The sequence below is a fragment of the Amblyomma mixtum genome, chromosome 4 (assembly GCF_055824585.1).
Source record: "Amblyomma mixtum isolate Tamu chromosome 4, ASM5582458v1, whole genome shotgun sequence".
Lineage (NCBI taxonomy): Eukaryota > Metazoa > Arthropoda > Arachnida > Ixodida > Ixodidae > Amblyomma > Amblyomma mixtum.
Genome location: NC_143015.1, coordinates 9,232,361 through 9,304,449, shown reverse-complemented (window position 1 = coordinate 9,304,449; position 72,089 = coordinate 9,232,361). Strand labels below are relative to the sequence as shown.

Sequence of the window (72,089 nt, the reverse complement as noted above, 5' to 3'; positions counted from 1 at the left end):
CTCTTCACGTAGTGGTTCCCTTAGGGAGAAGGGTACCCTCCTAGCTGGTTGTACGACTGGAACCGCACCGGGCCGCAGGACCATCTTGTAGTGTCGTTTGACGCAGCCGGTTCCACTGAAAAGGTGCGGGGCCGTTTGCTCTGGTGTTTCATGCCCATCCTGCATGTTAACGGCATCGACAACTGATGGAATGAGGCCAAATTGCAGGCATGTGTTAAAGCCAAGGATTGCTTGTCGGCCTTTTTTCACGATAAAAAAATTCGTCTCGTGCTTCGCTTTGTTCAGGAGCAGTGATGCTGTGGCGACACCCACGTGCTTGATAACGCTGCCATTGTAGGCAGTAAGAACCGCTGTACTCTTGCGCAGGGGCGTTGTACTGCAGATGCGTCGAAAGATGCTGAGGGGAAGAAGGTTTGCCTGGGAGCCCGTGTCAACTTTGAAACTGATGACGCATCCGGCAATCTGGCCGTGCATTGTCCAATCTAGCCCTGCTTGCCTGTTGACACTACATATGCTGACGTCCAAAACTTGGAAGTTTTCATCGCTTTCCACCTCTTCCTGTACTTGGTTGACTTGGCGACTTCTGCAGCACAACGAGAAATGATTCATTCTTTTGCAAGTGTAGCAACGCTTCCCGTAAGCTGGACACTGTCGCGGCGCGTGCGCCTGGTTGCACTGCTTGCATCGAATCCGCCTTTCTTTACCAGACTGGTTTCTTACGGCGTAGTCAACGTGGACGTCGCCTTTGGACCAGGTAGCATTTTGCTGCGCGGCAGTCTCCGCTGCCTTACACATCTCTTCTGCTTTCTGCAATGTGAGACTCTTATCTCGTAGCATCTTTTCTCTGAGCGGGGTACTATTAGTGCCGAAAACAATCTGGTCTCGTACCATGGATTCTTCAAGGCCACCAAAATTGCAGAGCTTAGCTTGCGTTCTGAGGTCTCGTGCAAAGGGCTCAAATGGCTCGGACTCACCTTTTACCCGCATACGAAATACATGCCTCTCGTAGACTTCGTTTTCTTTTCCGTCGAAGTAACTGTCAAATTTCTTGAGCAGCGTGTCGTAATCATCTTTGCACTCATCTTTCGCGTAGCTGAAGTTGTTGTAGATGTCCAGTGCCTCGTCGCCGGCAGCGCTTAGAAGGATCGCTGCTTTGACTGCTGCTGACTTTGGGGTGGCGGTCGACGTCGCTGTCAGGAACAGTTGCAGCTTCTGCTTGAATATTAGCCAGTTTCTTCTGACATTCCCAGTCAACTGCAGTGGTCCTGGCGGTTTCACGATGTCCATTGCTTCGGCTGCTTGAATAATCCAGCTGTGCACACCGGGCCACTTCTGACACCATGTATCGATCGCTTCATGCAGAGACGCGACACATCAGTAGCTATCCCAGAAAAGACGCCCGGTCCTTTATTGCGCATAGATTTATAGCTGCGGCTGCAGCGAGGGAAAGGGAAAGGAAGAAGGGGCGTTGACATGTTATCAGGCCGCTTGCTTGATAGCCACATCTGATACATCATCTGTTTATTTAGGGACGCACACACGGAGCTTAAATACATTCAGAGCAGCGCGGTGCACATCGTGGAAGGTAAACAAGAAAAAATAAAACTCGTTTCACATCTTTATCGCGAAAACTTTGAAAGGAACATCTTTTCTGCAGCATACAAAAAAACTGTAGTGTTGGTGGCACATTATGACCCTGCTCTCTGAATATAATATGCCTCTATCACGGGTTGTTTTTGATTTGCTTGTGCTCAGAATCCTCACTCCCGAAAACACCGGTGTACAATCGTTGCAAGTAGCGCAGTGCTCGACAAGGTTAGCACCTTCCCCATTCCTTAGGTCCCTTGCGTGCTCCCTGAGCCGGTCTTTGAGGCAGCGCCCAGTTTGCCCGATGTACGATCTGCCACACGTAAAGGGGATTTCGTACACAACGCCTGTGGCGCATTCCGCAAAGCGGTTCACGTGCCTCTTTTTACACCCAGGTTTTTGTTTTCACCTATGATGCGTCGGGGAAACTGGGCAAGTTTCCGAGGGGCTGAGAAGACCAAAGGCACGTTGTGCCGGTTTGCCACCTTCTTGAGCCCATGGGATACTTTGTGCATGTGTGGCATCACTTCAGGCCTTACTTCAGCCTGCGGAGGGGTTATTGACTCCTTGCTAGTTTTGGGCTTCAACTTCTTCAAGAGCGCTTCTGCAACAGCGACAACAAGCGACCCAGGGAAACCGGCGGCCTCAAGCCTAGCCAATTGTTTCCCGAGGCTATCTTGCATATCATGTACACATGGTTTTCGGAGCGCAGACTCTAAGCAGAGTTTAGCGTTCCCTCTCTTCACAATTTTCGAATGGGATGAATTTTAAGGCAGTAGCTCTTTTTTTGTGCTCTGGGCGAGTGACCAGGAAACATGCTTATTGGTGAATCTAATTCTTAAATCCAAGAACTGCAGGCAGTCTTCAATCGGGAGCTCGTACATGAAAGTGAGCCCCCTGCCATGCTTTTCGAAGTCATGCAGTACACTCATAAGTGTATCCTCATTGGGAATGGCGCAATGTTTGTTTAAAACAATTAAAAAATCATCCACGTAACGAAACACTTTTGTAACACATTCTCTCTTAGAATGATTAAAATGATCATGCAAATGGCAGTCAATGCACGCTAAAAGATATCACATAAAACCGGGGCAATGCATGACCCAATACAAAATCCCCTTCTTTTGCAGATAAAACTCATTGTCAAAGGCGATAAACGTACTACACAAATAAGACTCTAAAAGCACTAAAAAGTTTTCTACAGTCATCCCCGATGCATTCTGAAACTGAACGGGTCCGTTATCGCCAACACATTCCTTGGCAGCAGCAAACAGTTCTTGATGCACAGCAAAACTTTTATCCGACCTGTTTTAGAATACGCCTCTGTTGTGTGGGACCCTTATACAAAAGAAAACATTAAAACACTCGAAAGTATTCAAAGAAAGTCAGTGCGATTTATTTGTAAGTCATACAGCTGGCAGACGTCCCCTACCATGCTACTTGAGAAAGCAAATTTGGAGTCTTTGCAGCTCAGGAGATACCGCGAGAGGCTTAAATATATGTTCATGATTGTTCACAACAAATTAGGAATTAACAGCAGCAAGTACATTGAGCTCGTCCCGGGTCGTTCGACACGATCCTACCATTCTTTAAAAGTGAAGGAATACTCATGCCACACTGAAACATACAAGAATTCTTTCTTCCCCCGTACTGTGCGGGAATGGAATGTCCTCAAAGCGAATATTGTAGAGGCTTCTACTGTGGAGTCGTTTACGGCGTCGCTTAGGAATTTGTAACAATTTTGCGGCATTCAACATTTCCTTTTTTTTCTTTCCCCCAGTGCTCATTTTGACGCGAGATTCGTCTAATATTGTGTAATGTTGTTTCTTTTCGTCGTTCATTTTTTTTTTCGGTATTGTGTGCTGAGTTGCGTGTGCCTCAAGGAGGTTTTTCTTTTTGTCAAAGTGTATTTTACACCCACTCCTGCTTAAGGCTTTGCAATAAAGCCAGCAGTCTTCTGTAAATAAATAAATAAAAATACCAACTAGCCCAAGAACTAACTCCACTGAGGTATTTAAGAAAAAACCAGCCAAAAAGACGAGGACAAAGGAGAGACGAGGCAAACACAACGACTGGCCTTCATTGTGTGTGCCTCGTCTCTCCTTTGTCCTCGTCTTTTTGGCTGGTTTTTTGTGTGTACCAACTAACCCAGATTTCAACTCTCCTGAGGTATTCATGTTCTGAAGCTCTGCCTAAGTGATAGGCTGATTTAGAAGGTCATTAGGGTGCCCGTGGTAGTCCGCGTGGAACGTTCGTTGGAGAGGTGGTACGTCTCCTTGAGTTCCCCACGCAGCTCTCCTGGCAAAGTGGGGGAGGTGTGGAATAGTTTCTTGAGGTTGTGTCGTTGCAGTGTCGTATACTGGGATGAGTCGAGGGGCAGTACAGCTTTCTTCGATAGCGGCTGGAGCCCAGAAAACGTGGTCGTTGTCCTCCAGCGTAACGTCATCCTTCCACACACAGTCCTGACCGTCACCGGCAACCGCACCTACCTTCCGATTCTGAACTTCAGTCTCTCTCCCCAAGTTTTACCCTGTGGCATCGCGCTCGCTGAACTGGTTCCATTGGCCGAATGTACAGTTTCTGCTCTAACAGCTGTGCCTAACGCTGATCTCCATGCCCTTCCCCGCTCGGCCGCTTCACGCCCGGACCCTACTTTTGCGATGATCGCGGCGGATTTGCCACCTGACCACGCCAACGCCCTCTGCGCCCTTTTAGCTTCCTACAGTGATGTCTTCGATTTCGGGAACCGTCCTCTTGGCCAAACTTCTGTCGTGACCCATCGCATCAATACGGGTGATGCCAGCCCTATACACAGAAGGCCCTATCGTGTTTCTCTTCCTGAGCGCCATGTCATCCAAACCGAGGTGGACAAGATGCTGGCGAACAACATCATCGAGCCTTCTAGCAGCCCTTGGGCATCCCCTGTAGTGTTGGTCAAAAAGAAAGATGGCAGCTGGCGCTTCTGTGTCGACTATCGTCATCTTAATCAAGTAACGAAGAAAGACATCTATCCTCTTCCGAGAATTGATGACGCCCTCGACTGTCTACATGGTGCCAGCTACTTTTCTTCTATTGATCTCCGTTCAGGCTACTGGCAAATCGCTGATGACGAACGGGATCGTGAGAAGACTGCCTTTATCACCCCCGATGGCCTGTACCAATTCAAAGTTATGCCTTTCGGCCTCTGCAACGCTCCTGCCACCTTCGAGCGCATGATGGACTCGCTTCTGCGTGGCTTCAAATGGACAACGTGCTTGTGCTACCTAGATGACGTTGTCGTTTTCTCCTCAACGTTCGAAAGCCACATACGCCGTCTTGCTACTATCCTTGCGGTCTTCCGTCGCGCTGGTCTCCAACTGAACTCCAAGAAGTGCACCTTTGGCCAGCGCCAAATTAAGGTCCTCGGCCACTTGGTTGATACGTCTGGTGTAAAGCCCGACCCTGACAAAGTTCGTGCCGTTCGTGAGTTCCCCACTCCCCGTTCCTCGAGCGATGTGCGCAGTTTCCTCGGGCTCTGCTCGTATTTTCGCCGGTTTATCCCGAACTTCGCCGACACGGCCCGTCCCCTTACCACCCTCCTGAAGAAGGATGTCCCTTTCTCCTGGGGCCTTGACCAAGCTCGCTCCTTCACGGCACTTGTTGCGGCCCTCACGGCTCCACCTGTGTTGGCCCATTTCGACCCATCTGCGCCTACGGAACTTCGCACAGACGCCAGTGGCCATGGTATTGGCGCCATTCTTGCGCAGCGGCAACACGAGTACTTTCGTGTGATTGCTTACGCCAGCCGCCTGCTCTCCCCTTCCGAACGTAACTACTTTATTACGGAGCGGGAGTGCCTTGCTCTTGTTTGGGCGTTAACAAAATTCTGCCCTTATTTGTTTGGAAGGCCCTTCTGCGTAGTTACGGATCACCATGCTTTGTGTTGGCTGTCCTCTCTTAAAGACCCTACAGGACGTCTGGGTCGCTGGGCCTTGCGTTTGCAAGAATACACATTTAATGTTGTCTACAAGTCCGGCCAGCTGCACCAAGACGCTGACTGTCTGTCCCGCCATCCTGTCGATCCCCCTGACTCCCACACACGTGATACCGACGACTGTGTACTGTCCGTATCAGACTTTCTGAACATTGGTGACGAGCAGCGCCGTGATCCAACTCTGCGCCTCATAGTCGACCGCCTCCGCAGCGACCCTTCCGATCCTGCTCTACGAATGTTCGTGCTGCATCACGATATTTTGTACCGGCGCAATATGCACCCAGATGGCGCCGACCTCCTGCTTGTCGTCCCGACCCATCTCCGCTCCACAGTACTTGCCCAACTTCATGACGCTCCTACTGCCGGGCACCTAGGCGTCTCACGCACGTACGACAGCGTGCGCAGGCGGTTCTTCTGGCCTGGCCTTTACCGCTCTGTCCGCGGTTATGTTGCTGCTTGTGATCAATGCCAGCGCCGGAAAACGCCCCCACTTCCACCCAGTGGCCAGCTTCAGCCCATCGACATCCCGACTGACCCATTTTTCCGTGTTGGTCTCGACCTGCTTGGTCCTTTCCCCCCATCAACATCCGGGAACAAGTGGATTGCCGTTGCGACCGATTTTTTTTTTTGGCAGCGGCAGCGGCAACCGACACAACTGTGACGTTCTTCAATTTTAAACCCAGGTATCTACCGGAACTGGAATTCATCTAGGCCTCATCCTGACTGTTCATCGCAAGACCGCTACTACATCACTGCGCTATTGAATCGCCGTTTCCCTGCACGTGTGCTGCCAGCTTGGTTGCTGACGTGGCCGCCGACTCGAACCGTCGCCTATTGAAAGCTGGCCCAGCCTGCATCTGGTCTCATTTTGGCAGCGGCAGCAACAACCGACACAACTGTGACGTTCTTCAATTTTAAACCCAGGTATCTACCGGAACTGGAATTCATCTAGGCCTCATCCTGACTGTTCATCGCAAGACCGCTACTACATCACTGCGCTATTGAATCGCCGTTTCCCTGCACGTGTGCTGCCAGCTTGGTTGCTGACGTGGCCGCCGACTCGAACCGTCGCCTATTGAAAGCTGGCCCAGCCTGCATCTGGTCTCATTTTGGCAGCGGCAGCAACAACCGACACAACTGTGACGTTCTTCAATTTTAAACCCAGGTATCTACCGGAACTGGAATTCATCTAGGCCTCATCCTGACTGTTCATCGCAAGACCGCTACTACATCACTGCGCTATTGAATCGCCGTTTCCCTGCACGTGTGCTGCCAGCTTGGTTGCTGACGTGGCCGCCGACTCGAACCGTCGCCTATTGAAAGCTGGCCCAGCCTGCATCTGGTCTCATTTTGGCAGCGGCAGCAACAACCGACACAACTGTGACGTTCTTCAATTTTAAACCCAGGTATCTACCGGAACTGGAATTCATCTAGGCCTCATCCTGACTGTTCATCGCAAGACCGCTACTACATCACTGCGCTATTGAATCGCCGTTTCCCTGCACGTGTGCTGCCAGCTTGGTTGCTGACGTGGCCGCCGACTCGAACCGTCGCCTATTGAAAGCTGGCCCAGCCTGCATCTGGTCTCATTTTGGCAGCGGCAGCGGCAACCGACACAACTGTGACGTTCTTCAATTTTAAACCCAGGTTGGTGGATACGCCCTTTGTTTTCACGCCAAGTTGTAGTCTGTTGCTGCTGCTACTGCCAAGTGTTTGTGTCCATTGCTGCAATGTCGCCGGATATCGCAAAAGCGCTAAAAGAGTTCAGGCAGGAAATGCGCGACATGAAAAGTACAATCGAGAAGGAACTACGAAAGGAGTTCAAAGAACTGAAGTTGTCGATCGACTTTTTCAGTGAGCAATTTGATGCAATGGCCAAGCGCTGCACAAAGATTGAGAAAGAAAATGTGTCACTAAAAAAGGAAAACGCCGCTTTGTCTGAGGAGTGCAGTCAGCTAAGAAAATTGGCTATGGACTCAGAGCAAAGGCTTCCAAATCTAGAACAGTACTCGAGGAACCGTAACCTTGAGGTCAAAGGCATTCCGCTGATGGAGGGCGAAAGCCTCCCAGCTGTGCTAGAGAAGCTGGGGGACGTCATCCAGGAACCAATCAGTGAGGACGACATAGACGTTTGCCATCGTGTGCCCAAGAAGGATGGCGGCTGTCCTAATGTCGTTGTGCAATTTCGCACACGTGGAAAGCGCAACGCTGTCCTTGAGAAAGCCCGCAAGAATCAGGTCCTCCATTCAGACCTTGGGTTCACTGGTGATTCTCTGATCTATGTCAATGAACACTTGTGTATGGCTCTGAAAGAACTGCTCAGCAGGACTGTCGCTCGAAAAAAGGACAAGGGGTGGAAATACGCGTGGACAAAAGACGGAAAAATCCTTGCCAGGAAGACGGATACATCGCGTGTGCTTCGCGTAACATGTATCGAAGATTTAGAAAAGGTTCAGTAAGGCTGAAAGACGCCCCTCAGCCACCTTTGCTGTTTGACAATCATGCCCAGCTGCTTGTTAACGCCATGTGACGTAACAAAACTGCATCGGACAAATAATACTAAAAATAGCACATCCTTTTTTCACCTTAACGCTCGATCTGCTCGGAATAAGGAGGACGATCTGTATGCTCTGCTTTCTTCTTTTGGTTTTTCTTTTGATGTCATCATGCTTTCTGAAACTTGGTACCAGTATGAACATGAAGTTTTTAAGTTGTCAGAGTATGACAGCCATTATCTTAACCGTCCTTCTAGTAGAGGAGGCGGTGTGCTGCTCATGGCAAAAAAGGCCTTATCAACAGAAAAAATTGAAAAATACACACAAACAACTCCAGATTTCGAAATCTTGACGGTCATTTCTTCCACAAACATCTTTTCCGTTCTATACCGCCCACCATCTGGCAGTATACCAAATTTTCTTTCATTTTTGGATAATTTTTTAGAATGGGTTAATTACAACAATTACAACCTTGTATTAGGAGGCGATATTAATATTAATATGCTTCATACCTCAAAAGCTCGATCAGACCTCATCACAATACTCGAAGCCAACACCTGTATTAACGCCATTAACAGGCCCACCCGAATTCATAACGATTCTGAAACATTATTAGACGTATTTTTAACAAATATAGACAATGAGAAACATCATTCTGGCGCCATTGGCGCCCACATCAGCGATCACTTGCCAATATTTCTCATTACTGACCACAAATTAACACAATCATCATTCCTGGCAACGCGTGACATGACATATCAGGATATTAACCCATTTACTCTGGAACAGTTTCGCAATGAAATATCTCAAATCAGGTGGGAACAAGTCTACAACGAATCGCACCCGGACACTGCTTACGACACTTTTCTGTCATTATTTAAGTCAGCTTATAAGAAAACTTTTTCCCGCAAAGCAACAAACAATAAAAAGACTCGTAAACCATGGATAACGAACCATTCTTTAAAACTAATTAAACAAAAGGACGCTCTTTTCAAACGCTTTATTGAAACAAAGGATCCTGAAGACCTACGTGCTTTTAAGGCTTTCAGAAACAAAGTGACAAATTTTTTAAGACAAAGAAAAAGGAACTACCTTCACAACCTTTTTAACACGGCAGTTATGAAACGCAGTGACGTTGCATGGCGAAGACTTAACACGGTTCTTGGTCGAGACGGCCGAAATTCAGAGAGCCCAGAAGGCTTGGTGTTAAATGGCACACCATCATCGGGATCATCACTGGCTAACGCATTCAACGAATTCTTCACCACCCTGGTGACTGATTCCCACGATTCACGGAGCGTAAAAAACATTAAATATTCCTCCCGTGACAGCGCGTTTTTAAAACCAACTAACTCTGAAGAAATTTGCGACACGTTTCTCACCTTCAACAACAGCAAATCATGCGACTCGGATGACTTACAGATACGCCCCGTCAAATACGTCATAGACATCATCAGTCCCATCCTTGAGCACGTGTACAACCTTTCCTTCGCACATGGCATATTCCCTAAAGGTATGCAGACAGCAAAAGTGAGCGTTCTGTTCAAAGGCGGCGATAAACAAAGCCTAACCAATTACAGACCGATTTCTATTCTTCCAGTTTTTTCAAAGGGATTAGAAAAGTTAATTAACAACAGGATGACTGAATTTTGTGAAAAGCATAACATACTAGCAAAATCTCAGTTCGGATTTAGAAAGGGACTTTCAACTGAATTAGCACTTCTAACTCAAAAAGAACTCATTTTGCATGCAATCGAAAGCAAATTACTAACTCTAGGTGTATTTGTTGATTTCTCTAAGGCCTTTGATCGCCTAAATCATACTACATAAATAAAGAAACTTGAAATCTACGGATTTCGAGGGGTATTCTTAAGTTTACTGAAAAGTTATCTCCAGTATCGCCAACAAAGAGTGCACATTAATACTCACATATCTGAAATTAGACAAATTAACAGCGGGGTGCCTCAAGGGAGTATCCTCGGCCCATTGCTGTTTAATATTTACATTAACGACATAACATCTATTGATGAATCAGCTACGTTTATTATTTACGCCGATGACTCTACCATATTTTTTACTTCACCTACTTCGGTGGGCTTATTCGACCGAGCAAGCCTTACATTGTTAAAATTGCACAAATGGAGCGCTCTAAACTCATTAACAATCAACACTAATAAAACCAAAGCTATTCTCTTCAGGCCAAAAAATCAGCACGTGTCCGTTACTGGGAATCTAATGATCGGAACATCAGTCATTGACATCGTCCATTCCTTCAAAAGTCTTGGGGTCATATTCGAGGAGCATTTATCTTGGAATTCACATGTCGACATGGTGGCTAACAAAATTGCCAAAGTAGTTGGAGTACTAACCAAATTACGTTCCTTTTTACCGCGCACAATAAAATTAGTTATTTATAACTCACTCATCCTTTCGCACATTAGCTATTGTCATCTGATTTGGGGGACTACCACTGCCACTAACATGAACAAGCTATTGTTGCTCCAGAAAAAGTCAGTGCGCGTCATTTCGGACTCCTCATATGATGCTCATACAGAACCCCTCTTTGAAAATCTGAAAATCCGTCCAGTTCACTTTCTGTATATGATACATTACTCAACCGATACTTTAAAACAAGAAACCAAGGAAATAATTTTATTGCAACATTATCGAACCTCATGAGAAATGATAATGTTTATGAAACACGTCACCATGAAATCTGGCACATTCCATCAGTGCGTACCAACTATGGAACTCAGTCGTTGCGCGTGAGATTGCCGTCCCTATTGAATATTCGCAATCCATAAAAAAAAAATTCAGTTAGCTAAATGCAAACCTAGAAGAAAGCCTACGTCTTTTCCTACACATTTTAAACTTTCATCAACGTGTCACTTTCTCTTGTTTTTCCTAACGTTCTTATTGCTCGCTTGGTTACCCAGTATTCACCAGTGCTTTCGTGCTGTTTGTTTGTTTTGTTTGTTTTGCTTAGCTATTATCCATGTATCTGCCATGTATCATTACCGAGAATGTTTTTACTAGTACATTGTGAATTGTTCGTCTTATTAATAACAGAATTGTTCATTTAGTTTTCAGTCATGACTTTTTTATGTTCTGAATCACAAATTTGCAACTGACGATGCCAAATATCATTTCTATATGTCTGTACGCACATGAATTGTTAAGGGGCACAGACCCCGTCAAGCTGTCTTCTTCAGCTTTTTGTCTGTGCTCCAGACCTCTGTAAAGATGTCGAATAAAGATGAATGAATGAATGAATGAATGAATGAATGAATGAATGAATGAATGAATGAATGAATGAATGAATGAATGAATTACACTACCCGGTACGCTATCACGCGCGCTATCCCTACCAGCTGTGCCTCCGACGTCGCCGACTTTCTTCTCCATGACGTCGTCCTACTTCATGGCGCTCCTCGTCAACTGCTTACGGATCGCGGCCCCTGCTTTCTTTCTAAAGTGGTCCACGACCTTCTGCGCTCCTGCTCTATCCGCCACAAGTTCACGACGGCCTACCATCCTCAGACCAACGGCCTTACTGAGCGTCTTAATCGCACCCTGACGGACATGCTGTCTATGTATGTCTCAGACCACCATCGAGACTGGGACGTCAGCTTACCTTTCGTGACGTTCGCCTACAATTCCACACGCCACGATACCACCGGCTACTCTCCCTTCTACCTGCTCTTTGGCCGCGACCCGTTGCTACCCGTTGCAGCACTTCTAATACATCAATGTCCGAAATATTTATCAGTGAGACCGGTATCTTATCCATACTAGGGAAGCTTAAAACAACATCAGCATCAGATCACCTTGGCTTTAATAACAAAATACTCAAAAATTCATCTGATGGTATTCATCGCATCTTGTCCGCTATTTTTTCACAATCTCTATCATCAGGCGTGATTCCGCTGGACTGGCGCCTAGCTAAAGTTGTGCCAATTTTCAAGTCAGGCGATCGTTCCTCACCACTAAATTACCGACCCATTTCATTAACTAACACTGTTTGCAAACTTCTTGAACACGTAATTCACTCGCAGGTAATTAACTATCTTGAAGAACATAACATTATCTTTAAATATCAACATGGGTTCCGTAAAGGTTACTCTTGCGAAACGCAACTTGCCGGATTCATTCAAGACATACATTCATCGATTGATGCTGGCATTCAAGTAGACTCCATATTTCTTGATTTTTCTAAAGCTTTCGACAGAGTACCTCACAACCGGTTATTAATGAAACTAGCACTGCTTAATATTCACCCTCTTGTCATTGCATGGGTTAAAGATTTTCTGTTTTCCAGGTCTCAATTTACAACTGTCAATAACCACAATTCGTCTTTCAGCCAAGTACACTCTGGCGTCCCACAAGGAAGTGTGCTTGGCCCCTTACCTTTCCTAATATTTATCAACGATTTACCGGATTCCATTTCTTCCCATATCAGACTTTTTGCTGATGATTGTGTAATTTATCGCAAAATTTATTCTAACACCGATTGCCAATCCCTTCAATCTGACCTGGATTCAATAACAGCATGGTGCTCAACCTGGCTTATGCAACTTAATCATTCAAAAACTAAATTGATGTCTTTTACTAACCGAATGTCTCGAATTCAAACAGCATACTCCTTAAATAATAGCTCACTCGAGCTAGTCACCACGTATAAGTACTTAGGACTTCACCTTCATTCAGACTTAGCATGGAACCACCATATTAACCTTATGCTTGCATCTGCTAATCGGTCATTAGGTCTCTTAAAACATAACCTAAAGCATGCTCCTCCTCACCTCCGTGCTCATGCCTATACCACTCTAATTTGACCTAAAATTGAATATGCCTCGGCTATTTGGGACCCTTACCAATCTTACCTAATAAATAACATTGAATCATTGCAGAACCGCGCCGTTCGTTTTATTTACTCCGATTATTCACGTAACACCAGCGTCACAGCCTTAAAGAAACGCGCAGGTCTCCAGGATTTATGTCTCCGCCATAAAATTGCACGACTGTCACTTTTTCATAAACTTTATCATCATCCATCACTTCATAACGACTTTTTTTCTTTGCCTACTTCGATTTTTGACCGCCGCGATCATCCCTTTAAAGTTAGACGTTTCACGTGCAGGACATTTATCTATGCGCATTCATTCTTACCACGCACAATATCTGACTGGAACACTCTGCCTTCACATATCGCAACCACCACTGATCCTAATAAATATTTTAAACTTATATCTTCAATAACTACTGCTTAACTCTTCGCATACATTGTTATTTTATTTGTTCATGGCTTCGTTTTTTGCAGGGTTTGTTACTAAAAAGATTCATTGTATTAGTGTTCTGTTTGTTTAATTTTAATAATGCAGTAATCTTCGTTCTTTGCCGTGCTGCCATTCTTTTGATTCTTTTGCTTACTTATTTCATCCAGTGTGTCTTATTTGTGCTTTTGTTGTTTGTTTTATATTTGTGGTTTTTTTTTATTCTGTTCAATTGCCTGTGCCCCCCCCCCCCCCCCCCCCCCTATGTAATACCCTCTCGAGGGCCTTTAGGGGTATTCTGTATAAATAAATAAATATAAATACCCTTCGACAGCCTCCTGCCTCACGACCTTTGTACCAGCAGTTACGCTGGTGACGCCATTGCCCGAGCTGACGCCGCCCGCCAAATCGCTCGAGATCGCCTCGACGCTTCACAAGTCGCTCAAAAACGACGGTACGACCTTCATCACCGTGACGCCCATTACCCTCCCGACTCCCTCGTACACATCTGGCTCCCTGCGCGTCGTGTGGGCCTGTGTGAGAAGTTGCTGCCTCGTTACGTGGGTCCTTACCGCGTCTTGCGGCAACTGAGCGATGTCACCTACGAGATCGCGCCCCTGCAACCCCACACTCCTCGTGCGGCCTCCTCCACACAGCTCGTACACGTCGCCCGTCTTAAGCCCTACCATCCAAACCCACCATCTTAGGACACCCAGGGACTGTGCTTCCTTCCGCCCGGCGGAGGAGGGGGGGGTAGTGTTACGGTGCATAGTTGCTAGGAGAAGACGACGTTGTTTTGGGACGTTCGGCAGTGAACGACGACGAGGACGTGGCAGTTTGTGCTGGAGTGATTTAGCTCGGTGTGCCTTCTGACTGTGGCCTGTACCGTCTGCCGCTGGGCTAACCCCCCGTAATAATATAACCTTAAGTCTACAATCTGGAAGTATCCATCTTGCGGAAGCTCAAGGGTAAAATTGAGAGAACGTGAACTACTGGAAAAAACAGCCAATATCCCACCTGCCGCCTCAGCTAGGACATCGTTAGATGAAAGTTTTAAAATGAAAAGAAAATCATCTACATATAAGCGCTGCTGTTCTTCAATAAACGTTCAGTTATCAGTACCGCCGTGTGTTGTTGCCTGCCTCTGTCCCGTCCTGTTTTGCGGTTTTGTTCCTCACGATGCACAGAATGCAAGGTGGCCGGATGACATTACGATGTTTTCGGGGATATGGCAACCGCGGCTGGCTGTAATAGGGTTCATTGGAGTGGTATAACAGAATTCTTTTTCATGCAGAGGTGCGTAGTCCGGCTCATATGATGATGATGATTATTCCTCTTCGCACCAGTGGGCGCAGTAGCAACAAAGGTGGTAGCGTGCTAGGCAACAGTTTTTCTTCCGTGATCTTTGTCGTGGTTTTCGTTGCCGGGGGCAGGTTCTCTGCTTGCAGCTGTTATCCAGTGGTCATCACCAACGAGTAGTTAGGCTGGCCCATGAAGCTGTCGTCATTTCCGGCAAGCACTGCATCATCAATACACCGCTAACGTCGTCATGGGACCAACCTAGAGGAACGTCATCACACGTGACCACACCGAAGAAGGCAGAGCACCTGCCTATGCCGCTTCCCCAGCGGTCATGGCCGCAGCAAAGCTGGCAGCATGCTAAGCATACCTTTTTGCTTCGTGTTTCAGGTCAATACATAATTGCCTGCCAATTTTTGTTGCGATGAGAATAGGTTTTTGCTGCTGTTTCCTGGCGCTCATTGCATGAAATGCCTGTTTGCCTGTATCCATTCCATTTCTTTTTAGCTACTGGTTTGCGGGGATATGAAACTTATCCCAATGCGTTCTGCAAAAAAGAAAATTCGGGCATGGTTACCTGGTGCCGAGAACACGGTGAAAGCCGCCATTCATTGTTAACAAATGCTTATGAAAGGTATCCCACAAAATCATTGCGTTGTCTGAACGCATCGATAGTTTACAGCGCAAGGTCAATCAATTACTGAATAAATTAAGCCTACTAGCTGCTCAAATGAAGGACATAGAAGATGACTTGAATGGAATTCAGTCCGCACAAGTTTCCTTCAGGAGCAAAATAGGTGACTTGGAGAATGTTAGCCGTATAATCCAGTCATTTACCGTCAGTATGAACCCACGAGGGAAACGTTTGATGTACTTCTGGGAGCACTGAATACACTTTCTGAAAATAATCCAGGTGTTAAAGCACCAAGTATTGAAATATATCATAGGCTTTTTGACACAAATCAAAACACAAAACCAGACTTGCGACCCGTATGCTTCGGCTATTCTTGAGAATTTGAGGATAAAAGAGTGGACATACAAGCTGAAGGCCTTTGTAAGTCGACTGTGGAATATCTGTCAGTTAGGATTTGTGGAAAACAGAGAAACGTCTGGAGAACCCAGAAAAATGAAAGGGACGCAGTCACTACGATAAAGCTATTCTATAAAACGCTGAGTGTCGATGGTTTGCAGTTTAATTGGTGCAACGAAAAGGCCACACAAGTTAAAGTAAAGAAGAACGACAGCTGAAGCAGTAAACGCGACATTCACTTACTGACAACTCTGAATGTGTTGTCCAGTAGTGCGGCTAATAATAATTTGGAAATTGAGGAGACCAATAAAATACGTGCTGTGAATGCGACAGCATTGAAGTCTAAAGTCCGCTCAGCCTGCTTTTAATGCGCAAGCTCTAAGGCTTCCAATCTCGAAATGAGGGGTCTAAACCAAACTTGACTGCTGTCGCGACTGCGCCGCGCTTGGGTTTAGAACGTGCGGAGCAGATGTGCTCTGCAGGACACTTCGCAAAAGTATCATTCTATCGCCGCAATTTTTTTGGTTTATTACATTACAAACGAAAATCTAAATATGCTCAAGCGCTATACATTGTGCTACATAACACGATTCGCCATACCCCCGACCGTCCCCACCTTTCCACACATGAATTTCAAGGAGGAACGCACATATATTTAGATAAGAAAGCCAGCTAGTCGGTTCTTGCAAGGCAGCATAGAGACCAGAAGACTAAAGAGAATTGAGTGCCGCCATTTTGAAACCGCTGCGGCGCGATCTGTTGAACGCGGATTTTCGGGCTTCCACGCGAGGCTACATGACACAGGGCGCATACGGGAGCAGCGGCTGAACGGCACTATGTAAATTTCACACGATGCCGCAGTTAGGGACATTACTTAATTGCAATGATCAGGTTTATTACACTGAGACTTTCACCGAGGCCGTTGTGTCCACTGGGAATGGGTTTTGCAGACCGCTTGTCCGCTATCGGGGCAAATGCCTCCGTTCAGTGCAAGAAATTCATACGATTTTCTGAATCCATGCGTTGTTAGAAGTCCGCGAAACGATGAGGCAGGGTTCAGTAACCAACGAAGTATTGATACAAACTCTTCATCTGGATGCCTACCTGCGCGTGTGCAGAGAGCAGGTCTGATATGGTTTTCTCAAGCCACTATCTCAAACCCTCCGAGCTGGCACTTGTTGCAAGCCACGTAATTTCGTAATATTGCGGCTACGCATATGCGTAGCCGCAATATTACGAAATCCAGGTTTCATGATGGATCATCCCACCAGACCAAATCCATTGCCTTCTATCGATCATACTCCAACAACCTCCGCTATTTCAATGCGACATAGATAGATGCTGCTAGGGTGTCAGCAGAAACCATCTCGCTGTAGCATCGGGATGCACTTTTCCTTCTTGCTTGTCCGAGCGGCAGCATTTTCACAGGGTTTCATTTAGTCGATGCTGTGTAACTACACTGTTTACAGGGCATCAACCACCATGTGTTCGAGGCTACCGCGAGCCGAAGGCCCCAGCCAGCCCTCACCACACGTATACAGTGGGCTACCGCTGCGGCGCAAGCAATCTCAGCGGGAAGGAGAGAGACAGAATAGCTTGCAGCAAGGAAACAGGCTTGCAAATTGCGACCCCACAAAGGATACCTTTATTCACCTCCTGCAGAATGCTCCGAGCATACCTGCAAGTTTCCATCACACCGTCAATGAATGCTAAACGTATTGCGAGTATGTTTTTGCAGGCTAGTTGGTGCCTAAGCATTGTGGGTTTTTTGCGCAAAAGACACGACACAAAGGAACGAGGTAGACAGGACAAGCGCTTACTAACAACTCAGGTGTTTATTGACATAACATTGCTTAAATACAGCAGCTGCTCTTATCAAACACGAAAAGGGAAAGCAGAGACTTAGCATACATATATCATATCAGCACAGATCCCACCATCGCACGAGTGAATGCATGTTTCGAGCTCTAATTCTGCGCAAGATAACTGATTTCTTTTTTTGAGAGCAAAATTGAAGGATTGCCGCAACTGCACTCCCGCGCTCGAAAAAACTTCAGTACTGCGCCGGTGCAAGACACAACTTGGAAGAGAGATAATTGAGGCCAATGAGATAGGAAAATCGGGTAACTCGTGTGTCAGCAATCCTTCAATTTTGCTCTCAAAAAAAGAAATCAGTTATCTTGCGCAGAATTAGAGCTCGAAACATGCATTCACTCGTGCGATGGTGGGATCTGTGCTGATATGATATATGTATGCTAAGTCTCTGCTTTCCCTTTTCGTGTTTGATAAGAGCAGCTGCTGTATTTAAGCAATGTTATGTCAATAAACACCTGAGTTGTTAGTAAGCGCTTGTCCTGTCTACCTCGTTCCTTTGTGTCGTGTCTTTTGCGCAAAAAACCCACAATGAAAACGTATTGCGATTCCCACGCAGTTAGGTCGACCGTTTCAAACGCAGTACTTACTGGTGCTTTCGTACTTGCCTCGTATTTCGTTCTGTGCACCGTAGCAATCCATATTTGATACAGGAGGCATTTTTTACGCCCGATGGGAAACGATGCAGGCTGAAGACTCCACAGCGGCAGACTCTCGACACACGTCGCGCACATTGTATTGCGTACAGCGCTCCGCAACCCAGCTGCTCCTTTCCCACTGGCTGTTAATGTACGCGTAGACAATGCAGTGGTGCCAAGATGGCATCTTGTACTTCCAGGAAAATGACATGGTCATGCCCAAGCACCCGGAGAGGCTGCAAAGCTCGCTTGTTGTGCATGGCGCGAAGGAGCTTTGTAACATTTTGGCAGCCCGGCGGAAGATGGCGCCTGTTGCCGGGGTTTGAGAATACGCGCGAACCGGTACTGGTGCGAGAGTGCCGCTGCACAGGCAATGAGCTGGTGAAAACACTGATGCTCCTATAGATGGCTGATAAAAGAAAAAAATATACAAAATCGAAAAATGTTTCATTATGTTTCAACGCTAGGTTTGTCACCTCAGCATTTTAAGGCAGACACAGTAGACCAGTATAAGCAACCATACTAACTAAAGCGGCTGACACAACTTTTCATTCTTTCCAAGATTTAATAGAGGTCAGACTGCAGATGATCTCATATTGCCGATGCGTATTCTAGTCTAGGACGGACAAAATTTACGTATGCTAATTATTTGATAGACCACCATCATCGGCCTAAATGCGTCCACTGCAGGGCAAAAGCTTCTCCCATGTTTCTCCAATTAATCTTGTCCTGTGTCAGTTGCGGCCACGGTATCGCCGCAAAATTCTTAGTTTAATCCACCCACTTCAATCTCTGCCGTCCCCTGCTACGCTTGCCTCCTCTTGGAATCCACTCCGTTACCCTTAAGGACCAGCGGTCACCTTGCCTTCGCTTTACATGCCTTGCCCAAGCACATTTCTTCTTCTGCTCATGCACGCCAAATCGGTCTTATCGGTTGCACCGAAAGCTCCGAGTACACTGAGGCTTCTAACGGTCCCCAACATACCGCTTATTTCTACCCCTACCGTATTCAACTTTTCCTCGCGCAAACCCACATCCCCAGCGCTGCAGCCTGAAGATCTTTGGCTTCACTTTTCAAAAAGACGGCAAGTGTTACGTGCGGCTCAACCAGCTCCTGGAACATCTGAACCAAGCTCTTTACACCCTCTACCGTATCACTCATCAAGACTATGAACTCAACACGAAAGCCTTCGTCACTGAAGCGCTCGTTTACTCAAGGCTCAAGTCAGGTCAAATTTTATTTCCAGCATCTCTCGTCCACAGACAGCTATCAGTTGAAGGGGTACAAGCATCAAACTCTAACAAGGGCTTGACAAGGCCTGCATCGCGTGCAGTTCGCAGAGCGACGCAGAGCTGACATGTTGCACAAACTAGTTCCTAGGGCTAGGATGGTAATACACTTGAAGGAAACAGACGTGGTGAAGAAACGCTGTACTTTTCGTGTTGTTTAGTCCGGGGACCGGCCTTCGTGTGAAGAAACTGAGCTGCGGGCAGTGTCTTTAATTTATATGATGATGTTATCCCTATCTGCGCCAATGACGATGCATATATAAAAGCTAAAATCGGGCGAAATCATGCAATCACAAAAGCGCTTAAGTTATATATCAGAGGCCATCTAAGATACCAAGAACACAGAGGCACGTGTGAAGGGTTCCGGAAATTTCAACCACCTGGGGTTCTTTACCATGCACTGACATCGCACAGTACACGGGCCTCTAGAATTTATCCTCCAAAGAAATTCCAACCGCCGCGGCCGGGATCGAACACACGTCTTTTGGGTCAGCAGCCGAGCACCATAACCACTGAGCCACCGCGGTGGCCAGCCTGCATTATCTGACGAGACGGCTTTAAACTTGTTGGTTTTGGTTTTATGTTGTTTAACGTCTCAAAGCGACTCAGGCTACGAGAGACGCCGTAGTGAAGGGCTCCGGAAATTTTGGCCACCTGGGGTTCTTTAAAATGCACTGGCATTGCACAGTACACGGGCCTCTAGAATTTGGCCTCCATCGAAATTCGACCATCGCGGCTGGGATCGAACCCGCGTCTTTCGGGTCAGCAGTCGAGCACAATAACCAGTGAGCCACCACGGTGGCGCTTTAAACTTGAGAATTAAAAATAATTTTGTCTTTTCGGTCATAGCGTGATCGAAACCCAGTTTATAAAATGGTGGCTTTTAATTTATCAAATGAGTGACCTGAAAAAATTTCCATGCTTAAGCATGTAAATATTTCTAGAATTATTCTAAAAAGATTCCAAAAGTACCTTCTTTTATTTTACTAAAGCGCTTTCGGTTGAAAGGGGTTTTGTAAATCCCAATTTCAAGGGCATTAATATGCTTTTCTTAGTCAATAAACAGCTCATTCTGTAGACCAACAGAAATTATTACTAGAATCGATATCGGTCTGCAGTTCCACATATTGTTTTTGTTGTCTCCTTCCAAAATCACTGAAACTGTTTGCATTTGCAGGCGGCGCGGGAAGACCCCTGTAGAAAAGATTAGGTTTACAATGTATTCCAACAAAGGCGCTAAATTGTGAATGGCATGCTTAATTGGCTTTACTAGCAGGTCATCAACATCGGCATACCGACGTATTTGTTTTAAAGGCAAGAACACTTCTTTAATTTCTTGAACAGTTGCCAGAAAAAAAAATCGCTTTCACGTGTTCTGTTTTTCAAATGTATCGTGCAGTTTGAATCATGCTTGCCGCATTCCAAAGAGACAAAAATGTTATTAGAAGCTTCAGCGGGTTTTCCGCCAATAAGTGCGTGAGTCGTATCGGAGGAGCTGTCAGCCGTATGGGAGGATCACTGTAGCTTAACTGGCCATTTAGAACAGCATTTAGCCTCCTTCAGACGAGGTTCAATAGTTTACTGGAAATTGTTTTTAGCGCAAGAAGACAGCACAGGAAGGAATGAACTTGCCAGGACCGAGCGCTCTTTCCTGTCGAGTTCTTTCCTTCTGGTGCTGTCTTTATGTGCTAAAAAGCAATCTCAGTAATGCCTGCAACCAGCCTGCAAAAACGTTCTCGGAAATTATGTGTTCAGTTCTGCAGGCGTTCCTCCCCTGTACTCTTTGAAACCTTACCTGCTTGCTCCCATCATTGCCAATGTCGCCTGTAAGTCCAGAGAACTTGGATGTTCCATCCGCAAGAAGGTACTTCAATAAAACTTGGGTTGGGCCTAGTTGGTACATGATGTTGTGAAGGTATAGGATGCGCAATCAAAGGACGAACCACGAAGAAAGACACAGAGACACACTGTGTCTCTGTGTGCTCCCTGCTGAAATAAAGGTGCTCCCTGCCGAAATACTAGCCCTGTTCGGTGGCTGCAGACCCTCTCCTGGACATGGGCGCTCTGAACACTAGAGGCAGTGCCAGTTGTACAAGGAATTGCTGTCGCTCCAGTTACAGTAGGCTTTGCTGCATATACATTGCCTCGACGCAGTGGTGCCGATTCTGTGTGGTCATCGACAGAACTACAAAATTCCTGTGCTAACGAGTGCTCTCCTTTCAGCCGATATGTGTTTCAAAAGCGACCGCCGGAACTATACTCCGTTTCATACATAGCAGGCAACGCTGTGGAGGCTGTGGAAATAGTGCGCCGGCAAACCATATTACTCCGTAACGTACCATTCGTTCTTCTCGAAGCCTGCATGAGTGTCTGGACGAAAAACAACGGTATAAAACGAAATGATAGCGCTGAGAATTATTGTCGAAGCTCTGAGGCACTGAATACTCAGACCGTCTGGCTATAGCCTATTGTTTTCCTTGAGTGTGAACTACTTCTTAGGCGCTGAAGCAGTAAGGGCGATTCGCCGTGGCAGCTACGTATCAGATCGCCCAAGCTATTCTTACTTCTCGTAGTCTCGATGAGTTGGAGCACGAAACTGTTCCAAGAGGTAAACGAAATCCAGGAGATTTTCACTCACGGCACGCAGCATCTGTCGCAGCGAAATATATTGTGTTGACTTTGGGGGTAGGGCGAACTACTTTTTGGACTCAGAATTAGGCTTCGTGAAGAGGAGCGCTAGGTTTGGCAGCGTGCCTGCTATGTATGAAACGGAGTTTAGGGACCGGGTAAGCATGTTAGGGAGCGTTTCACTTCCGATCGTTTAGCTGTGCCATCATTTAAAAGGTTTTCAAAATAACGCTGCTTTTTTCTGTCCCGAAGGTTGTTTGTTATGTTTGCCTGTTAAGGTCTGCTAAATTTCTGGTCTTTATGAAGCGCTGAAAACGTATAAGATTTTCCTGAAAGGGCCTCAAACCCTGAAAAGTCACCCAGGGTTTTCTACCTAACAGCGGTCGTGTGTTTGTACCATATGGAAAGCAGCAGTCGTGTACACAGCTTTCACTTTCGCTATGAATAATTCGTATGCCTCATTACCTCTCTAGGATCATTATCATCATTAGCATCACGTACGCTTACTTCTGTCAGCGGCTCACAGCTCCTCAAGTAAAAAAAGCTGAAAGCTTCTTTGTGTCGTTTCCCTCGATTTGCGATGCAATTTCCCACCTACGCCGGAAATGGTCCTATCCCAGACGGCACCCATTTCAAATCCCTGGAAGAACACCTGTCAGCACTCTACCGAACCCAGATTCACCATTTTTGTTTCGCCGAGCAAGGGAGACACCTCAGCTTTTTAGGGCATTTGGCAGACCATCCTCCCCCGCTTAAACCTTAATCTGTTGCCCTGTGGAAAAGCTTCCGGGGCCTTGCCGTTGAACCTATCCCACGCCAAATGTCACCAACGATAAATCCTGTCCGGCGTGGAGCACTGGCCAATCATTTACCCGCACTTTGCACGACACTTATTATACCAACGCCCATATACTCCAGCAACACGTTATTACTGCAGTCATCGGCCCTCGAAGCGCCGCCACACATCTCAACGCTGAAATGCCCCCCTCAACCGACGCAGACACCCTGGCCATATCAGAGGCGATCATTCTCCACAACTACTTCCCGTTCACCTTCAGCATATGTCCAGCCAGTCTCGGAGGCTGCTGTACACGCATTCGAATCTGGAAAACTCTCCACGCATATCCTCGATACTTTTGCTACAGTACCAGACCACCCACCCTACGCTTTATGTCCACCTTGAATGGATTCCTAGTCAGGCAGATATACCGGATAATGAGCTTATCACGCCTCTGGATTGTGAAAAACTCCCACCGCCGCATCCCACTGACTGTCCAGCACATTATAACCCCAAGGCAGACCGTGCTATACTACGTCAGGACGGTCGCCAACCTATTCTTAATTTGAGGCACCTACCTTTCCTGTGAATTGTATTCCCACTGTATCCTTCATAAACCTGCCAACTGCGCCTGTCTCATAAGTGTTGAGCATCCCTAAACATTCATACATACTGTCTATGCCTTCGCGCCTCTAATTCCAACATCATGCCTCCCTCACATCTCGTGCCTCCATCCGATTGCCTCACGTGGGTCCAGACGGACTGCTCTGAAACACTTCTGCAGCCCTCCTCTGGTCGCTTCTTGTCGCCCATACCGCCTAGAACCAACAACGCTGGACGCTTTTCACATTGGCTCCGTAGAACGGTTCGTTGTTTCCCTGCCTAGGGTTCCATATTGGCCTACAAGTATTTCAAAGGATAGATAAGTGCTCGATGATCACCCGCAAGCAGTTCAGGACCAGGCTAAAACAGATGCTAGCTATTTGCGACCCGTGTCAGTGAAGCACCGGTGAGCCGCCACGCTAAGCCTAACAACTGCGTCTCCCACTGCACCAGTCGGCGCAGCCGGCTACATGGTGGAGGTCACCGTGGAAGGGGAGCCCGTCACGGAACACGAAATGCAATCTAAGGAGTGGCTTACCACTCCCCACAACTGGTATAAGACCGCGCCGCTGAAAACGCAGGAGCCCGACAGGCCCTTGTACAAAACTATTTGCTCCTAGAACTCGTCGACAAACGCAGCTGCGCTGTCCGCTGCCGGCACGGCGCCAGCCTGTTCACTGCCGGCAACTAAAGCAGCGTGACTTGAAGCCCAAAGCAGCAAAAAACTCCCAGCGCTTCCGCTAAACTCAGTCCATGTGATTTTGCGCCCTCGCGGGGAACTTCAACTGGACCTGATCCCGGGCATCACTCTACGGCACACCACCCAAGTACAACTAAGCTACCGTTGGACACCTTTCTCCGAATTCACCGCACTAATCACACTATCGTGGTGGCCATGGCACAAACCGAAGTGGCCATGCGTTCCACCCGGATCACCTCCCTTAATACTGATGGCAAAGATCACCACTCCGCAGCCTACAAAGCACCCCATTCTGGAGCTATCCGTGGCGTGATTTCGCAGGGTTACTGCCAAGAAACACTTGCAGACGTCTACCGTGACATCGTGAAAGGCAAACCCAATTGCAATATATTCGCTGCTAGACGTGTGGGCAGGACAAACTCCATACTCCAAACTCCAAACTCCATACATACAAACTCGCCGATTACAACCCCTGTTTGAAATGTATATACCTCAGCACGCTTTATAGAGGCAGCCTCGACAACTGCAGTCAGCAGCGACACCGCTATGACCTCTGCTCACTACCTAAGACCAATCTCTGCCCGCAATGTGGAACCCAACGTCCCACCCCTGACCCCTCCCGCACTCATGAATACATTTATTTATTTATTTCTGATACCCTCATGGCCCACAGGGCATTATTCAGGGGAGTGGTACATAGATATAAAATGAAACTGTTACACAAAGGGGGGTAACGCATACATAGACATGCCTAAAAAAACGATACGCATGATGGCAAAAAGAAAACTAGCTGCAAGAAAATACAGGATTCAAAAAGCGAAACAATACAATAATTAGGAATACAAACACCGAAACAAATAAATTCACTGAAACAGTCGAAAAACGTTGCAAGTAAACACAAATATATGAACTAGAACATCACCATCCGTAGAAACATTGAACGGGTACGATGGCAGAAGGCTATTAATAAAAAAAAGTGCATACGAAAAAAAAGGAACAGAGCAAGATACACAATATTCAAAACGAAGTGAACCAATTGAGGCTATAGTAAACCATATTGTAATGACAACAGTGTCCTAAACTCATCAACGTCCTTTGCAGCTACAATATGTGGTGGTAGGTGGTTCCACTCCGAGGATGTTTTTGGAATAAAGGAATTTATGCAGGATGTTGTCCGGCAACGAGGACCGCCAACTTTCCGTGAGTGATCGATGCGGGATGAAACATATGTTGGTGTTGTGATCAATGCATCTTTAAGAGTAGAGTTCATGCTGTAAATTTTAAAAAACAGACACCGACGGGACACTTTTCTGCGCAGAGCAAGAGGGGTTAACGATAAACTATTTTTTATTTCTGTGACACTGGAAGCACGATCATAGTTGCGCACAATAAAACGCTCTGTTCTGTTCTGCACAGCTTCTAGGGCGTCGATAAGTGTGCTAGTGAAAGGGTCCCATACAGAGTTAGCGTATTCTAATTTGGAGCGGACAAGTGACTTATACAGAAGAAGCTTGACAGGGGTTGGTGCTAAGTAAAAATTGCGCTGAAGGTATCCAAGCATGCGGTTAGCGGACGCCATGATAGAGCTGACGTGTGCTTTCCAAGTTAGATCTGATGTTAGAATGACGCCGAGATATTTATAATATTCCACGGGTGTTAGCAAGGAAGTAGAAATAGTGTAGGCAACGGAACTAGAATTTTCGCGACGGGAAGAGCGCATTACTTTGCATTTAGTCGTATTAAGAGTCATTTGCCATTGTGAACACCAGTTAGAGATAGTGGCTAGGTCTGCCTGAAGTAATTCAACGTCATTCATATTTTTTATTTCGCGGTAAACGACGCAATCGTCCGCAAAGAGTCCTACTGAAGGTGTTACATTGTTAGGCAGATCATTAATATATACAAGGAACAGCGAAAGACCTATAACAGAACCTTGTGGGACGCCGGAGGTCACAGGAATGGATGACGAGTTAAAGCCATTAGCGTGTACATACTGCAATCGGTTAGACAAAAAGCACTCAATCCATATTAGTACGTTATGGTCAATATTAGGTTTACTTAGTTTGTAAAGAAGTAAGTTGTGCTACACTGGGTCAAATGCTTTGCGAAAGTCTAAATAAATAGTCAACCTCGTTGCCATGATCAAGTATGAAGTTAATATTGCTTGTAAGACTTATTAACTGTGTTTCGCAAGAGAAGTATTTTCTAAAACCATGTTGTGCACAGTTGAAGAACAAAGATGACTCAAGAAAGTTAGCTAGGTGATGCAGATGACGTGCTCCATTATCTTGCAAGGAATGCTGGCTAATGAAATTGGTCGATAGTTGAGTGAAAGGTGTTTGTCGCCGGATTTGTGGAGTGGAACCACCTTACCCAATTTCCAGTCATCTGGGAGTTCACCGTCTTGTAGGGATTGCTGAAATAATTTTGACAGTATTATGGCAGAATATACTTTAGTGTTTTTCAGAATTTTACTGCTGATATTATCTGGACCACAAGAAGAGGATAATTTCATGTGATCTATGATAGTTATGATGCCTTCAAAATCAAAATGAATGGGATCCATTGGGAATCTGATGTGACCATCATAATCCGGTAGTGATGTGGTAGAGGAGAGATAAAATGCCTTAGCAAAAGTTTCATTAAGTACAGTAGCACTGTCGCTAATAGCGATGGGATTTGATTGTGCATCGAGAAGAGATACTGTTGGCTGGTCTGAACCGTTGACAACGTTCCAGAACTTTTTTGGATCAGTTAGTAAAAGTGATGGCAGAGTAACGTTAAAATATCGCTCCTTGGCTATTTTTAACGCACTTTTATACTCTTCAACCACACCTCTGAGTGCTGTCCAATGTTGAGGTTTTCCCGATGACTTTGCCCTGGAATATAACCGTCTTTTTTTGTTACCAAGGCGTTTTAATGACCGCGTGAACCATGGTTTGGTTGGGTTTATGGGGTTTAACGTCCCAAAGCGACTAAGGCTATGAGAGACGCCGTAGTGGAGGGCTCCGGAAATTTCGGCCACCTGGGGTTCTTTAACGTGCACTGACATCGCACAGTACACGGGCCTCTAGAATTTCTCCTCCAAAGAAATTCCAGCCGCCGCGGCCGGGATCGAACCCGCGTCTTTTGGGTCAGCAGCCGAGCACCATAGCCACTGAGCCACCGCGACGGCCGTGAACCATGGTGACCTGCCATTAGTAGTGATGATTCTTCGAGGAACATGCAATTCAGTTAGCTCATGCAGTTTGTTCTTAAATAAGTACCAATTTTCATTAACAGACCTTTGGTCAAACATTATCAGAAAGTCATCCAAAGATACCTTAAGGCCATTATTAATTGAAGTAAAATTTGCCTTAGCATAGTCGTAAATGGTTTTAGTTTTATTTCGCGATTTGTTAGACGGTGAGCTTAATTCGATAAGGAGTAGGCAATGATCGCTTAAACCTGGCAAGTAGCTTACGTCGGAAACAACGTCTGGAGAACTAGTTAGCAAAGGTCTAATATGCTTGAGCTTGTAGACGTCACCCTTGTAGGTTGTGTGACTACCTGTGTTAATGAAAAGGTGGAGCAAAGTGCTGAAAAACTGTTGAGTCTGATCCATCGTTGCCTAAATGAGTGTCTGACCAGTTAATGGCAGGAAAGTTAAAGTCACCAAAAAGAAAAATAGGCCGATTAGGAAACCTTGTTTGAATTAGGTTAAGAATGTCATGGAGGTCATTACAGAAGCCAACGGCAGTAGATGGTGGACGGTAACATGCACAAAAGAGGAGAGCTTTGTTGTTAATTTTGATCTGGACACAAATGAACTCCAGAGTAGTATCAAGGTTAACTTCAAAGCATTCTATATCCTCAGATACAGCGATTAAAGTGCCGCCGCCGCGGCCAGAAGGGCGGTCACAACGAAATATATGTTAACACTTTTGTGAGGAAAATATTTCGCTATTGCGCACGGATTCATTGAGCCAAGTCTCTGTTAGTACGATAATATCAGCCCCCATGGTATCGGCGGTGCAGGATAAGCTTTCACGATGACAAAAAACGCTGCGTATATTAGTGAAAAGGATAGAAATATTTCGAAGTGTTCGCGCAGATCGATGCTCATCTTTATCTAGTTATCTTGGGGAAGAAGGGCTTGAGTTAGTTACAACACGTGTTGAATTGTTTTCCCGGACACTATCAGTTATAGGGCAGTACATGTAACATCTTTTCTTAAGAATAAGCTTGTTGTAGCGGAGCCTAAATGATTCTTCGGGCTCAGTTTGCTTTGCGAATTGAACAAGTTTCTTCCGCGCATGCCTGGTGGCCGGAGAAAAATCTTCGCTAATCGAGACGTCTGAATCTTTCAATTTGGTCTTTGCACTGAAAACTCTTTCTCTGATTTTATGATGCGAAAATTTGACGAGTATTGGTCGTGTTTTCTCTGGTCCAGCCGTACCAATTCTATGGGCGCGCTCAATGTCCATTTCACCTAAAGTTACAGACATTTCGCCTTCAATAATTTCCCGTACCTTTTTCTCAGATTCAGCCCATGATTCAGTCGATACGTCTGGAACATTGAAAAACACCAGGTTTTCTCTTCGGGACCTATCCTCTAAATCGTTTAAACTGATTTTAAGCTTCTCATTTTCGTCCAGTGCCCTTCCAGCATTTTCTTTCACTGTCGCCAAATCGTCACGAACTTCATCTAAAAGCTCCAGTTTATCTTCAACAGAATTAAGGCGTACAGAAAGGTCTGCAATCTGTCCGCTCAATTCCTTCTGATTGGCTTGGAGGTCTTGCAAGGAACTGAATATACGCTCCTGTCCTTCCTCAATTTTAGCAGAACGGTCCTTAAGGTCATGAAGCAATGCTAAAACCGCTTCGCTTCCGCTGTCCGCAGAGTCTAGGACCGACTGGGCATTCTTGCGGCACCAGTTTTGTTCAGCCCAGGATTGAGCTCGACATCCCCACACAGCAGCAGTTTCATTACGCAGAAACTCTCATGCACATGATTCAAAAGCAGTTGTGGGCACGGGAACACAACAAGGAATGCATTACTGGAGCGCTTAGAAGATGTGTAACCAACCTGGAACAGGCAGAAGCGGAACAAATTGGTCAGCCGCATTGTAGCGTTGTTCCCATGCCCACTAAACTGTTGCGGGCGTCGCCTGTTGCTTAAGTAGAGCGGGCTTGATGATGTCGATGCAGTTGCGGTCAACAGTCCAGGAAGAGCCGCGGTAACTGGCGCCGGCGTGGCATCCAGAAGATCGGCGGAACACACGTCACTTCGCGCTGGCTTGTCTTGCTGCAGCACGTGTGGCAGAAAACCATCGCAACACCGACAAGGCGCCGCGTCGGTGCTTGTGCTGCAGATGGTCGCGATCTGGAACAGGCAGAAGGGGAACAAATTGGTCAGCCGCATTGTAGCGCTGTTCCCATGCCCACTCTGTTCCCATGCCCATCTTGTGTGAAGGCCCACATCTCATAGGCACCGGCTCATGCAAGACATGCCAACTTGCTATCCCAAGCAAACGAACTGAGGAGAACCAAGTCTCCAACCCTCCAATTCCCACTTCACAGGACTGGTCCACACTACCGCTTCCCCTCCTACTCGTAAGGCCCTCACTCCCCGGCGCAAGCCTGGGCCCAGGCGGCTGTACAACCCATCGCGCGCACTCCACTTCCATCCTGCCACCACGTTGAAGCCCCATTCTTGGCAACCGGGTGACGCCAAGACAACCTCAAAGCAGATAACGGCTCCTTCGCCAACAAATTACACACCTGGAAGATCAGATAAGTCCCACCACTGGTGCAACCGCCCCTCACAACCCAGCAACACCCCCACTACCCACCACAGCTAACGCCCCAAACAACCGCCCTCAATCATCAGTGTTCCTCTCAGCCCTTTCCCACCTGACTCTACTTGCACGGAAGCCGAATGAGATTCTCCACAATTTCCCTGCCCGGTTACAGCAGCTCTCCCACACACACCCCTATCCAAAGCTAACATGCAAATCCTTGTAGATCGATTACAGGTTACCCTAACATATTGGCTATAAGCAAAGATAATCGAAAGGCTTGAGAACAAGATAGTCGAACGCTTATAAACTATCTTAATCCAGCACTTGGAGGTTATGCTTATACACGTAGTGAATTAAAATAGCAAACTCCACCACAGCACATAACAGTGCACAATGTGGCACTTTCAACACCTCGAGGAACGTATAGCGACCCTCGACCATGACCCACACAGACGTAGAAAGACTAATGTTCCGGAACAACAGCTGATACATCCCCTTTTGATCCAAGACATATATTCCGCTCTGCATGTGCAAGAACACCCCCTTCCTATTGCAGGCTCCGTTAAGCCTCTAACCCTTGGTGGCGAAACCTAGCTCTATAAAAACGGTATTGCAGTGTAACTGCCGAGGTTTCAGCCTAAAACGAAAAAAGTCTTTCAACGACTGTTTCATTGCTGTGCGGGCCATGACGTCCTGGCTCTGCAGCAACCCGCCTGTCCTATAACCCTCCCAGGTTACGTCCCGTTTCTTCACCAATCCAGCGTGCCACCCAATGTGGCCTTTCTGTTAGCCGGTGGCTTCCAACCATTAATTATACATTAGCTACACCGTATCTCTACCATTTCCTCCGGGAATTAGTCCCCTAACACGCACGGGCCAAGAGCCTTTTCATCCTCAATATGCCAGGTGTTTTAGACAACTTTAAAACATTCCTGAAAATATTGGGTCCAATACAGCAAAACAAAACAGGTCTAGTATCACACTGTCTGCCCCGGCAGACACAATATTCTTCAAAACCCGTCTAATTATGCAGGTAATTAACAGAAACCACTAATGAACTTTTTAATTCTTGTAGCTGGGTGGTTAGTCCCAATCGGGAGTTTCGTGCCGTGAACAAGACCATGTCATATCAGAGTTGGAAACGAAACGGAGAAAACGGAATTTCTAGCGCCCCGCAGCGCGAAGAAATCCGAGAGCAGCCGTAAAAGAAGTGGCGCGCGCGCACACACACACACACGCGCGCGCGCGCAAACACACACACACGGACACACGCACACGCACACACACACGCACACACACACAAACACGCACGCACACACACACGCGCGCATACACGCACACACACACACACGCACACACGCGCGCATGCACAAACGCCAGCCCATGCGCTCATGAGGGCTCCAAAAATCGACGTTCCCCTTACTGACGTTGACTATAATTTTCCTTACGCCGAGCGACCAAGCAGTCGATAACGCCGGCAGCGGTCTAAGCTGAGCGCCGAGGTTATATATCTAGGAAAGTTAACACACGCGTTTCGAATTGGGCGCTGCATTCATTACGACACGTCACCAGCGGACGCTTCGCTTACGCCATACTTCCGGCGCTCTTCATGCGCTCAGTTTCGGTCGCGTCCAGACAAATTAAAAAGCTTGTTTAATCGCGTAAACCCTCGTCCTGAAAAAGCCACAAAATGTAAAAATAAGCATAAGAACCAAAATGTTACGTGTGAAAAGAATGCGATCTTTTCTATTACGTCGAAATGCGGTCGGAAATGCATAGGGCAGACAGGCAGATGCCTTAATGAAGAGTTACGAGAACATAACAATGATGTCAGGAAAGGTGTCAAAGGGCATCTTGTTGGTCACATCAACGCAAAGGGAAAAGATAGAAAAACGAAGAGGTGTCCTGGTTGTTATCCGGATTTTAATAGCTCTCTTGTCATTGATTGCCACAAAAGTCAGCTTGCAAGAGAAATTATAGAGGCTTTTAATATACTTTCGCAAAAAGAAAATACGTGAGTCAGTGCTGCCTCAGTGTTTTTATCTGAGAAAGAAATGCATTTCATGTCTGCTAGTCCTTAAATATTGTTCGACGATAACGCTTTTGAGTGCTTCATATATTTCAGTGGTTATATATCTCTTCTTCTCTGTTAAAAAAGTACTTATATTGCCTGCTATCATGCAATAAAACTTCAGTTGTATGTTAGCGCCCGTCCTGTTCGTATCCCTGTGTCCGTGTATGTTTAGCGCTCTATGGCAAGTGAACCGTCACCAATAGACCGATTTCACAAGCAGTTGCGCTACGCCACCGCCGCCGCGATGCACTCTGGGAGTTGTGGTACTCCGGCCGGCGGCCGCGTCAGCGCGGTGCGTGGCGCACGCGCGAGAAGCAGCCCTGTTTGCGTCGCCACGCGGTGTTTCTCTGCGTGAATGCTGTATTTGCGGGACAAGTGCGTTCACCTGAGGAGTGTCGTGAGCTCCGACAACTGTGCGAAGCAGAGCGTCCCGGATTTTCCGTTTTCTAGAAGAGAAAAAGTAGCCAAGACATTGCATAGAAGCTGTTCACGAGAGACAGCTGAAGAAGTGCTGTTCAGCACATTTAGCCGTACTGTCCCTGTTGATCAGCGGACAATGACAAATAGCAAATTTTCAAGTTCTGAACTGTATTAAATGCCCTTTACGCGGCTCTCAGCTTTAAGGCAGTCCCTTAACTTGTTAAAAAGAAGGCAATCGGATTTGCCTTCGTGCTGCGTCGTCAAGCCTTCTTTGCAGCGATTTCTGCCCGGTGCAAGGTTGTAAGGGAACAAGTGTGCTAAGATTTATTGTTATATTCAGGAATCCACAATGTTAGCTTGATGCACGTATTCACTCCTGATGTCTCGAGCTCCCATACTAGCGATAATGCTTTCTCTATTTCACGGAATGAGAAAGCGGGCTATAAAACTGTAGAAATGTGGAATAATTTCCAACGTTTTGTTGCTCACTGGTCGTTGAGTATACATGGTAGTCCAGTAACAGCCACATGCCATTTATGCCGGGATATCACCCACATTTTGTCCGTTGTTTTGGATAAAAAAAGGCCATCTAGTGTTTACCAATCAGTCAACCTGTTCAGACTCGTACTACGAAAATAGCGAAAGTGAGTCGTACGGGAGACGCCCTGGCAGAAGATTATATTAACCTAAATAAAAAAGTAATTAGTGTATCAATAATCAAAATAAAACTATACGTCACGAAATTAAAATCCACTAAACCCTAATTAGGCGTACTCAAAAGCTCCCCGATTGGCTTCTCCTTTTCTCATTTTGTACTGAACACAAGCATTTGTCACATCTCCATTTAGAAAAACGGCATAGCTCGCTCGAATCGCTCACCTTTCCTGCTGGTGACCCGCCGAGCACGTCGTGAATACATGTATGTGTTTACGTGAATAAGAAAAAAACAATCGCATGGCCGGTTTTGATCAAGGGCTATGATGAAAAAATAAAGGCAACAAACGCTGTGTGACACGTCTATAGCGAATGCCTAGATGAATACAGCGAATACTGAAACAGCAAAATGAGGTGGCAAGATATGTAAATACTGTCTGAAGACGTTAATTAAATCACGTGCATCGCTATGCGTTCAAATGTTCTGCTGAAAAAATTAACGAAAGCGGCCGTTAAGCGCGTTTTTATCGCCACCTGCAGCATTTTCCAAAGCAAGGTTCGAGGAACAAACGCAGCGTCGCCACCGCGGCCACTCCACCTCATGCGGCAACTGACCACCCTCTCTGCGCTGCTCCTACCGCGATTTGCATTGCACCCCTCGAAACTCCGCCTCGAAACTCCGCCGTGGAGCCTCTGTTTCCTTCATAGAGCTCAACACAATAAACGAAACGGCGGAAAGCTACTGCGGCCGGGTATAATGCCAGTCAAGGCGCAAAGTAATGTAGGCTGTCGTGCAGACGACGCCACGAAGGACTACAGCCAAGATGGCGGCTGGCTACTTCCGGTAAACGCGCGCATGCGCAGTAGGCTTTGTGAAATCGGTCTATTCGCCCAAGCTTCCATTCTGGGGATAGGTATTAGTGCGAAAGACTACTTAATACGGCCCAACCAAGAACCGTGTGTGAAACTTTGGAGTAACTCGCGTAAGCCCGGCTTTGTCTAAAGGAGCGTCGCGTAAGATGCAGGGAATGGTAGGGAGGCCATGCAGAAATAAAACAAATATTGCCGCGACTGTGTTTCGAACCAACAGCGGCGCCAACAGGATGCCTTCGCGGGCAATTTCACGAGAGCACTATGCTATCGCCGCTGCTATCACATCATCATCATCATCATTATCACCAGCCTGACAACGCCCACTGCAGGGCAAAGGCCTCTCCCATGTCTCTCCAATTAACCCTGTCCTTCGACAGTTGCGGCCACGGTATTCCCGCAAATTTCTTAATCTCATTCGCCCACCTAACTTTCTGCCGCCCTCTGCTACGCTTCCCTTCTCTTGTATTCCACTCCGTTACCCTTAACCCTTTGAGGGTCGAATTGTTTTGAAGAAAACTTTCCCAGGTGGTCAAATTACTTTATTGCGGATCTTAAATCTACAAAATGTATATAATCGAGAATAAATAGTAAAAAAAAATTAGGAACAGTACTTTGGTGACAGCATCACTCACAACTGGAAAATGTTCAATAGAATAGAATAGCAACGGTGATAAGCAAGCTAAGAGCAGCACCAATAAAGATAGAAATCAACTTTCGCCGCCTCTGCAAAACAGTGCCACAAAGAGAAAACACGTTTCGCGCGACTCCGTTGCGATCCCGCGGCGGAATCGAAACCGCGTAGGCGCGTTGCCACAGAGGGCGAGAATACCTCGCGAGCAACGGTGATAAGCAAGCTAAGAGCAGCGCCAATAAAGATAGAAATCGACTTCGGCAGCCCCTGCAAGATAGTGCTGACAAAAAGAAAACTCAAATTTCGCGCGACTTCGTTGCGATCACGCGGCGAAACCAAAACTACAAAAGGGGTGTTGCCGCAGTCATGCCGCAGTCTGTGCCGCCGCGCGCTAAAGATAGACATAAATTCTGCTTATCTCCGTAAGAAGGCAGCACGAAATTCAAACACCTCTTGTAAGTCCTAATAGGTGGCAGCACCCCCCCAGTGAGCACGCATTGTTCTTATGTCGCAAAATTTCAAACGGAAGATCGAAACCGTACCCGTACGGCAAAGACCTTGCGGGACAGAAAACCGCCGCCGTACATATACGGCAAAAACCTTCAAAGGGTTAAGGACCAGCGTTATCTTGCCTTCGCATTACATGCCCTGCCCAAGCCCACTTCTTCCTCTTGATTTCAACTAGGATATCATTAACGCGCGTTTGTTCCCTCACCCACTCCGCCCGCTTCCGATCTCTTAACGTTACACCTATCATTTTTCTTTCCATAGCTCGCTGTGTCGTCCTTAACTTAAGCTGAGCCCCCTTTGTTAGCCTCCACGTTTCTGCCCCATAGGTGAGTAAACAGCAAGACACTATCCCGCTGTGCGGTGCACATCGTCGTCTTCTTCAACGACCATCTGTGGCGTGAACAGATCACATCACCTTAACCTCGTTCAAAGCTTCACCGAAGACGAATATCGCGGCCATACATGCCGACAACCAAGGTGAGTCAAACAGTCTAAACACACGCTTTCGCACGCCTACTTGGTTTAATTTGGTTAAAACCCTACCATATTCGCTGTATCAGAATTTCAGTCTTTGTTCTTTTTGGCCGCTCACTAGGAGCCCTAAAGAGAGGTACAAGGTCGCAAACAGTCTGGCTGTCACGTCGTTGGCAGTACGGTTTCAGAACATCTGCTGCGTGTATGACACATGTGTCGAGCGTTGGGAACAAGGAACGCTGCATCCTGCTTTGCGTCGCAGTTTGACGGCTAATAACACTGGTGAGCAGCTTCCCTTGTATTTCCGAAGGTAAGTCGGACATCTATCCTTACCATTCGCTTACCGCTTCGCCTTACCGATTCGCTTACATTCGCCATTCGCTTACCGACTTGTCGGCCGGCACTTTCTGCAATGCATATTCCTGTGTCGTACTCTGCCCCTCCTACTGTGCTCACTCACTCGTAGCCAGTCATTTGTTTCGGTAAAGAAAGAAAGCAGTTTATTCTGTTTAAATCAGCGTCAGTAGCGTCAAGCCTGGGCCAGTGCAAACACTATCAGTGGTACCGTATGTACAGTCGACCGTAGGTGCGGTCGCACCTCTTCCTACAGAGAGGCAGAAAGAAAATTAGAAAAATTTATGGAGCTTCGGTGCAAAGATTCTGAAATGGTGCGCGGGGTAGCCCCTGATCACTATGGCGGCTTCCTGTCGGAGGCGCATTAGGCACGCTGCACCTGCTACGCTGTGATTCCGTGTAGACAGAAGATATTCAAATCATCATGTGAAACGGCGCGTAGTGGACCGTATAAGGAAGTTATTTTTTATATTTAGGTTATTTTCTGTATTGCCAAAGAGATGCATACAAGTACTGCAGAACGATCATAGTCTTCAAAGGAAAAAAGAAAGTTCCCAATCACGGAGACAAGATGAAAGAATCCCTTAGCTGCTCTCCACCACGTGATTCGAGATGAACTCAAGAAGTCGCACTACGAATCATGTTTCCAGCGCGAAAAAACGCGCGGGCAGTGGAAGAGTGGTTAATACAGATGCCAGACAGCCATTAAAATTACTCTACGATCGGAGGCTTTGTGTGTGCCGCCGCGTTGGTGCAGAGGTTATGGCGCTCGTCTACTGACCCTAAGACGCGGATTCGATTCTTGCCACGGCGGTCGAATTCTGATGGAGGCGAAATTCTAGAGGCCCGTGTACTGTGCGATGTCAGTTCACATCCCAGGTGGTCGAAATTTTCGGAGCCTTTCACTACGGCTTCCCTCAAGCCTGAGTTGCTTTGAGACGTTAAACCCCAATAACCAACAAATTTAATGTTCGTGTAATTTAATATTATAGCGTGTCATGGCCTTATGCTCTTTGGCTCGCCGCCATGGTCCAGTATTTTTGCGGCACACACGAAAAGGTTAGGCAGTGAGCCAAAGTGACGAGCCGTCTTTATGCCTAAATAATCTTGTTCCGCAGTGTAGCCAGCCTAAAAAACGCCTCTGCCATCGCTGAAAGTCAATGCCGAACACACCATGATTAAAGCAGAATGTGGGCAAAACGGGCCAGAAAATTCAGGAAACCGCATCTTCAAGGTCTTTAAGCTGTGCCAAAGGGCCGTGAAACTCGCGACTGAGCTACTCCGTATGAGCCCTGCGTAGCTTCAAGCGCCCTTACGAAAGTGTGCAATCATGCGTATCTCACGCGCTGGGAAACGCTTGAATCACGCGCTGAGTCAGGTAATCTCCGTAGCTGTGTTTTCAGTCACACTTTTCATGGTAGTAGCGCTCGCTGTGCGAGAGGCGGCCGCTGCCTTCCCGCCCCGTGTGCCAATAAGGAAATGACTAACGTGAATCTTCTAGTCAGGAATATTTTAAGCATGAAATGCTTTTAGCTCCCGTTGTCGGCAGTGTGGTGACGTCACGCCGAGACGGAGAGCCAACATCCGGGCACTGAATTCCACTCATCCGGACACTGAATTCCAAACATCCGGGAGCTGAAACGAGAGCATCCGGGCACCGTACGAGATTTAATGAGACTCCCTAAGAGAGAGGGCCACTTAGAGCAAGAGGGGAACTCCAGGGCGAGAAGGGCTTTGGGCGGAAAAACTGCTTCCGCGCCGTCCCCAAGGATGGCGCCGCGGTCCCACGCACACGCATCTAAAAGACCGGCCGCTGGGCCTTCAGCTCATGACGTTTCTCCCTTTTGCAGGCAGATGTATGCACGCTCGCGGAGTATTCGAACGCGCTGCATATACGTTCTTGTAAGGCCTGCGTCTCGTCGTGTCCGCGTACTCTTCTTCATCGTCCTGCATTTCAATGCCGCCACAGTCACAGCTGCTTAAGCCGAGCAATGGAGCCTGAATACAGGAGAGGTAGGAAGCGTCTTGCGGAAAGCGATCACTTTGCGAGTGATACGCCACAGCAAAAGACTGTGCGCCCCTGCCGACACGCCGTGATTATGCGGCTGCTCCCGAAAGCGACAAGGCCGCCGCAGTTCGCGGCTGCCTACCTAAGCCCGCACCATTGCAGGCGATCGCTTCGCGCAACAAAAAGAGTGTGGTGTGGTGTGGTGAACACTATACCCATTTCAAGATATTGACTAGTACCACCTACATCCAATGTGTTATGCCCGTAAACATTTCATGCTTACTCTGCTCTCGGCTACGGGAGAGGCAGAGATTTTGATTATCCTCGATCAACTATAAAAAGCAACATCAGAACTCACCGCGGCGAGAGAGGGTTCTGCACATACGCGGTGATGAAAACCCCAAGATAGCAGATTGCACGCGGAGGACGGCAAATGGTCATATCACCTCGCATGGACCTGCGCTCAAGGTTTTAAATACGGCGGTAATGACGGCGGCTTCCTTGGCAGATTCGAAGAAAGAAATTGCGAGCGCATGCAGCGCACCCCGCCAAAAGGGAGGGTAGAATGTAAGGAAGGTGCCCTGTGCCTGCAGCTAGGGAACTCGGTCGCGGCAGTCGTTTGATTCATGGGGACCACAGTCGCTCTCTACGTGTACTACCACTGCGGAGAAAAGGAGTGTCCCCTAAACAAGAAGAAACCTGTTATATCTGGTGGGGAGTAGGACACAGGGCGAATGTGTGGTCACCGCCAAAAGTTTGAGTTTGCGAAACGTTCACAACTAAACAATCAAACAGAGGGACACGATTACATGATCTGCCGGGGAGAACAGGGAATGGCTTCAAGTGAGTGCCGGGAGAAATTTCTGGTACCACAGTTCACCGCTGTGTCTCGTTCCGTCTTCTGCTTTTACCTCGTGCCGTTGCGCTGGTTCACTAATAATTATACCTTACTTATTGGTTCCAAGGTTCATGTTGTACAGCTGTATATCAGCTAACAAATGCAAACTCGAAAAAGAGCAAGAAGTCAAGAAGAGAGAAGGAGACGAATGAAGGAGACACGGAAGTTCCAGGAAGGAAGACCAGCATAAAAGGGAAAGATCAAGTTAGAGATCCTGCCCGAAACTGCACGAAGGGAGGACCAGAACAAGCAGCGGCTAGTCCAAACCAAGCATAGGCAACCGGACTTGGAACGAGAAACAGGTTAATATGCAGGCGTGCACGGGCCGAAACAACCAGGCGAGCTGGTCTGACCATCGTAAAACGCCCGCTGCTCAATTAAGTTCTGATGGTTGTAGAACACACAGGGCAGAGATATAGAAAATTAGGTTTGGAAAACGAGCGAAACCGAAGGGAAGCGGAGAGAAACAAAATAGAAATGGAAGCACTCAAAAGCTAATTCGGAAACCTCAAAAGTTTAATACCGGTGCCAGCTGCGCAAGCAGTAGAGAAGTCCGCTAGGGTGCGAGAAAAGAAAAAATTCGAATGACCCTGCAGTAGAGCAGGGCTGGACGAGCGCACCGAAAAAACTGCCACGTAGGTGAGGAGACACATGGGAAGTCTTCCAAATAAAAGAAAAACAACAAAGCTCCGCAGGGCACTGGGACAGCTGGCGGCGCAGGTTGACAGTAAATGGATAGAACTAGGCCAGCTGGTAGCGGCGAGTAGAAGCGAATGCTCGCAAGCTATAGCCGTGGTCCAAGCGCGGATTCAACCCAAACTTACCGCACTGCAGGCGGCTTGTCGCAAATCACCACTCGAGCAATACCGTCCTTAGATAGCGTTCAAGGGAAAACCATGCGCAAGGCACGGCCTATGGGAAACGCACCAGGGGGGCGTCTCGGACGCGGGAAGATTGATTTAATTTGATTTGATTTGATTTATTGGGGTTTAACGTCCCAAAGCGGCTCAGGCTATGAGCGATGTCGTAGTGAAGGGCTCCGGAAATTTCGACTACCTGGGGTTCTTTAACGTGCACTGACATCGCACAGTACACGGTCCTCTAGAATTTCGCCTCCATCGAAATTCGGCCGCCGCGGCCGGGATCGAACCCGCGTTTTTCGGGCCAGCAGCCGAGCGCCGTAACCACACGGCCACCGTGGCGGGTTAGGACGCGGGAAGTTGAATGCCCTGTCATAGATAACAAGATCTAGGATAGCAGCGACAGCAACCTAACTGTGAGGCAGTGGGATTGTAGAGAGTACAAAAGGAAGCGGGCCATCTTACACCGGTACAACAACTCGATGGAAAATAAAGCAGATAAGCTGATACTTCAAGGAAACAAATACGATAGCCACACAAAAAGAATACGCTGTACAGACAAAAAAGGTCGGTAAAATGACATGCATACTAGTCATGAAAGATAAAATCGCTCCACAATACGAGAACATGGATTTAGTGCTGACAGAAAAAATCACAGTATAAAACTTTGCTCTGCTTAAGAGCGGAAAATCTCCCTCTATTCTTTATGATTCAGATATTTTTATATTCGTTATTCTTTTATTAATTTATTTGCTATTCATATTTGTGTTTCCTATGTTTTGAATTCATTTCTTTGTTTTTATTTCTTATCTCTATTTTCTTTCATTTCTAACATTTTCCATCACTGCCGTCATCAACACTATCACCACTTTCATCGTTGTACACACTATCACTATCTATCTCTAGCAGTAGCTATTGTTAGCATTATCACTATAAGTAGATGTCGTTATCACTATCACTACCATCATTAGCGTTAACTACAACTGTCGACAGCTAGCATTATCCCTATCACAATAAGTAGATGTCGTTATCACTACCACTACCATCATTAGCGTTAACTACAACTGTCGACAGCTAGCATTATCCCTATCCCTACCTATCTCTAGCACTGTCACTATCAGGAGCTGTCGTTATTGCTATCTCTCAATATTTTTCCTATCTATTTACTATCACTGTTGTCGTTACATATGTGTTGCTTATCCACTGTTGCTTAATCAACATTTTATTTTAATTACCATACAGATTGCGAGTGTCAGTTCGTGCAGACAACTTTTGCCTACAACTTCCGTCCACGCCACTTATGAGCCAAGAAAAGCTTACGCTTTATTATTTCTACTAATGAAAAGAACAAAAGCACCCCCGTACTTAACCTGAACTGTTAGCGAAAGGAGAAGCTAGGAATTGGAGGCTCGGCAAAACAGGCAAGTGGGCAGGAGGAAGTAAGTTAGGAATCCTTGGGAACTTTTACGCGACCAACCCGGCATGCGGAGTGCGTATTAAGTGCAGGAGGAGTAAGTAGATGCAGGAGACCATTCTAAGGGAATAGCCTGCGCTAATAACGGATCTGACGAGGCCTACAAGGGCCCCATGGTAAAAAAGATAACAACCCTGATCTAACAATAGTGAAAAGAGCAAGGAAAGCAGCGTGGACAAACCCAGAAGAGAACCTACGAAGCCACCACGTTAGAAATAATTGTTAGAATTTCAGGAGGAAGACTAGAGTGCTTCGTACTTGATAAAGCCGCAAAAAAAAACGGCACACTGAACAGGGTACAGGAGGGACGCAACTCTCTTGTGGATTTTTCTCCCGCAACTTCACCACGCCTGAAAACTACACCAACTAGCCCAGCATGTCCTATTAAAGGCTGAGGAGGTTAAGATAACCGATTGGGATGCTGTAAAACAACTCGGACATATTGAGAGCGCGAGGAAGTGAGAGAAATAGAAGGATGGTCTTATGAAGTTAAAGAGAGGACGTAAAATCATTTGCAAAGTAGGTGCAAACAGGAAATATAGCTGTAGATACACACCTGCTGCTCTTATTGGAGGCGAGGTGGGGATTAAAGGGGGGGGGGGGGGGGGAGTAAATCACAATCCGAAGGTAAACTCCAAAATAGTGAAGCTAAACAAGCAGACCGAAAAATATGCCGCGACGCTATGCAATCAAAACGGGCGCCGAGTTTGCGAAAGCATGCAAGGCGCGCCCGGTGTGTATAGAACATGGAATCATTCAAATATATGATAGACACAGAACAGCGCAGGAGCAAATGTCGCTGAAAAATAAAGGAAATAAAAATACTAAATCACTACGGAATTGAGGGTAATGTAATCGAAGAATTGGAAAAATATAGATGATCGGAGCAGGGAAGCAAGATATACCGCAGTACAGAGGAGGTGGAGATGAGAAACAGGACTAGGAAATCACTGAAGCTAGGGCAGCCTCAACTAAACTGCAGAAAATCACGATCCCGGGGATGGGTAGAATTACGAACAAAGCCTTAAACAATCTTGATTGCTAGTCAATAACCGGGCTCATTGCATACCAGGCTCATAGCAGAGGTACCGATAGGAAACCAAGGGTGCATTTGCGATGTTTTAATGGCTAGTATAGTGCACTTTTAGCTATGCAATGCGAAAATGGTTAGTGGAAATTCCCCTGGCATTCCTCCTGCCAAGCGCATCTTTCACGCCGACATCGACGATGCTGAGCTTTGTTTTCTCCCTCAAGGAAAGACTGGCGTGCACGCGCAGAGGTAAAATACTTACGCCACTGTAAATTTGTACTGGCGGATGTCAGTTGAGAATAATTGCAGTTGGCATGGTAAAGCGACTTGTTGGCCTCAATAATGTTGGGCCACCAGATTCTCCATCGAGCGTTATCAGCTCCGACAAATTATGCAGCTGCATATATTTTATAAATGTTACCGGTAGGATTTAGCATCTTTGTGGCACCAAAATGTACAGCGTGGGGAAACTGACCACCGAAATTAATTGCTCGGCTGCCATGGCATGTACAGGGAACGCTGAGCACCTAGAATGTTAAGTACCGAGACCATGAAAACAAACCTTAGCCCTATGAATGTCGATGAAGACGGAGCTTGCACTTAGGGCAGGAGAAGGCTCCAAGTTTCATTGTGGAAGAAAGCCATGTTCCTTGATCAGCTGACACGCATGATGTACTCCAGTCACCTGAGCGCAGTTTCTTTTGAGGGCCCCATGATGGATCGGCGTCTTTTTGTTTTTCACAAACCGTCACCGAGGGCAGTGTGGCAGCGGCGGCTGCGGACCGCTTGCTTGCCTGCTTGGCACACGTGGCTACAGACTGTCGTTTTCTTGGAGGTTTTCTTTAACTTGCCTCTTTTGTCAGATATTAAGGACATTCGGGAAAAATACTTGGCACAGCATTTGCCAACAGCACAGGTTTCTTGGGTGCATTTAAAAGTGTCTTGCCATTGAATTCGGCGCAATACTATTCTATAACGTATGCTTGGGAAAATACTTCGCGCAGAAGTGGTGGCTCGGTTGCAATATCTTGTCTGCTCTGAGGATTCCCTGGCGCCAAAGCTCTAGGAGAGCAGACTCCAACGTAGCTTTAAATTTAAAGTGACACTTGGTCCGAACAACTCTGGTAGCCACATCAGCAGTTGGGTACGAAGCATAATCGCGTCTAGTCAGCTTCTGGACCCGGCTGGACCCCTCAAGCGTGCCACAGCAAACATCAACACATCACATCCACTAAGTACATAGGCCGCGACGACCGTCCTGGGCATCGGCCCGCGCCACCCCGTGCGTTTGCACAACGATAACTGCCGTTGGTTCCAAACCGCGACACAAAAAGCTAGTTCGACAAAACTTTGATCGTTCACGGTGCCTACGACAACGTGGAAGCCGAGGACCTAACGTCCATATCTTGTAATGCACTGTGGCAGCGCATAACACCGACATTTTGTTTACTCCAAATTTAAACAGCGCCAACTTTTAAGACAACTACACAGATAGGCATGACAGGACGGGCGCTGGCTCCAACTATGTTTATTGACACGTATTTTCATTGTACCGGTAGGATACAGCTGTTGTATACTTTTCTCTTCAGGGATATTGGTAAGCTACCATTAATGATCTGAGAGAACCTGCCATATGCGCACCACCCCATTCTTCTTCTTCTAGTTATTTCCCTCTCATGATCCGGATCTGCGGTGCAGAAACGTGGAGGCTAACAAAGTGGGTTTAGCTTAAGTTAAGAACAACGCAGCGAGCTATGGAAAGGAAAATGATCGGTGTAACGTTAAGAGATCGGAAGAGGGCGGAGTGGGTGAGGGAACAAACGCGGGTTAAAGACATCTTAGTTGAAATCAAGATGAAGAAATGGGCTTGGGCAGGGCATGTAATGCGAAGGCAAGATAACCGCTGGTCTTTAAGGGTAACGGAGTGGATTTCAAGAGAAAGCAAACGTAGCAGGAGACGGCAGAAAGTTAGGTGGGAGGATGAGATTAAAAAGTTTTTGGGAATACAGTGGCGGCAACTGACAAAGGACAGGGTTAATTGGAGAGACATGGGAGAGGCCTTTGCCCTGAAGTGAGTGTGGTCAGGCTGATGATGATGATGATGATTTTCGTTGAACATATAACAAAGACCACAGTGAGCGCACGCGCATCTACGACAGCAGTAAAGGAAATGAAAGAAGGAAAGAAAGTTTTTTTATCTTTTTTCCCCAATGATGACAGCATAAGTAGATTAAGACGAGCAGACTGCATTTCGTCCCCTATTTTTAAGCAAAGTGAATTCGCTGATATGCAGGAAAACAGAGGTGGTGGTGACACACATGTCGCCTCTCGCCTTGATAAAAAAAGGCTTCGCATATTTTCTGAGCTAATCTATCTTTGCTCCTGGACAGAATTTTGATCTTGTCAAGCCGTGGCTCACAGTTCTGGTCGTTTAGATCCTTGCAAGAACGGCAATTGCCGGGTAGATTCATGCATGAGTCAGATCTGTTTCCCAAGGTTCGCTCGTAATCCCTGGCACGTTCTTTGACACAACGCCCTGTCTGGCCAACGTGCACTTTGCCACAAGAAAGGGGGATCTCATAGACCACACCTGTGGCACACCGGACAAAGGGCTTAGCATGTTTTTTTCCTCAGCCAGATGTCATAGGGCCACTGCTGCTGACTTTAGGGCACATCTTGACCAGTTTACAAGGCGCAGAGAACACCATCGGAACGCCGTACTTGTTCCTCACCCTTTTCAGGTTATGGGACACGTTGTGGATGTATGGCATAACCACTGGTTTGGCGTTCCCAGTGGTTATGTTATGCCATACATGCCGGGCCCAAGTCTATTTCTTCCTCTTGTTTTCTGCTATAATTTTTATTAACCCGCGTTTGTTTTCTCATAAATTCTGCACACATCGTGTCTCTTAATGTTCAACACATCAATTTTCTTCCCATAGCTCGCTGCTTTGTCCTTAAGTTAAGCTGAACCCTCTTCGTTAGCCTCCACGTTTCTTCCCCTTAGGTGAGTAGCGGTAAGATACAGTTCTTTTATATTTTTATCTTGAGGAATATTGGGAAACTGCCATTCATGATCTGAGAGAACCTGCCATATGCCCTCCCACTACCTTTTTATTCTTCTACTTATTTCCCTCTCATGATCCGGATCAGCGGCCAATACCTGGGTTAAGCAGACGTAATCCCTTACCACTTCCACCACCTCGCTACCAATAGTGAACGGCTGTTCTCTTGCGAGACATTACTTTGGTTTCTGCATGTTAATTTTAAGACTTACCGTTCCGCTCTTCCTGTCTAACTCGTTCACATGCTTTGCAGCTCATCTCCTGAGTGACTCAGCAAGACAGTGTCAAGAGAGTATCGCAAATAACTTAAGTATTCTACATTAGCTCTTATCTCCAACTGTTCCCAATCCAGGCCCAGGAACACCTGCTGTAAACAGGCGGTGAACAGCATTGGCGAGATCGTGTCTCCCTTCCTGGCACCCCTTTTTATTGGAATTTTATTGCTGACTTTATGAAGTACTATGGTAGCTGTGCCATCTTTATAAATATCTTCCAGTATTTTCCCGTAAGACTCTTTTACACCTGATTCCTCAATGCCTTCTTGACTGATGAGGTTTCAACTGAGTCAAATGCCTTCTCGTAATCATTGAAGGCGATATATATGGGTTGGTTATATTATTAGCAATTCGCTATCTCCTGATTGATAGTGTGAATATCGTCTATTGCCGAGTATCCTTTACGAAAGCCTGCATGATTATTTGGTTTATTGAAGTTTCAGGTTTTCGTGATGTGCTCTCGATTAGCTGTGTAAATACCTTCCAGGCAACGGACAGTAAGCCGATAGGTCTGTAATTTTTCACATTCTTGACGTCTCCTTTCTGATGAATTAAGATAATGTGAGCGTTCTTCCAAGCTTCTGGTACGCTCGAGGTTCTAAGGGATTGCGTAAACAGGGTGGCTAGTTTTTCTAGCCCAATCCCCGCTTCCTCTTCAGCAGCTTCTTTCCCCCTCTGCACTGCTCCTAAGGTTTTCTTTACTTCTTTTTTTTTACTGGCGGGATGTCCCATTGCTATGCGCCACTGTGTCTCCCAGTAAGTGCTGTGGCCGTCATGTCTATGCTTTGCCTTCGTTTCATTTGACTCTGTACTTCTTTAAGTCGTCATCATCATCACCATCAGCCTGGCTACGCCCACTGCAGGGCAAATGCCTCTCCCATGTCTCTCTCATTAACCCTGCCCTTTGCCAGTTGTGGCCACCGTATCCCCGCAAACTTCTTAATCTCATCTGCCCACCTAACCTTCTGCCGCTACCTGCTACGCTTGCCTTCTCTTGGAATCCACTACGTTACCCTTCCAACCTACACAATCAATTTACAAGGTGCTCCCTCGTCTAACAGATGGCAGCCATGACTACTGGAAGTGGTGAAGGCGGCTCCGCTGTTGGCAGCAGCGGCCCTGACATGTACGGTGTCCGGAAGTGCGTGGAGATGTATGACGCAGCAACGGAACCTGTGGCGCACCTCATCGCAGCCATTCTGGACGCTTTCCAGCCAGCGTTTCTCGACGAGAGCGACCTCTACAGTGAACGCGCCACTGCAGAGTGCGAGTCCAAGGAAAGGAGCCAGTTCCTCGACGTCGGCTGTGGTTCTGGCAGGTATGCCGGAGGGGTTTTTGACCGGCCTAGGCTGGCTGTATTTTGGCCCCCCGAATGGCATTCAGCGAGTTTCTTTCTAATAGTGTGGTTGCTTGAAAGACCGCATCGGCTTTGATGAAGGATGGATGCGAGGTTATGTAATGTGAATAGGAAAGAACCGATGGTTGGTTTCAGAAACGCAGTGTATACCAAGAGAAGTAAAGCGTAGCAGGAGGATTGCAGAGAGTCTGGCGGGCGGAAAAGATTAGAAAGTTCCCGGAAATAAAGTGGCCAGAGCTGTCGCAGGACAGCTGCAAGCTCTGTAGGGGGACCGTTTGTCATGGATTTTATGCAGTTCTGCTGGTTACTGTTATGGTGTTATTGCTGAACGGCTTTTTCTTGGTTGCTTTTTGCATGACGGCGAATTAATTCAGGAATAGCCTCGGTCAATAGTTATATTGGGTAAGTTTTTTGATAAAAAAGTGATCTTCAATCGGTAGGCTGCAATCGATTATTAACGACAACCAGGGCCAGTTACCTCAAGCGCGACCGGAAACCACTGAGGTAGCAAGGGTATTTTCAGAAGTGTTTTTTTTTTCTGCAGGCGTGGAGCGCTTATAACGGCCGAAAATTACCTTACGTATGCGAATAAAAAATTGCTGCTTCGCATGTCGGAATCTGCTAAACGACGTAACCATGCTGCCAACTTGAAAACTATATTCGGAAGGACAGAAACTCTGCAAGGCCGTTTCCTTATGTGTGAGTAACGCAGAAAGCAGTAAAACCTTCAGGAAATATTTCACTGAATGTCTTGTTTCTTGAGAAACACACGGGATAGCTCTTTAATGCATCCATGCGCTGTATTCTCAGCTCACAATACAAACCTACTTGCCTACTGCTGCAAGATGGAAATAATTGGACGCTGATAATGAAAGATGGAATAATTTCGTGCAAAAATGTTGGCAGCTGCACTTTGACGCACATTACTGCAATGGGCTGGTGCAACAGCGTGGGATCTAGGGTGGCACGCTAATCTTTATCCACGGCATAGGCCGGGGCTTCCACTTTCTGTAACCATCCGAACACAGGCACGCCGCCAGCACCTCTTGTGATTCATTCATTGTTTATTGTGATTTATTGTTAACTGATTATGATTATCTGCTGTGCTGTCCGAAGGAGAGCACTGCCGGCCTTACGAGAGCCCGCCATTGTTGAATGGCGCTTCCTGAGAGCTTTGCTAAGAGGCACCACTCTCTCCCTGCCGCGCAGAAGGAGATGTCTTAAGTGCAGGCAGTGGAATAAGAGACGGAGGTATTTTGCAGGAGCCGCCAGTCAAAGGCTGGTTGGTTGGTTTATGGGGTTTAACGTCCCAAAGCGACTAAGGCTATGAGAGACGCCGCAGTGGAGGGCTCCGGAATAACTTCTACCACTCGGGGCTTCTTTAACGTGCACTGACATCGCACAGTACACGGGCCTCTAGAATTTCTCCTCCAAAGAAATTCAAGCCGCCGCGGCCGGGATCGAACCCGCGTCTTTCGCGTCAGCAGCCGAGCACCATAACCACTGAGCCACCGCGGCGGCTATATATCCGATACATTATACAAGCGACAAAGTGTCCCGCTCTTTTCTCCTGTAGACAGAGTGCGTAGCCCATTCTACTCTGTGCGGAAGGGGGCGTGCCTCTCTTTAGGCGGAATGAAAGGCTACTAAAGCAGGTGCAGCGGCCGGTTTACTCTTTTTGAAGAGTACCAGTGTTTAAAAAGTAGTTCACGAGACGAAGCTAATATTTCACCGCAACATTTAGGCTAAAACATTTGATTTGTTATGTCACCACCCTCACAACAACCTAACTACGTCCACTGCAGGACTAAGGAGTGCTACTATATCTAAACACGTACCCGTTTCTTGTGCCTGTTTCAGTCAGCCTACCCTGGCTAACTTCTTAACATGGAGCCTACGCTGACTCCATTCAGGCGCACAACCATCAGCCGTCAAATGCTCGAATATTCACTTCCAACCTTGTTAAATTATCTCCATGAGCACGATATAAATATCGAAAGTGCTGGCACCCAAACTCTGAAGAATTTTTTTGCACAAGAGCACGGTGTAAGACATAGCTTAGGTGAGCGAACGCCGCCGCCTGCCGTCGCACGATACTATTGTGCTTCCTTCTCGCTCGACAGATGGCGCTTCCAACTTGCGCCCGCTAGAGTCACTGGAAAAAATTTCAGAGTACCGCAAAGGTCGGAATTTGACTGGCAACACTGAGCGGCCGCTGCCATTTACCTTCCAAGCCGACTGCGTCGCAGGGAGGTCGCCGTGTTGGAAGAGCTTGATATTCGGTGACGTATCGGGTTGAGTGTTCACTGAAGCGCAAATACTTCGTGCTCGGAGACGATGGTTGCTCAGAAGAGAAAAAATATTGTTATTTTGTGCAAAGTAATGCAGCCAGTGGTTGTTTTGCTCCGCGGTTGCGTTTGCTGCAGGAACTGTGCTATGATTGTGAGCAGCGTCTTAGCGCTGCTATCGGGAGCTTGTGCACGCCTTTTTCCCCTTCCGCGGAGCAAGCCACGAAGGAAACATTTCGCCACTCCGAGCAGCAAAGAGACAAAGCTCGTGCTTTTGGGCAGTGAGCATCGTGGACCGCCATGGGACTGCCGTCTCGTTCAAGCAGGACGAAACTACTTGACGTTAGCTTCTTCTTCCCATCCACTCTAGGCTTCTCGAAGTCTTCAGCACAAAAGTGGTCCTGCAAATGTTTGTTGTTCAGTTAAAGAGTGATGCTGGTCACCCGAATGCTGGGCTGCCGAAGTAGGCTCCCAAAACTTTTTCGAGTGAAGCCCTGTTTCAAATATGTGGAACAAGAAAAACATGGAAGACAGCTGTAACAATGAGCTGAAACACCCAAATAAAGAGGCGAAGAAAAAGAATACGTTATAAAGGTTTCTAAGTTTACGCAGTGACACTTAAAATAGCTCATTTTGGACGTAAACACGCATGTCGCCGCAAACACGCAGCTTCATGGATTGCTATCATCTGACCCATTTCTATTTTTCTACCAGTCCCAACACAACTGAACAGAAAGCGGCCGTTATGTGAACGTAAGGCATGCCCGACCATACTTTTATTGACTGCGATCGTCACGGTCCGCGAAAAACAAGTGCCATGGGTCGAATGACTCGAGGCGCGGAAAGATCGTGCGAGTGCTTGGTGCACGTTAGGACGTGGAATTCTCGCGCGATAAATGTGCCTTTGCGTGCCACAAGCACGGAATAGTCGGAAGAGCCGCGTGTGTTGAGTAACAAGCGCGTACACGTGTACCCGCGTCAAGCGGGCAAGCCGCGAACGATCCCTGCGCGACGGTCTTGCTGTGAACTCCTATTTTCTTAGCATCCTATCGCTAACACCACGTGCACTGCGCTTACCTTCTAAAACAGCACCAAAAAGCACAAGCAAGGTGCACTTACGCCGCACAAGCGTGTGTTTTTTGAAGGCTTGAAGTTCTCCCGGCCGATTCTGTGCAACCACGCAGAACGACGCTCTCGGTCATTTTGCCCGGTCGGAATCGAGAAAAAAGTCTTTCCGGACTCAATTCGGTTGCTGCATCCGAAGGCGCAGCAGCCAGGCATGATTTCTTCAGTATCAAACACGAGAGCGACAGTTGCAACACGAGAAACGTCGGGAACCTGCGCTCTTCTCAGCCGGCCCGACCGGCGCTTGGAAGGTATATGGCACCCCATGATCACGTGGTACGGTTGGGCCAATGAGCGCGTCGGCGGCGCGGGGAAAAGAAATGCGGTACTCTGAAATTTTTTCCAGTGACTCTAGCGCCCGCTAAGCGCCCGTAGCGGCGCCGTTCGTGCCTTTAGCACAGCTTCTCCGCATGCAGCTCGAGGAAAACTTGCGGCCCCCAGCTGGTTTTTTAGGCGTTTGTTATACTGTGAATCACCGTTAACTGTTTGAAAAAATTGTCCACAGATCAGGCCAAGCGTAAAGCCCCTTTATCGACGCTCGCGCAAGACGACAGACGACGCTACGGAGAAGCTTTGGTGGAGCGGGAACCAAGTAGAGCACTGCACGGGCCTGAAATTGAGGCCCGAGCCCGGCCCGGGCCCGCGACCTGAAGCCCGAGCCCGGCCCAGGCCCGCGGCTTGAAGCCCGGGCCCGGCCCGGGCCCGCTAAATTATCGCTCTAGTGAGCCCGGCCCGGCCCGTGAATCCCGGAGCGAAGCCCAGCCCGGGTCCGGCCCGGCCCGTTTTACAGTAACTGAACAAGTAGACTGCTACTACACCGATAAGGAACTGGTCGACAAAGGTTCTGAAACCGCAGTTTGGCTTAAAGAAAGTTGGTTCTTTTTAACCCAGAAGAAAGTGATGAAGAGTAGTTCTCGCCAGGCCCGTCTTTTGGAGACTGATCTCGTGTAGGTGGGCAAAGATAAACTCGGAAGTTCCGACAGCCAAATCAAAAGGGCTGCATACACGCGTATTAGCCTACTATGCGTTCCCCCATGATTGTAATCAGTTATATTCTGCCGCCTGCGAAGTATAAATATTAAAGCTACCTAGCAAGCAGTGGGATGACATTTGTTTTTTACTGAACGCGATCTCACAGGTTGAGCTCATAGCCGAACTGGTCACCTTTCAGCAGAAACGAACAGCTAAAAGGCTTGAGTATTTCATGGTATGTGCTTGAAGACCATAAGCGTCCTAAACTAATATGTTCTTCCCTAATACATTTCTAATAGTGTATAGGTATGTTTTGGGAACGCGAATGATCAATGGCCAATTAAGGCCGGTTGAATTTTACTCTTACTGCACCGCGACGTGGAAAGAAGGAAATAAATAAGTCAATGAATAAAGCATAGTTTTTTTTCTCAGCGCGTACTATAACTCATAGCCCAAACGTGTCGCTGCTTCAATGCCGCAGTTCTGCACTTCACTCTGCAATATTGAATGAAAAGTCGGACACCAGCCATTTCTGTACGGACCGAAGCCTGGCTCGGGCCCGCAGCTTTAAGCCCGAGCCCGGCCCGGGCCCGCAACTTCAGGCCCGGGCCCGGCCCAGGCCCGGCAAAACAATCAAGTCCCGGCCCGGCCCGGCCCGCGGGCCGGGCCGGGCCCGGGCTTTCGGGCTGGCCCGAGCCCGTGCAGTGCACTAGAACCAAGCATGCCAGTATTACAATGGTTTCAACTTTTCTCGGTTAACAGTCGCATTTGAAAATCCAGCGGCCACGGTGCAGCGATGGGGAAATGAATGTTTGTGTGTGAAAGCGACTGAACGCATGCCTTAGTGGGGTTATGCGAGAACTGCATGCAATTTCTGTGAGGATGATGAGTGGGTGTTTTCCGCAGCCTAGAAAAAGTTATAACCCAGGTAGAACGTTGTGTGTTTATTTCATACATGAAGCAAAAAGTAGTCACTGCAAACTGGATTACACACAAAATACTTAAATTCTACTGTTGTGCATACAACCAAAATAACAAACAGTTCACTCAGCTCGGCTCCTTGTGGTCAAACAAGTTTGGACATTTTACGCAAGTCCTGGCCTTTTTCAACGTGTTTGCGTTTCATTTGACGGCAGTACTGACGCATACGAAGGCTTATATAATAATGGAGTAGCTTGGCAAGCATGTCCTCTCTGTGGATAGTACAAGGGAAAGTGAAAGTGAACTTCTCTAGTACAGCGTCAACTGTTTTATCGTAGGCATCTCTCAGATTTGCGTTTTTGGAGAAATGCCAGCTTCCATAAAAAGCTGATAGAGGTGCATGTTAGGGTGCGTGAGCCTGCCCCTTGTTTTGCAATTCACTAGCTCAGCTTCGGGCACCTTTGACAAGCCTTTCTCACCCTCCAGTGCTTTCTTGCACGTAGTGCAGGAGGTCTGATTGAAAATTTTCCTGGATACAAAACCTGTGACATAATAAATTATACACTCAACAACACTTGCATCATTGTTATCACACACAAACACTTCGTCGCACTCCCAGCTCCCTTCATCGATTAGGCCGCCAAGCTTCTCTTTCAGCTGCTCCAGCTTGTTTAGCTCCTTCGATGCTGAGCTATTATATGCGTTCTTAAAGTCAGCCAAAGTCACAATGCCGTACTGTTCTTTCTCGGAAGCTGAACAGTTACCAAACCGTGGTGGCTTCAGGAGGGAGTAAAGAGACAGCATACGGTACAGTTGCAAGAACGTTAGGAAAGTTGGATGTTCGTTTTGGCCACCCGCTTGTCGAATAACACCAAAAAAACATTCCAACGGGTCCTGATTCATTTTTCCGGTCAGGACGTACCTGAAATCGCACTTTGTCAACAGGTAGATTGACAGCTCACGAGCAGATTTGAGCGTCACCCTTAACCCTTCCGCAGTTGACCGGCTTAGGAAGAGATCTTGAGGAATTTCTCCTTTTGCAACTTCTTCCTCCCATTCGCCAAGCCAATCAGAGGCACTCTCAAGAACTTTAAGATCATTGCAGTCTATAGTCAGGCCTTCTTCTGGAAAGCGCCGGTTCAGGGCATCAAATAAGTTGTTCATAAAGATTGTGAACTCAACGGTCGGCTCGACATTAAAGAGCCGAGGTGCTCCTCTACGTGCATAAAACAAAATTCCTTTTGCTACGGAATTGCTGAAAATTTGGGTTGCCAATTTCACTCTCATTTTAAGCATGTTAGAAGGATTAACATGGTTGAAAGTCAGTTTTGGGCATACTCTCAGTTCAGTTGCGTTCTTGGTGTCTGCTACAAACAAGGCATCGTAGCAAGACCATTTAATGAACTTTCCGCCTTTCTTCAACACTTTCTTGTCATACAGACGATTGCGTATGCACTTGAAGAGATGAGGCGCATCTGCGAAGACATGCACCTTTCGCGATGAATCCAGTGGGTGCTCAAAGGTATTTACAACATGCCCGAGAGCACCGCTGATTCCAAGCTGTCTCCACATAGCTCTGTTAGTAGAGGCGCCATCACAAACAACTCCATCAACGAGAAGGCCCGCTTCTTCTAAGTGTACAATGCACTGAAGCAGTAGCTGTGCTAGGACCGTCCATTTCGTAGGCCCCTTGGCGGCAAACACAGCCACTGGCTGCAAATATTTTTCCCCGAACGGTGCGAAGGCGAAAACCAGCCCGTGATCAGCTGGCTCATTGCTTTGGTTGTTCTTCTCACCAAAGTCAACAAGACCGGCATATGTCATTTTTCGTGAGTTCACCGTGATGCCCTTTCTAACTTGAATCTCGTCAAGAATAAGGATCCCTCTTCGTTGAAATGGTGTTTTCGAGGCAACTTTCATTTTAAGGGCCTTAAAAAACGCTTCGTCAAAGCCACACTTCAGCCCGACTAAGCTGATGTACTTCCTGATTGTCGAAACGCATGGAAGAGGTAATATTGCATTGCTGCGCAGGAAAGAGTATGCCGCAGGGCTTCGGATGTTTAGCAAAAGGCACAGCAGCAGCCAGTCGTCAGTGTATCGCCTGTTCTTCTTCATAGTGCATTTAGCTGCAGCAATGCACTCCTTTACAAGAAGCAACTGCGCTGCAGGTAAATCCATACTTTCTAGCTTCTCTGCGAGCCCTTCCTCTTTCACTTTTGCGAATTCTTCCTGACAGTTTTTCAACTGTTTCATCAGCAATTTGTTTCGTGCTAAAAGTCGTGCTCGAGACCGCAGTACAGTGGCTTTAGCATGGCGCAACGCGTTGATTCTTTCAAGTTGGGCAGACGGTACACCTTTCCTCAAAGCAGAAAGCCTGATCCGTTGAAGCGGTACCTTTTTCTTTGCCCTTGCCGTTTGGCGGTCAGCATGCAATTGCAGAGTGATGTGGAGGCCACTGCATGGCCGACATATTCCGCCTGCAGGCGATAATAACGGGCATTTGTTATGTCTCCACTTTTTTTGGTTGTCCACATAAGCACATTCGGGCAGCACAGACGGAAAGCTTTTTAAACTTGGTCCGCCGCAGCAAACGTTCACATTGTCAAAAGTTCTTACCATTTTCTCAAGTTCAGATGTTGTTGAGACAGACGGGCTGATTCCAATTGCTGTGCAGTCAACTGGCCTGTCGAAAATGTAGGCTTGGACCGCCATGTCAGAGTTTACGAGCAAGGACTTCTTATTAAATATACAGCAGCTTCCGTCACTGTACACTACGCGAGCATCACTGATCAGAATGTCTTTGATCCCCTCTTCGTCGATCCGATGTACTGCCCACGATGACCTCGGTAGGCACATGTTTGCTACCAAGTCAAATAAGTCCTTGAATGAAGGCTGGTTGAGAGCTTCCATGTCATCGCTGTTTTCGTCTTTGTGGCTCGTGGCTGCGGTCTTCGACACTTCCGCAATATGTGATGAACCCTCAGGTATGCTGATGTAATTCGGAGGACGCGCAGAAGTTGCCACAGGTTTTTCTATCCGCTTCACTCTTTTTCGGGGACTCTTGATCTTCTTGGAAAGGTAACTCGGTGCTCCTTCGAAAATTGAAGGCACAGCGTCCTTTGTTAGGCCGGCTCTTCTATTCCCTGACATCAGAACGTGACCATCTATTTCGGAGGACCACGTTTTTAGAATAAAATGAGGAGCGAAATGCTTCTCACACACACGGTCCGTCCGTTGCAGCACGCGATCTTTGCGCGGGATTGCTCTTCTCCATGCCTCCAACCTCTCGTCGTCATTTGGTGGCTTGAAAAGTGATAACTTTTCTGCACAAGACTTGTAGCCAGTCTTACAAAAAGGCACGAAGCACTTCCCCATGTCACCAGTGCATCAGTGTAGGGTGAAATCGAAGAGCAAGCTTCAAAACAGTGACACCACACCAATAAACACGACTGACACAAAAGCGATACCTGGACGGGAAAAGGCGCGTAAAAGAAGCGCGCGCGAGCGCTTGGAAGTTCCCTAACGGGCCTCAGTTTGGTGCGCCCTCTCTTGAACTGCCGGCCAACTACTGCTCTATCCTCTCCGCTCGGAGCGGCGCCTCTTCGTTGCCGTTCGCTCACCTAGCCTGCTCTTACACCGTGCACAAGAGTGATGGCTTTGGTTGCTATGAATTGTATAGTGATGCTTTTTTTTCTTTCAAGTGTATTATGCTAATCTTGATATGATGAAGATATCTTATTTTTGTGCAAAATAAGACTGAAGTAAAATGCGACCAACTAATTCTTTCTTTTCAGCCAAGAGAATCTTGATTCACTTGCTACGTGCGTATGTTGCCTTAATTATTCTGCTATATATGTAAATGTGCAACTGCTGTATGCCTTGTAAATGGGGGCTCGAACCACGTCAAGTGATATGTTTGCACTTTTGTTCGAGTCCCTTTCGCCTCGACGGAATAAAGTTCAATTTAAATTAAAATCATCCGGCCATCTCACGCTCTGACGACCCTACGCTACATCACCCTTCTGGTGGAATCCAGTTCGTTACCCTTAACGACCACGGTATTCATGTCTTCGAATTCAAGCTCTGTAACTTGAGTTATGCCAAATTTAGCGCTGGATGGCAATTCGGCACGAACGTTCACTGCATCTGCAGCACTCACACACTTTGTAACATGCGATTATAACCCATCTTATTGCAGTAAACATTGGTCCAGCATTATCTGAATGAATGAACGGATGAAATTCTTTTAGAATTGCTGGTACGGGGCTGCTGCAGACACCAATAATCTGGAAACCTTGCGGAGTAATAATTGCTGTTTCTTTTCAAGTTGGTCATAGAACTAACAACATTTCTGTTATTTACACGCTCCTTCGCGTACATGAGTAACAGCCGAAATTAAAGAGGCAAATGAACTTTTAGTAAGTAGGTCATTAAACAATCAGCGTTCAGTGCCCACATGGCGTATAGCTTTCTGAAGAAGGAAAATGCAGTTAATATTAGTAGCAGCAGTAGTTCTCCAAACTATCGAAAAGTAATTCAGGTGGCGATATAACAAATTACTAATATCAGCAGCTCACTGTTTGAAGAAGGCGCTTAACAATGACCAAACTCCCAGGAGCGTCAGATAGCTTGCCTGCCAAAGAAACTGCATGTTTGAGAAGCACCGAGTGCAATGTAATTTTGCTTGATAGTATTCTTCTTCCCCGGCTGAACCAAACGCGCTTCAGTTTTTTTCATGTCAATTATTACACCATTAAATATTTGCGCATCACGTTGATTATTCAACCAACACTGCCTGTTCTACTGGCGTTGGGCGACGCTATACAACACTTTTCGAAAAAATGCCACAAAATATCTAGGCTTCTTTGAGACAAAATCAGCGGTTCGTTAAGGCCCAAGCAACGAACGCGTCGGATAAAAGTTATCAGCTTATACATTTCGTCCCTATTCGACCCTACAGTGCAAAAATATAGAAAACTGATGCAAAAAATATGATTACCTGTTAATTTAAAGAGCAAATTACGATAATACGCGAGTATCTTAGCACGATAAAATAGTTTAAGTACTCTGGTGCATCAAATAAACTGATTCGAAATATTGAAGTTGTTCCATCATGTTCTTTTACAAAACTGGCATTATAAAATTTGAAGCTACTCTGCCAAAAGCTCACCCCAATAGGGTTAGCTATTCCAAGGCGTTATATCTCATGAGGTCTCCGGCATCTTTGGAAAAAGCCGTTTCTCTAATATTGCGAGCTACTGTGAGCAGAACTGAAAACTGTTAATCCGCTTATATATCACTGTGCTACGTACGTGATAGGCCAGCATGTGCAGAAATAAAGGCTGTTTAATTGCGGAGCAAACGTCAGTTAATGATCCCGTAGCTGCAATCAAGATGAGCAAACGGACTTGGACAGAGCTGGTAATGCGAAGGGAAGACAGTGGTCCTTCAAAGGAGCGTACTGGGTTCCAAGAGTGGGCAAATGCATCAGGGGTCGTAAGAAAGCCGCGAGAGTCGAGGAAGTTAGGAAGTTTGCGAGGATAAGTTGGCCCCGGCTGCCATAGTAGAAGTTTAATTGGAGATCAGACGCAGCGGGCCGGCTTCGCGCACTTTCGCGGGACATCACGCTTGCCGTGTGGGATTCCGGCCAATTTTGCAATTCACGTTTAAAATCCTTGGACACAGATCTGAAGCTCCGGCTTCCATCAGTCCTACCACGACGTGAAGAAACTTTGCTGTGTCGCCTCGGGCTTAGTGTAGCTTTCATCAACCATTACTTTTTTTTAATCGGTATGGCTGATAGCCCTGCATGTGCCATCTTCGGGTATGACGAGACTATAACCCACATTCTTTGTGACTGACCTGACTATACCGCCGAAAGGCAGTCTCTCAGCCGTGCGCTGGAGCGCCTAGATCCACGCCCACTGACGGAAATGAAGATTCTCGGCCACTGACCGCGGCGATCGTAGGCGGTGAAGGCCTGGAGGGCACTGCTCCGCTTCTTGCGAACTTCTGGCTTTCACGATAGGCTGTGACTTCAGCGAACACTGACTTTTTAGAGTGGCTTCAGTTTTATGCTACTCTCTTTTCTCTTCCCTTTTTAACTCTTCACTCATTTCCCCCCGTGTAGGATAGCAAACCGATTATTCTTCCGGTTAACCTCCCTACCTTTCCTCTTCTACCTCCTCCTCTGGGGGAGAGACTTTTATGCTACAGTTGACGTAGTTAGATTGATGAGTATGAGGATACTGAGTGCGAGGAATTTTAGCGCTGCAAATAAGCCTGTAACTTGCAGCTTCACCGCACGGTACCTTCTGCCGCACGTGCCATCCTGGTGCAAGCGGCTGGTGACGGCTGACAAATCGGAGACCATGCTTCAGTTTGCGCGGGAAAATCGCTCGCATCCGCTGATCGACTACCGGGCCTTGGATCTGCTGGCCGACGGCAGCGTGGCGCAGTTCGTGAAGGACCACGGCCGCTTCCAGAGGGTCTACTCCTTCATGGCCCTCCACTGGATGGCCGACCAGCGACATGCGGTGAAAAACATCGCGACGCTGATGGCGCCCGGAGGGGAATGCCTCCTCGTCTTCTCGAAGAGACTGAACGCGCACAGAGTCCTCATGGCAGTGAAGAGCTCACCGCAGTGGAGCAAGTACTCACAAGTAAGCCTCCGGAGTTGGTGCGCATTTCATGCCAGTACGCTGAACCAAGTGGGACACTCCAATAGACCCCAGAGCATTATTGCGAGCGTACGTTTTGCGGGGACAGTTGTGTGCGACCCTTTACTTAGATTATGGCATTAGTTTTACTTTGTCGTAACGCGTACCACAAAGGGGTTTACAGCGCAGACAGACAAACACAGCAAGAAACAAAGTGACAGAGCAGAGCGATGTTCTGTCACTTTTTTTCTTCTTGTGTTCGTCCGTCTGCGCTGTAAACCCCTTTCGGTATGCACCAACTAGCCTGCAAAAACACTATCGTACCACAAATGACCACGGTGCGAAAGCTCGTTTAGCTGCTTCGGCTTCTCGTCGTTTCAGCAGTTGTTTTCTCGTTGTTCTTCTGTTTCTTGAGCACGTTAGAACCTCTTTCTTGCATTCTTCCTAGCTTGCTTGGCGGTCGCCTTAGAGTGAACTGTTCAGAAGCAGTACGGCAACTAGATTCAGATATAGACTCATGGACGGTGTCTTCCATGGCGAGACTCCTCGAGGAGCGCGGCACAACCGGCTCCTCCTGGCTGCGGTGGAGAGAGCAAGCTGACATCACACGTCGCCATAGCAACGGAAAGGCTGACGTCACACCATCTGTTAGACGCGGCGGCGGCTCCTCGAGGAGCAGGGGGTCCACGGACCACGGGACGAGAGGTTAGACCTGGTGCTGTATTGCTTTCGCAATTAAACTATGCAATGTTTACTATACCCTGTGGAAATCCCAAACCTTGAAACAGCTGGGCGCGAAGCCATTCGCCAGCCTCCTCGTCGTGTACTGCACAAAGGAGAACTGACGCCGATGTACAGAGTAGCGCGGCTTTAGCTTCGCCAACTTCGCTTTGTCCGGGTCACGTTACTATCCGCCTACTCCCTCGTAGCGCTGGCTGTGCTCCTCATTCGCCCCCCATGCAACGTCGTGGTCACGTGGTGAAGCGAGGCAAGCGTGCACTGCGATGTGCGCGCGTTACCTAATCCCCGCACTGCCGACGACCGCCTCCCGCGCCAGTGCAGTAGTGCTATCCTAAAGTTTAGGCACTGTTACCGTTTTCGAAAGAGTAGAGCGGCTACTCCTTTATATCTTCGCTTAAAGAGTGAAACGCCTCCCCTGCAAGAGGGTAAAACGGCCTGTTGGCAGGATGTGTATTTTCTTCGCGTGTTTCCGCGGTGTTTACGGCTGCCGGTAAACACATGGCGTCGGTAGCACACGTAAATAAGGAGTCGTTATATTGATGATTTTTTCGGGTTTAACGTCTCAAAACGACAAAGGCTATGAGGGGCGCCGTAGTTGAGGGCTCTAGATAATTTCGACCATCTTGGGTTACAGCTGAACGGTAGGTCAAATAATTTGATCACCCTGCGGGTGTCCTTCCCATTTTCGTACATTCGTTTCAAAAAAAGCAACCTTTCAAAGTAAAAAAGCTTCAGAGAAACTAGAGACACATCGGTTCCTGGAAAACACTTCCGCCAAATGCCCGTAAACCTCCGCCATTCTCCGCGAAGCATCAGTTTGAAATCGTCATATTTCAGTTCGGCTACAGCAAGAATGCTCGAAGTGAGCGGAAGTGAAGCTACAACAGGATTTATAATGCAAAGAATTATATGGTAGGACGCCAATAGACGGTATACAAAACTGCTTGGAGATATGACAGCACCGCGCCCACAGCTTTCGGTTGCCATCTTGGTTTGGTCCAGCAAGTGCGCGCCTTGCTAGCGTGCTTTTTCAGTATCTGTGAGACCATCATCAATCTCAGGAGTAGAATTTCGAAATCGAAGCTTCAGCCGCTGCAATGTTTATGCCCCCGGTCTTTGTTCCTAATGTTGGTCGTTAATTTTTAGTAACAGCGCCGGCATGCTACTACCATGGCCTCTGTTAGATTCAAGTTTGCCGCTGATAATGGCATGAATGAATCGGCACCGGGAAGTGCGTAGAAAAGTATAACTTTGTGCTGTTGTCAATATACCGTATTCACTCGCATATAGGTCTCCCACGAACATAGGTTGAACCCTATATATTGGGCTCGCCGAGAAATAAAAAAAATATTATTAGAATATTAGTCGACCCATATCTTTTGAAAAACATGCACTTACGACGTAAGACAAGCGCTCACTTCATCTGACTTTAATCTCTGAAAAGCGAGAAAATATACAGAAACCTAGGCATGCGCGAATGAAACCTGATGAGCAATCAACAGAACCGTTCAAGATATGAAATCTCAGCTTTAAAAAGGTTCACAGATGTATCACTGACAACTTTTTCCTCTTTTTCTTATGTGGTACGCCTCCAAAACCTCCCGTGCCTTACTATCACCACTCCTGCCCAGAACGCCAAAATACATTGTTTCCTAAGCTTTCTACCACGATAAGGCCACGGAAATAAGAGAAAGAGCAAATGCGGGTGCCCACAGCAGTTCACTGTGTGCACCCGCATGATGATGATGAAGACCTCCGTCACGAATATAGGTCGAGGTTCTTTGGTCACGAATATAGGTCGATAACTAATTATGGGCAACATTTCTGAAAAAAAAGGTCGCCCTATATGCGAGTAAATACGGTAATGTGCTTCGGTTCAACCGTCTCGTACTATCATCCCTGCTTTATTTTCAAGTGGGCAATGTCCGCCTGGTAGGGTAGAGAGGACTTATATTGTGCGGCGTGCATGCATGCGTTGCATGGAGGAACTTATGTTGCACTGCGAAATTTTGAGTGCTCCGGCATTATCAGCCGTGTGCACAGCAGTGTAAAACCCACTGGCACAACGCAACGACACAACGCAAGCTGTGTATTACGCCGTCCCTTTAACTGCAATGTGCGATGCGCAGTACAGCTTTCCAACAGCACCATTACAGAGCCAGGCTGGGTTCCCGGTATTGATTTTATATTAATTCGAAAGCCTTTAATGCCTCATCGTTGTAAGCAGCAGTTGTCGACAGAAAATGTCACGCTTTTCAATTGGTCGAAACGACCGTGACGTCACAGTGCGCGAATTTCAAAAGGGGCCAATTGTACTTTGCCTAGTAACCATGCAACCAATTGAAGGGATCGTATAGTGATGCTCCAATTAAGTGGGACTGAGCTTAGTTAATTGCTTAATTACCCAATTAGCCTAATTAACTTTTCTAGTCAGGCCATATAAATAAAGAAAACGGAGTAGGAAATTGGTCGAGCTCGGGATTCGAACCCCGGTCTTCGGCGTGCGAGACGAGCATGCTATCCACTCGGCCATGCCAGCTCGATGGTTTGGTATGAACAAAGGCGCGTTTAGTGAATACGGTGTCTTCGCTCACTGCATTCCTCCTCCCTTCCCTTCCGGAGAGATTTAGGTGTCCACCGAGATATGAGAGACAGATACATTTCCTTTCCTCAAAAACGAATTTACCGACGAGCGAGGCGTAGAACCGAATGGGCAATGGCGTTCTATAGACTCCCTGGCAGCGTTGCAAGATGCTGTCGCGTTCCACTCTTAGAGGCGAAGCTTAACATCTTAACCACACATCAGTGACCACACTTTAGGTAAAAAAAGTGCCCCCTGAATTTTGACGGGTGTTCACCGAGATATGTGAGACAGTTACTGCGTAATTTCCTTTCCTCAAATAAAATTTTCATTTCCTTCATTACGGGCGCTCTTTGTCTTCTTTCACTCCCACTTCCTCCCTTCCTCTACGGTGCGGTTCACCTAGAGGGAAAGCTGGCGGCGCTGCACTTCAGCCAACATGGACGCTCAAAGCATCATGGGGCGGTGAGCTACTTGTTGCGGCACAGTCGTAGTTTTTCGGGAACACAGAGTGGCAGTACTAAGGCGTTTCATTCCGAAAACGTAGTTCGTGTGTGCGCAGACGACTTTCGCGCGAACGCAGTGTGCAAAAGCCATAGTAGTGAAGACGCGACGACACACGACGCCAATAAAAGGTTTTACTCTTCCGAAATGCCATTAAAAAACCTCTTAAAGTATCTAAACAACAACATTTTTTTTGAAAACATATTTACTTTTAAAAGTGCGCCTGTTAATTACGAAATATTAGTTTTTTTAGTGTTCATCACTTGGCCAATAGGAAAGCTAGTCATGTCTTATTTTAGGCAAACTTTGCACTTAAATGCTTTTCTGCTCGTTTGTTGCAATCATTAGACAAGATATTGAATGTTAGGACGTTTGTAGCTATCAAACAGCTTTATTTTTTTATTATTTTTTGGCCAAAAGTTACAGTTCCGCAACAAGTAGCTCACCGCCCCATGATGCTTTGAGCGCCCATGGTGGCTGAGGTGGTCACGTGGGGTCTCCATGCAAACTCCCATAGACGGCTTGCCAGCTTTCCCTCTAGGTAGGTTCAGGTGTCCACCGTGATGACAGAGAATTACTGCGCCATTTCCTTTCCTCAAAAAGCGTTGCGTTCAAAGGGCAAGGCATCGCGCCGAACGGGTGGTGGCGTTCCGTGGACTCCCTGGCAGCGCTACAACACGCTGTCGCGTTCCACTCCTAAAAGCGAAGCTTAAGCGTCATTAATTAGCAGTTAATTAGTATTCAGGCATTAATCAGTAATTAACCATTAATTAGTGATTTGTCATCACTTAGTAATTAGTACTCAATTATATGTGACGCCACCAGTGCCACAGAAGCAGCGAAAGTGGTTCGGAAGACGCTTTCGCCTCTACCCACTTTAGACAGCCAAAGTGCCCCCTGAATTTTTTCTTAGCTTCTAGCACCACACTTTAAAACAGGTGGAAGGCGTGTGGGGTAGATATTGCACTGTTGACAGTCGATAAAGCAGACGTATATTGTTTGCAATACCACAAGCAAAGTCGCTCACCTTTTGTTTTATTTTCCGATACTTGCGATATTGTAGCGACCCTTCCTGTTGTCCTGAAAAACGCGCTTGACAAAAGAAACAGCCTTAATTTCTCGAACAAACTTGCATCGCGTGGATATCGACTGTAGCAAGCCTGAAGAAATAAAAAAATCAGGGGGCACTCTGGCTCTCTAAAGTGCTGTAAGGCGAAAGCCTTTCCGGGCTCACTGTTTGGCATTGACTGCGAGAGTATTTCTCCTGTACTAGTGCTTTATTTGACTACACACTTTGACTACACATTACAACTACACACTTTGACTGCCGACTTTGACAGCTTCTTTAGCACGACTGTCTGTCTCTGCTTCCATGAGTTTGGTTGTATCCATGGCTCTGTTAGCAGTAATGAGGTGTGTAATATGGTCACCCACGGACGCCTTCCTCCCCCTGTCGGAGCGGACGCAAACTATTTTATTAGTTGTCGTTTGCTCCAAAAGGGGTCATCAGGCATCCGTGGGTTACCTCATTACTTCGAATCCGCGCACCGTGACGTCATAACCGTTTAGAGGAACTGAAAAGCGTGACACCTCTGCTGACAACCTTCTGTCGATAACGATGAGGCATTATAGGCTTTCGCCTTAAAAACTACAAGGGCGATTACGATAATCCCTAATGCGAAATTTAGGCGCAGCTTTGTCTGCTTCGGCAGCTCGTACGGCCGCGTCCTCTCGAAGGCGCCGCCGACGAGGACAACCCATCGCGTGCAGCACATTTCACAGCTCCAGAGCGGACCGTGGCACGATTGCGAAGAGGTAGCGCGTGGGAGCGTGCCGTCACAGACAGACCTCGTGCAGTAGCGACGGACGACGGCCCACGTGCCGCGCACCACTCTGGCTCATCTATGAGCGATCGGCGGTAATCACGTCGGCTCGGTTGCATCAATGGTGGCAACGAACCCACAAACGGGCACTTAAAGGTGCACTGAAGAGGAATCTGAACTTGTCTTTTTGCCGCTGGAACTCGATCTACACGTTTCTAGCATTCTTAGAAACTGCGACTTATTGCCCTGTATGGCCGATTTCCCTAATTAAATCGAATTAACGGCCGGCTCCCACCCTTTTTTTTGAATTCTGCCTCGTACGGTGGGCGGTGTCGACCAACGCGTGGAGTGCCTTTCACCCAGTCCCGTGGCGGCTTGCCGCCCTGCCATCGGCGGAGTAATACGTAGTAGTCCGTAGTAGCAAATAGTCCGCGCGTATTTTTATTTCCGTGGGCTTATTTTGCGGCTATATTATCTGCGAATGAAACTATTTATTCATGGAAACCTAAAAAACAAAATAAAGCGAAAGCAAAGCCTCCACGGAGCTGGCTGAAAGGAACTTCACGCGTTGGTCGACTCCGCCCATCGTACGAGGCAGAATTCAAAAAAAAGAGCGGGACCCGGCCGTTAATTCGATTTAATTAGGGAAATCGGCCATACAGGGCAATAAGTTGCAGTTTCTAAGAATGCTAGGAACGTGCAGATTGAGTTCCAGCGGCAAAAAGACAAGTTCAGAATCCTCTTCAGTGCACCTTTAAGAGCGGCGCTCTAAACTATACATACGTACATCACTTTTTTTTTTTTTTTGCAAAGTGTTTATCGCCGCATTAACGCTCCCAAGATGCGGGCGGTCGCACGACACTAACGGAAAAGTTGGGATAGCATCATGCGACAAATGCACGGTCAAGAGAGTTTTGCTGGTTCTTGTCAAAATAGGTGTAGTAGAGATAAATTCAACAACTGATTGGGTAAATAACTAAGCTGTAATCGACTATGGTTCTTTGAGTATACTATCGCACGACACTTTCGACCCGATCAATAGAGGTTTGTAGCGGCGCCCACCAAATGCGCTGCCGATAAATCAATGAAAGCTCTTTGCGGCTCGACTACATGCTTAAGAAACCCCGGTGTACGCCGGCGGAAAAAAAATTGCACCCGTCTAATTCGTCGTTCAAATCAGACTCGATATGCTTGCGTCCGATCGATCATGCACTCCCGCAGAGTTACTAAACGCGCGAAATTGGCTCCCCTTCTCATCAAAGAGAAGAAATAGTCTGGTACGTGTCATTTATTTCAAAAACAAATCACCTGTAAAACTTTGTGAATAATCAGCACAAAAGGCGAGAGCTGAAATCTGGTCTGCGGGCGCAGATTCGATACCTCGCATTGCATTTCGTGTCATTAAAACGTTCGCACGCATCAAGAAAACAGTGAACGAGATGCTGAGACGTCTACTTGGGTCTCTTGGCTTCCATGTTCATCGAGCGGGCTCCTTGTACAGGCCGTGTTTTAGTTCTTGGTGCTCCGTTAACTTTTATCGTTGTGTGCCATCTACTGAGGCACTTTCACCTTCACTGCGACACTTACATGTACGTAAACTCGTGTTTCTAAATTTTCGTGAAAATTCATTTCATCGACTGGTCATTCACCTGGTCCACGCGAGGAAAGGCCAGTCGGTCCACCCGAACCGACCATCCGTGCATGGAGGAAAGGTCTGCGAATTTTAACGCCAGCGTTAAGGGTCCCATTCAGCCGAGAAAGCGTTGTAGTTTTTGGCGTTGGCATCGACGTGTCTGGCCGCCGAGTCTGGCGTCGCCGGGACTAGTTGTGTATCGTGACGTCATAACCGCATGACCTCGCGCGGGTAAATCAAACACCTACCCCACAGCGATTCACACTACAACAGTGACGACGTCACTACACATTTCCTCATTTGTCTACAGGGTCGTGACGGCATTCGACAGCCATTACTCAGTGCCTTTCAGCAAAGAAAAGCAAATGCGCATAATGGTCTAGCGTTGACTCGCACCGCTGTCCCTTGGGTCTTGAGCCAAGCACGCTGCCCCTCGACCACTGAGGAACGATTAATCGACTTAGTTAAAAGGAGACCTTGTGCGTCTTGTTTTAAATAAGGAAATAACTACAGCAAAAACAAGACTAAAAATAATATAAAAAATTTCCGGGTACTTTGAAGACCTCAAGTGCGCGAGGCGAAAGCCTTTCCACCCAACTTTGAACGATTAGTCAGTACCCATAAGTAACTAGTCATGATTAATTAGTTGATGACTGGTTAATGACTAATTCGTCATGACTTAGATGACTAACTGGTCGTGACTGGTTGATAACTAACTGGTCATAATTGGTTAATGACTAACCACTCATGACTAATTAGTTGATGACTTGTTGATGACTAGTTAGTCAGGACTAATTAGTATGACTGGTTAATGAGTAGTTAGCCATGACTTGTGACTAGTAATGACTAGTTATGACTCACTTGAGATGTAACGGACGCACGGACAGAGTAATGGCCGCCAGTATGAGACATTAACGGCTTTCGCCTTAATAAATGACAAACACGAGCTAAGAGAAGGAGCCCTGTCCGTGTCTACTAAGTGGTATGCAAAGGGGCCCCAAGCCGCTGCGTTAGCGCTGTCTATCGTCATAGGCTAAAAGGCGGAGCTCGAATGTCGGTCGAATTTTTCTTCAGCGCTGTGCTTTTTCTTTTTGCACTCAACAGCTGTTGGAGGACGTGCTTCCAGAAACCACCCAGATGGAGGATACTGTGTCGGTGCGAGCTTACGCCGCCCAGCTCGTCCATGCTGCAGGGCTGACTCCGCTGGCCTGCGAAGTTTTCCGTATTTCTGCGCCAGGCGGATTCAAGAACGACTCGGCAGGTGGTAAGTGCGGCTGACTAGAAGTTTGCGAGTGACATTTCGTTATGTATTAGAGGGACCCCATGAACAACTCTAAATTATTCCAGTAAAGATGGATTGCTGAGCTCTTCGGGATTGTGGTGATGTTTTTTGCGTGTCAAAAATAGTAATTTTACTGCTGCGAAAATTTGATTTCGGGAGAAACTATTTTTCTCACTGCACTTGAACGAAAGTCGTGACGTCCAGACCGAATTAGCTCCGTGATTGTCATTTTAAATTGAACGGCACTGTGACCTAGCCTGAAAGATCTGCATGCGGAAATCGCTCTTGACGTCACAGCAGTTTTCTGATGAAACTGGCTGTGCTGACATCTGTAACTGAAGGCCTGAACTTTAATACCATTTAATACCTTCATCTACGTTGAGATAAATTTATTTTTCATTAGAAAACAGTGATATATCTGTACAAAAAATGGGAGAAAGTTTTATAAACGTGCGAAAGCAGAATTATTTTATTTTATTCAATACTGCCAGCCTCCATTTGGTGGCCAAGGCAGGAGTGGTACAAGGGTACATCGTACATCGCGACAAAACAAAGCAAGTAAAAATGCGAATAAAGAAGCAAAAGCTAACACACAGGGTTTTATAGAAAGACAAAGAGCAAGGTTAAATGCACTCGGTTACCCAAACATACAAAAGAAAGCAAACAAAAGAGCATGAATGAATACGCTGCGCTTAAAATGACGATATGACAGCAGATAAAAAAGACTTCTGATCTGTCAAACGGACCACGTCACACGGAAGCCCGTTCCATTCCAATATCGTTCTTGGAAAAAAAGAAAACTGATACGCTTTCGTTCGGCACCGTGGCACCATGATTGTCAAATTGTGTTTATTGCGCGTTGCGTGAAAACCGTCTCAGAAACGACCGCATGAAAAGACACGGCACGAGCAGCACGCATCCATCGCCGCCGCGCGAATTCTCACTTGATTCCGACGCCGATGACTCTCGTACGTTGTGAGCGGGGATGGCGTAGAGCGCCGATGACGTGGTGAGAACGGGAGCATCAGCCAAGGGGGGCTCTAGAAGTGCAGAGAATGTGGTAGGATGGAGGCACCGTCGGCAGTGATGGCACAAACATCTCAAGATCTTGCTCAGGGTCAGCCCTGGAAACGTGTTTCCGCACTAATATGTCTCCAGTGTCATTTTACCGCTCAATGAAAGCGTGTACAACGCGTATGCTACGAAAGGAGGAGGCGTCTCAAGGTAGAGATATCGCGTCACTATATTTGTTAGCTTTCCCAGCGCTTGATTTTAACTTATTTCATAAGTTTTTGTGGCGTATCATTAATGTGTACTGCGCAGAGTTTTTATTCCCGCAGCGCTGCAATGAATGTTTCTATCGTTATATGTGTTGATATTTCTTTCCTCCCCGCTTTATTTAGACTGCTAACATTACCCGCTTTTAACTCTGCACCGCAAGAGACTGCACAGCTTATAAAGCTTAGCACACAGAGATAAAAACGCAAAGACTGCCTATAGACGCCCCGGCGTATGATGTTAGTTTATATCTTCCTGCTTCTTGTTCAAGCAGTCAATAAGATACATGATACAGGTCAATAAGATACATGAAAAGCTTAAATACGGTTAATCCTACAATAAAGCTGTGTCGTTCCCAATTCCCATGATCTTGTTGACAATAACAAATTTGTATCTAGAAAACGGCTTTCCGTTCTGTTTTTCTCCAGTATGACAGCCTTGGGTCTCACGCCATTTCCCTCAGTTCATCGTATTGAATGATTAAATTCTAACACATCCTCTATTTACGTGTACTGTGCAGCACGCTTCGACGATCAAACTCTTCTCGAGCCTTACCTAGCGAAAATTTGGGAGAACTTTATACATATCTCAGCGCATGCCGCTGGTACGCTCGGGTATGAACCCAAGGATCATCATGTCTTCAACAAGGCTCTTTCTTGTGGTACTTGGTTGCTCATAGTGACGAAGAACTATTTAAGTGCAAAAGTGATGATGATGTGGGTGGGACAGCACACAGGCGCTGTATCGTCTCCCTCTCACGTCGCCATATTTTTTCGGTAAAGAAAGCTTTTCGTTAATATCATATCTTTTGCACGAAACGCGGGAGAAAATTTCAAGCGCCCCAGCGTTCTCACTATTTTTCCCGCCCCTGTGCATGACTGTCTTTACCAGAAGTAACCAGGCAGTGGGGTTTACTTCTTAGTAGTACAGCGGAGCGCTTACGGTCCCATTAAAGTCCAAGTATCCATAAAGTTGAGGCCAATGGCTTCCTTTATATTATCCATACGCATATTTAGAGGTTGGGGTGTGGCCATGCCATAAGTGGTCCAGTACACGACCCAGTTGCCTGGCTAGTTTTTTTCAAAAGTGGTACGTTGACTGAGAAATCTGTACCATTCAAAAAATTCAAAACTTTTAACAAAAACCTTTAATGAAAACGCTAGTGTATTTGCAGACGGTTTTTTTTTCCGCGTACCACAGAAATTTGAAACTCACTCCCTGTCTCTATTTACAAATTGAATTTGAAGAAATTTTTATGTTCTCCTGAATATAATTGTTGTAAGATTATTAAATTTCATTTTACTTTCAACGCATTTCTAGAAGCGTTGAAAGTGATTCCGCCTTATTTACAGGGTCGGTTCTGAAAGTAGTAGGACTGGTTTTTTCCTGGGCGAACGGGCGGACTTAAGGTTGTCTGCGCTCGGAGGATTGGTGAAAGGGGATATTGGGAACGCTGGGGAAAATCGGCAGTCTGCTCTCGGCCGTTGAAGAGAGCAGGTCGCTTGTACTGTGGACCCCTGTCGAAACGCCTCGTCACGCAGAATCATGGAGTGTTTACTGGAGCAGCGATCCGCGATAAAATTTTGTGTAAAGCTTGGTAAAACGGGCAAAGAGACTCATGACATGATTATGGAGGCCTACGGGGATGCTGCCATGGGTAGATCAGGTGTTTGTGAGTGGCTCAAGTTGTTCTAAGAAGGTAGAGAAAGAGTGTAAGACGACGACCGCTCCGGACGCTCATCGACCAGCAGACCAAAGAAAATGTGTCGTGATGAAAAATTTACTTAACAGTGATCGCAGGATGAGTATCAGAATGATTGCTAATGACTTTAACATTCCTGAAATCCAGGTTTTTAAGGTCGTGACAGAAAACTTAGCCATCAGGAAAGTGTGCGCGAAGTTGGTATCGAGAGTGTTGTCAGAGGAGCAAAAGGCCAGCCGGAAAGCGATCTGCCAGGATCTTCTTCATCACGTGAATGAGGACCCCGATTTTTTTGATAACGTAGTGACCTGTTACGCGATGTGGGTATTTGAATACGACACGGAGAGCAAGAGGCAGAGGTCAGAATGGCCCACTCCTTCTTCCCCATGCCCCAAGAAAGCGCGATAGAGCAAATCGAAGGAAACGTCCGTGCTCATTTGCCGTTTTGATCGACATGGAGTCATCCACAAAGAGTTCATACCACCCAGACAAACAGTTAATGCAGTTTTTCGCGTGGAAGCCCTCAGAAGACTGCGAAAACGCATTGTTCGTGTCCGCCCAGCCATCGCCAACAAATGGCGGCTGCACCATTACAACGCGCCGAGCCACACAGGGTTCCTCGTAATGGAGTATCTTGCCTAGCACAAGGTGGCAACGCTGCCTCGGCCCCCCTAGAGCCCCGACTGGTCCCCGCCAGACTTTTTTCTATTCCCGAGAATAAAGTCGACGCTCAAGGAGAAGCATCACGGATCGGTAGAGGCGGTTCAACAGGCCGTGACGAGGGAGCTAAACAGCATTCCAGGCCAGGCGTTCCTGGAGGCGTACGAAAACTGGAAAACTCATTAGCAGCAGTGTGCAGATGCGGAAGGGTGCTCTTTTGAAAAAGACTAATCATTTGTACTATTATCATGAATAAAATTTAGAAAAAAAAATCAGTCCTACTACTTTCAGAACAGACCCTGTATTTGGGTCTGTTTTTTTTTTGTCCTCTATTTCACAACTTGATAAGAGACAGCATTATGCAAAATAAGTATAAGTTTTGAAATCGAAGTGGTGCACCTCTAATAATATTTCGAACGCTTGCATAAATGGAGAATGTTATCGGAGCCCATCCAAGAGCTCTTCTACCTCCAAATTATACGACGACTTCCTTAATTACCAGTAACCAAAAATTTACTCCTACTGGATGAAACTCCGCAAATTAGCATAAAAAAATTACAAACGCACTGAGCAAAACAATGAGTGATGCACGTGCTTCCCTTCACAACCATTTTTTTTTTTCAGATCTATTCACTCTTATGAATCCAATCCACGAGAAGCTGAACGATGGTGAAAAGGAGGAACTTCGGAAATTCACCCACCGCGCCCTGGAAGACGTCAGGAAGAGCGGCATCGGCTCTCAGAATAGCACCCGTGACACGATTGTAATTCACGCTAGCAAGCCCCAAAATTGAGCCTCATTTACCCATTCCGTGCTACGCGCCGTAATTCAAAGTGAGCTCTGCAATGAATAACCAAATCTTCTATGCCATTTTTGTTGTGGCGCCATAGATTTCTCGCTCACAACTTGTCTGCACCCGACGGTTCTATAAAATGTGGTTTGTGGTACAAAGTTTCCGATTCATTATTTCTCTCCGTGCGGCCTAACAGGACATCGCGTGCGGTCTAACAGGA

At 46.9% G+C, this 72,089-nt stretch overlaps 1 protein-coding gene and 2 pseudogenes across 1 annotated transcript; 1 reads left to right on the top strand and 2 right to left on the bottom strand.

The window, feature by feature from the left end:
- Positions 1-26,971: 26,971 nt before the first annotated feature.
- On the bottom strand, positions 26,972-28,167 carry LOC149345649 (uncharacterized; annotated as a pseudogene).
- Positions 28,168-46,632: 18,465 nt separating this feature from the next.
- Positions 46,633-71,878, top strand: LOC149345647 (4-vinylphenol methyltransferase 1-like). Its single transcript, XM_089586157.1, has 4 exons — positions 46,633-46,867; positions 58,508-58,874; positions 67,258-67,417; positions 71,700-71,878. The coding sequence occupies exons 1-4, from the start codon at positions 46,674-46,676 to the stop codon at positions 71,867-71,869; spliced, it is 891 nt and encodes a 296-aa protein (XP_089442283.1). The 5' UTR covers positions 46,633-46,673; the 3' UTR covers positions 71,870-71,878.
- On the bottom strand, positions 52,077-55,651 carry LOC149345648 (uncharacterized; annotated as a pseudogene).
- Positions 71,879-72,089: the final 211 nt, after the last annotated feature.

What these genes read in the sequence shown, in the direction of transcription:
- LOC149345647 (XM_089586157.1), top strand. Translation starts at nt 46,674, where the DNA reads ATGTACGGTGTCCGGAAGTGCGTGGAGATGTATGACGCAGCAACGGAA. An exon ending in AGTGGAGCAAGTACTCACAA is followed by an intron (nt 58,875 to 67,257) that starts GTAAGCCTCCGG and finishes TGCACTCAACAG; the next exon opens with CTGTTGGAGGACGTGCTTCC. An exon ending in CAAGAACGACTCGGCAGGTG is followed by an intron (nt 67,418 to 71,699) that starts GTAAGTGCGGCT and finishes TTTTTTTTTCAG; the next exon opens with ATCTATTCACTCTTATGAAT.